The sequence below is a fragment of the Olea europaea genome, chromosome 20 (assembly GCF_002742605.1).
Source record: "Olea europaea var. sylvestris chromosome 20, O_europaea_v1, whole genome shotgun sequence".
NCBI lineage: Eukaryota > Viridiplantae > Streptophyta > Magnoliopsida > Lamiales > Oleaceae > Olea > Olea europaea.
In genome coordinates, this window is record NC_036256.1 from 5,243,003 (window position 1) to 5,315,091 (window position 72,089).

General features: G+C 35.0%; 2 protein-coding genes across 9 annotated transcripts in view; both read right to left on the bottom strand.

The window, feature by feature from the left end:
- Positions 1-32,526: 32,526 nt before the first annotated feature.
- LOC111369482 (COP1-interacting protein 7) lies at positions 32,527-44,429 on the bottom strand. Of its 5 annotated transcripts, XM_022991004.1 has the most exons (14): positions 44,086-44,429; positions 43,262-43,441; positions 42,172-42,292; positions 42,045-42,084; positions 41,715-41,767; positions 41,574-41,638; positions 38,962-39,114; positions 38,620-38,837; positions 35,916-37,495; positions 35,249-35,680; positions 34,685-35,197; positions 33,763-34,156; positions 32,964-33,029; positions 32,527-32,871 (listed from the first exon to the last, which is right to left on the bottom strand). In XM_022991004.1, exons 1-14 carry the CDS (start codon positions 44,142-44,144, stop codon positions 32,804-32,806), a joined length of 3,942 nt encoding a protein of 1,313 aa, XP_022846772.1. In that variant the 5' UTR covers positions 44,145-44,429; the 3' UTR covers positions 32,527-32,803. The 5 variants fall into 5 exon arrangements, with proteins under 5 accessions (XP_022846772.1, XP_022846770.1, XP_022846769.1 ...); XM_022991002.1 differs by having other exon boundaries at positions 34,685-35,680; positions 35,916-37,492; positions 41,583-41,638; XM_022991001.1 differs by having other exon boundaries at positions 34,685-35,680; positions 41,583-41,638.
- Positions 44,430-67,643: 23,214 nt separating this feature from the next.
- LOC111369483 (serine/threonine-protein kinase tricorner-like) overlaps positions 67,644-72,089 on the bottom strand; it is a 13,813-nt gene continuing 9,367 nt past the window's right edge. For all 4 annotated transcript variants that reach the window (XM_022991006.1, XM_022991005.1, XM_022991008.1 and 1 more), the window contains exons 7-14: positions 71,702-71,781; positions 71,525-71,609; positions 70,513-70,644; positions 70,309-70,422; positions 70,177-70,224; positions 68,725-68,809; positions 68,434-68,490; positions 67,644-68,080 (exon numbers count right to left, since the gene is read on the bottom strand). In XM_022991006.1, coding sequence (XP_022846774.1) covers positions 67,998-68,080; positions 68,434-68,490; positions 68,725-68,809; positions 70,177-70,224; positions 70,309-70,422; positions 70,513-70,644; positions 71,525-71,609; positions 71,702-71,781 — 684 coding nt within the window. In that variant the 3' untranslated portion in view covers positions 67,644-67,997. The remainder of the gene's footprint in view (positions 68,081-68,433; positions 68,491-68,724; positions 68,810-70,176; positions 70,225-70,308; positions 70,423-70,512; positions 70,645-71,524; positions 71,610-71,701; positions 71,782-72,089) is intronic.

The window sequence follows — 72,089 nt, forward strand, 5'->3', positions numbered from 1 at the left end:
AATGAGAACAAAAATGCGTAAGAATTCATCATATCGAAAAGTATTTTGATTTTTTAATAGGTATTCTCATAAATTATTTGCATCATATTGATTTGGGATAGTTTAACCGATCCAGCCAAAAAGTAAAACGTCAAAGACAATGAATTTTTGGTTCAATATATTATTAATTTTAATTGTATAAATATTGTGCATGATGAACAAACTAAAAGATATAGTATGAAAAATTGACTGGTTTAACACAAAAAAAAAAAAAATGATAGCCCATAGTTTATAACTATATTGGGCTACAAGTCCCACCTATCAACAATAATTAAAATAAGCCCTGTTTTGAATGTATGATAGTTTATTGGAAGAGATTCAAATAACTCTAACCACATAATGAAAAACTAATTAATGGTTGTTAAAAGATCAAAAGCTACTATCACAACCGGACTCATGAAGTAGGTCAAGACTCAAGTCACATAAACAAGAGCTTAAGAACCAAACTTCGAAGCAATATCAAGGACTAGATTTCTTAGATAAAGTGAAAAGGTACAAATCTTTGATATTTAGTAATAAATATTTAAACTCAAAATCATTCTATTGATTAAAAACAATTTTGTGCATTAAAAATTATTCTAATACAATGTTTTGATCAAATATAAAAATGACTTTTGAAATAATAATTGAACTTGAAAAATATCTTTTATCTTGAAAATTTAGTTAACAATACTCTCCGAAAGTCCATGCTTTTTAAAACTTTCAAATCGGATCAAATGGAGTCAAAACGAAAAATCGAAAATATCGAGTGGCTGACATGCCAAAAGAGGAGGTCGACATTTTTGCTATGCAAACGGCTATAATTACCTCTACTTCTTGCATTTATTACAACATTCTCAGGAACATTGAAGTGAAAAAGTCCTAAGTATGTCTCTTGAGGCTACATCTTGTTTATTCTATCAAAAAATTACTTTGAAAATCTTTGATTGATTCAACTTTTGAAAATCATCTTCTCATCAAAACATTTTCATCTAACATTTGAACTTCATTTATTTCTATTCACTTGAAATGTTAGCCTATTTCTGTCTTAGTACTAAATTTGTTTATATCGTTTATTTAAAGAGGAGTTTCCAAATTGTAAAATCATTTATTATCAAATTTGTAGGTCATATTGAAATTCCGTAAAGCTCAATATTGGACAAGGATTATGGTTCCTTGTTTGTAAGTCACTGAAAGTGTTGGAAGGTATTGGTTGCATCAAAGTCAATCAAATAAATTAAAAGGTCTTGCTCGTGCTAGAGAGCTTGATAATGGAGGAAACAGATCATTGTTTTGGATCAAGCCTCCACAATTATATCGATTGCACTTTCTCTTTCCTTATACTTATTGCTTTCATATTTGTGCATTTTTTATTGATATTTTCATTTCCTATTTGCTTAAATTTGAATCAATTTTTCAAAGAAGTTTTGAAAAATAGTTCACCTTCCTCTTTGTTAATAGTGGTTATCAATTGGTATCAGACCTTGATGCTTATTTTTAAAATTAAATATTTCATAATCTTGAGTAATGGCTAATCATAATCTTTAAAATCTTCTGGACTTTCTACAAATCGTCTTCCTTTCTTTGACGATATACATTATAACTGTTGGGAAGCAATGATGATGATTTATGTTCAATTAATATATTATAATGTTTGGAAAATTATTGAATTTGATCCCTATTGCCTACAGTCATTACTAAAGTTGATGGAAAATAGGATCAAATTATTTCAAAACCTAGAGAGGAGTACAATAAAGAAGATAAAAGAAAATTGTCTTTAAATGCAAGAGCCAAAAATATATTTTATTACGCTTAAAATAAAAATGAAGTTTATCGCATTAGCATATATGATTCCACTTTTGATATCTAGCATGCATTGAAGTAGCTCACATGGGCACTAGCAAAGTAAAAGAAACCAAAATCAATATTTTGGTTAAAGAATTTGAAAACTTCTTCATGAAACAAAATGAACTTATTGTTTATACGATTATGTGTCACACCGATATTGTTCATGGGCTCAAAGGTTTTGATAAAAAAAACTTACTAATGGTGAAGTTGTGAATGAAATGCTTAGGTCTCTCTCGGAGGATTGGAGCTCACTAAGAATGTTGATAGAAAACACCAAAGATGTCAATACATATCCATTAGAAGAGCTACATAGAACTTTGATGACCTATGAGCTCAATAATGCTGAGATAAAAGAGAAAAAAGGAAAAGCAAAGAAGAAATCCTAAGCTCAAAATTGTCTCAAAATCGGCAATTGATGAAAGCACAACAAGCGAAAATATAAGTGATGAAGAGTTTGACGATCTAGTTCTTCTTGTTAAGAAACAGAGAAGTTTTCACAACTATAAATGATTATAAAAGACGGTGGAAAGGGTGAATAAAAAAGCAAAAATGATTGTGACAAACCCTATCACAAGAGAACCCAATATCTAAACAAGAAAAGATTTATAATAAAGAAAGATTCCAAGTAACATGGGATGAGAGCGATGAGCAAGATCATGATGAAAATGAAAGCCAATAGGAAGTTAACAACGTGTGTTTCATGGCAATCAACGATAAGGTACCAAAGAAAACAATGAGCAAATGTTTCTGGATAGTAAGTGTTTAAAACACATGACCGAAAATCGATCTCTACTGTCGAATCTCAAAGGAAAAGTTATTTGCATTGGAAATATAGATAATCACTCATCTCCTTCTATTGAAAATGTTTTTTGAGTTAACGATCTCAAACACAACTTGCTAAGCATTAGTCAACTATGTGATAAATGTTACAATATTAAATTCAATTTTTTAATGTGCCTTATCAAGGATGCTGCATCTAAAGAGTTGATGTTCGTAGAAAGCCCAAGTAAACATGTTTATATCATAAATATCGAATTCAAAAGTGATGAAAATGTTTATCAAGTTTAAAAGAGGATACTTGGTTGTAGCATAGGAGATTAGGTCATGTTAACATTGATGTTCTCTCAAAAATTTTCAATAATTGTTTTGCCAAAGGATTGCTAAATTTAAAATTTGAGAAAGATAAGATTTGTGATCGTGTCAATTTAGGAAACAAGTGAAAAGTTATTTTAAACCGAAACTATACTCTCCAGCTACAAAATCGTTACAACTTGTCCACATTGATCTTTTTGGAGTATCTAGAACTCGCTATCATAGACGGTAAACATTATTCTTTCGTCAAGATAAAGCTTTAAATTCTTTTAAATACTTTTGTAAAAATGTTCAAAATGAAAAAGGATATATTATTACATTTATTAGAAGTGATCATAGCAGAGAACTGGATTGTAACGCTTTTGATAATTTTTGTAATGGAAATGGATATGAACATAACTTTTTTGGCTCTTAGAGCTCCTTAACAAAATGATATAGTAGAAAGGAAGAATCATACACTACAAAAAAAATGGCTAAGATCATGCTAAATGAAATTAGCCTACCAAAATACTTTTGGGCCGAAGTCATTAACACTGCTTACTATATTGTTAATAAAGTTTTAGTTAGTCGAAAGAAAAGAAAAACTCCCTATGAGTTTTGGAAAAATAGAGTTCCCAATATCGGTTATTTCAAAGTTTTTTGTTGCAAGTGTTTCACTTTAAATGCAAAAGAAAATTTACAAAAATTTGATATTGGAATCTTCCTCGTATATAATATATTCATCCACTAGCAATTTTCAATAAAAGAACATTAGTAGTTGAAGAATCTATGCATATAACATTTTATGAAACTAATCCTCTTGATCAAGAGAACTCTATTTCCATTGTGTAGGTTTGAAGATTCCTTTTGAGCAAATAAACATCCTAGATCAAAACAAGGAAGACCCTAAAGATCAACATGAAGAAGAAGCAAATATTAAACAAGGTGAAGTAGAATCTCTTATAATACAAATTGATCCGACTTTACCTAAGTAATGGAAGTTGTTTATCTCAAAAGGGTTTACTATTGGTGATCCATCCAAAGGTATTACTACTAGAGCTTCTACTAGAAATCATTTTAATAGTTGTACGTTTATTTCTCAAATCAGCCAAAGAATTTTAAAGAAGCGAGTTTGATGAATTTTGGATGCAAGCTATGCAAGAAGAAACTAAATTAATTTAAAAGAAATCATGTTTAGGATTTAGTCGCCAGACCAAATTATCAAACCATCATTGGTACAAAATGGATTTTTGAAATAAAAGAGATGAGATTAGATAATTTTGTATAACAAGGCTAGCTTAGTGGCTCATGATTACAATCAAGAAGAAAAGCATTGATTATAAGGAAATTTTTGTACCAGTTGCTAGATTAGCATTTATTCGCAAGCATTGCTATAAAAGATTCATTCTTTGTCAAATGAATATTAAAAGTACATTTCTTAATGACTTTATTCAAGAAAAAGCTTTTGTAGAGGAATCCCCGATTTTAAAGATCACAAGTATTCGGACTATGTTTTAAACTTAGAAAGGCTCTTTAAAGTTTAAAGCAATTTCTTAGAGTTTGGTATAAAAGATTGAGCAAATTTCTACTTTCAAATAATTTTTCAATAGGGACAGCGGATACTATCCTTTTTATCAAAATGAAAAAGAATAATATGATTATTGTTCAAATTTATGTTGATGATATTATTTTTTGTAACACTAATATTTCTCTTTGTTAAGAATTTTTCAAATTTATGAGCAAGAAGTTCAAAATAAGTATGATGGGAGAACTAAAATTCAATCTTGGACTACAAATTAGACAATCTGATGATGAGATATTCATTAGTCAAAACAAGTATATTTTGAACATGCTCAAGAGGTTTGAAATGGAAGACTTGAAGCCAATAAGTACATTGATGAGCTCATCCAACAAATCGGACAAAGATAATTAAGGCACTTTCATTGAGGTAACTAGATATCAGGGTACGATCGTATCCCTTCTTTACTTAACTGCAAGTATATTTGATATAATGTTTAGTGTATGTTTGTGTGCCAGGTTTTAATCTAATTCTAAAGATTCATACCCTAGTATCCTAAAAAGAAGTTTTAGATATCTTAGTGGCACTAGAACATTATGAATTTGGTATCCAAAGGGCACTCACATTGATTTGCTTAGTTATTTGGATGTTGATTAGGTTGATTGTATAATTGATCGTAAGAGCACTAGAAGAACATATCACTTTCTACGGTTTGCACTTGTGTTATGGTTTAGTAAGAAACAAAATTTTGTTGCATTGTCTAGTGCCATAAACTTGTCAAAAGATTCCATTTTGCACTCTCTAACAAAGTATATTGAGATTAGACATCATATTCTAAGAGATTATGCATAAAAGGGAGATATTGTATTAGAATTTGTGAATATAGAAATCGATTGGCCAATATTTTTAGTAAACCTCTAGCGCTTGATTGATTCTCGTATATTTGAAGAGGTTTAGGCATTATTGATGAATTCAAAGTGCATGGCTACGTTAAATTCTTACTATGTGTTCTTAGATGATTCATTTTTATATGCGGTAGTGTTTAATATTTATTGCATCTTTGATTTAGTATGGTGGTAAAAAGGGACCAGACGACATTTGATCAATCGAAAATGGTCAACCCATATAAGAGAAACTTTTATAAAAGTTGTTTGGTTGATTGGATGGTATAAGCAATTGACCAGACTGCCACGATTTTCAAGTTTCAAAATGCTTCCAACCTTCATTTTTCTCCAATTTCCTCACTTCTTCTCTATTCCACTTCCAAACTTACTATATCCAACATTAATCTTAAAAATTTCAACAAGATTTCAAAAACCCACCACTTTTTTTCTTCAAATCTCTTAAAAACCTCAATTTTCTTCCACCACAACATTCATTTCCTTCTTTTTGACTAAAAACCGAGCCAAAACTTCTCTTCCATATCTTTCTACATATTTTCATCATGCCAAGGCTCAAAATCTCAGGAAAAAAACCGGGGAAGAGGTTGCGAACTCATTCATCGGAGAATAATCCCGAGGTGTCGAAAAATCCATTTGATAAGTTACCCATCCTTATAGGTATGACAGTCAAGTTTGCGAATTTTACTACTCAAGCACCTGCATTTCATGTTGAAGAATTCTTTATGAGCGTCGATTGGGTCTCAATTGCATTTATGGAAGAAAATGCATATCCTAAGTTTATAAAAGAATTTTACAAACATATGATTTATAGTCCTTGTTTGGATAGTATTTCTTGTCTTCTTAAAGGTAAAAGCACTACAATTACCAAAGCCATTTTACATTCTCTCCTAGAGCTAGAAGAATATGACAATCAAAAAATTTGTCATATGGTTCATCCAACCTTTGAAGGTTATAATCCTATCATCACATGTCGTAGAGAGATCGGAAAAATTTTTGAACATCCAATAAAGCTTAACTCAAACCACCTCATTCTATCTTGTAAAGTTTTGCACAATATCATTGCCCACATTATTCTCCTTAGGAAATGTTACCTTGATGAAGTTACTCATTTCAACATATTCTTTCTCAACTCTTTTTTAGCCAAATGAAATTAAAGTTTTCAACAATTGTGATTGGTCATATGAAAATCGTCCATTCCGGCACTTGCATCAAGGTTTTATACTTTAGCATGCTTCTTACCAAAATTTTTAAATACTTTGAAATTAATTTAATTGGTAAGTTCTTCATTTCACTCCGTTCCACTAGCATCATCAGCACTAATACCTTTAAATTAATGAAGATTGTTAAAGAGCATGGGCAATGGATTGCCCATACTACAGAATTCGATCCAAACTAGGATCCAACTAAAGAATTTGAATAGGGGAGAAGCATTGGCATTTGTCGCATTTTTGTACAAACTGTATGACATCCTTTTTCAAGGTGGGCTAACAATACCACTGCCTCAGCGTTTTTTGTGCCAATACAAGTCCCCCCAAGTGATTGTCGCAGACTCCCTCATGAATCTCGCGAAGAATGTATGTAGCTTCTTTTTCTCCAACACACCAAAGAAGGTGAGAAGAGAAGCCTTTTGTTAAAAATACGTCATCCAAGAATACAAAATGAGTGGACCTCTTCCTAAGATTGTAGGCTTCTTCCTAATTTTCAGGAAGAACCTGGTCTTTAAGGTACACCATGATAGGCTGCATCCATGTGAGGGTTCTTTCTACCCATATCACCTCTTTTCCAATAGAAATAGAGGGTTCTGCTAGGTGCTCGATGGGTACCATTGTTAGTAGTTTCGAATCCTTACTATTTGCTAACTTGGACAATGCATCGACATGGTTGTTTTCAACGCGTGGAATCTAGGTTAGCTTAAATTTTTCGAAGGATAAGAGCAAGTCCATCACCAACTCAGGGTACACAATCATGCCCTTGTCTCTAGCTGTGAAATTGCAATTGACTTGGCTAACAATCAGTTGGGAGTTGCTATTAATGAGCAACCTCCTTCCTTGCATTTCTTTGGAAAGTCTTAGGTCTGCAAGCAGTGCCTCGTACTTAGCCACATTGTTTGTGGCCTTAAACTTGAACCTCATAGCACAACTCAATTTATGACCCTCGGGGCTTACTATGACTACTCCAACTCCCGAGCCCATTTTACCAACCGATCCATCTACGAATAGGTTCCACATAGGGAACATGTTCCAAGATCTCTTCCATTTCAGGGACATCGGCAAATTCTGACACAAAGTCCGCTAGGCCTTGGCCTTTGATGGCAGCTCTTGTCTTGAAAAGGATGTCAAACTTGCTAAGCTCAACTGTCCATTTCAACAACCTCGTCGAGGCATTAGGCTTCTAGAGCACTTGCCTAAGTAGGAAGTTGGTTAACACATGTATAATATGGACTTGAAAGTAGGGCCTTGACTTTTTGGAAGTTTTGATTAGTGCCAAGGCTAGCTTCTCCATATCAGGATAGTGGGTTTCGGACAATAGAAGTGTTTTCCTAATGTAATAAACTAGCAGTTGGGTAGTACCTTCTACTCTGATAAGGACTGCACTAATGGCCTCATTGGAAATTGCCAAATAAAGCTGTAAAGCTTCTCCAAGCTTGGGTTTTGAGGGGGAGGGCTTTCCTTAGGTACTTTTTCAGCCCCTGGAAAGCTTATTCACACTCCACCATCTATTGAAACTTTTTTTCCTCTTCAGGGCTTTGAAGAAATGGAGGCATTTGTTGGTGGCCTTTGAAATGAAGCAACTTAGAGCCACCACTCAGCAGTTAGGCTTTGCACCTCCTTTGGCTTTTAGGGGAACATTATCTCAATCAAAGCTTATATTTTCTCCAGATTTGCCTATATACCTCTTTGATTGATCATATACCCCAGGAAGTTGCCAGAGGCAACACTGAATGCACATTTAAAGAGGTTCAGTCTCATTCTGTACCTCTTTAGAATTTGAAAGGTTTCATTCATGTGTATCTTATGGTCTTCCTCCTTTAAGCTCTTCACTAGCCTGTCATTCACATAATCCTCCATTGTTTTATCAATGAGGTTGGGAAGGCCCTGGTGTTTTCAAGCCAAAGGGCATCATTTGTAGCAATGAAGACCTCTATCTGTGATGAAAGAGGAGTTTTCTTCATCATTTGGGTGCATGGAAATTGGGTTGTAGCCCGAATAGGCATCCATAAAACTTAAAAGCTCATGTCCAGCTGTGAAGTCTACTAGTTGGTCTATCTTGGGAAGGGGAAAGCTATCTTTCGAGTAAGCTTGGATGAGGTTGGAAAAATCGATGTACACCCTCCATTTTTCATTATGCTTCTTGACCAAAACTGGGTTAGAGACCCACTTTGGATAGATAACCTCTCTGATGAAGCCTTTTTTCTTTTATCAATTTTTGTACTTCTTCTTTCAAGGCTTCATATCTTTTCGAGTTGAGAGCCCTTCTTTTTTGTCAATGCCTACCATGTCATCATGTCTCTATGCAAAGACGTTAAAATTTCTACGCAGGAAATCCTTGAGCTTTTCATTAGCCTAAGGTAACAAGCTTTTTCCTACTTGTAATAGCTTGGTGGGATCCCAAGGGTCCGTTTAAAAGCTTTCTAACTCTTCTATGGGAACGGCCTGGGGCTCATGTTCAATAACATGAGGGTCAAGTTCATCGAACACTTTCTCGTAGACATTTATGATCGCTACATCCCCTTACTCTAAATGTTTCCCTCCTAAGATGTCTAGCATATCCATATGCACTATCACCACATTAACATCCCTGGGCTCGACTTTTCTTATTGAATTCAAGTAGCATTCCCTTGATCCTCTTTAGTCATTTCTAACTGTGGATATCCCCTGGTCAGTGAGGATTTTCACGCATAAAAGATGGATGGAAGTGATGGCTATTATGTCCTTTAGGCGGGCCTGCCTAGCACCCTGTGATAGGTGGATCTGTTATCCATTATCGAGAATTTCATCTCTACTACCAGTGTTATTTTACCCCTTAGGATGATATATTGCAGTTAAAATTGTACAAAGGGATAGTGATACGGGTTAACTCATGATCTACAATCATGTTATCAAAGGTGGCTCCAAAGAGGACGTTGACAGAGCTGTTGTTATCTACTAGTATTTGCTTTAGTCTGTTATGAGCCACTACAACCCTTACAACAAGGGCTTCACAATGGGTGAAGTGGACACCTTTTGCATTCTCTTGCGTAAAGAAAATGGACGATAGTTGATTTTCTCGGGAACTACCATCCACTATGTAGCTAGTCTGTGGGGACCTCGACATAGGGTCCTCCAAAGATTATATTGATTTCATGGATGAGGGTGTCATCCGCATTAGTAGGGTAGTCCTTTCACTGTCGCTACCTTTCCTAGGTCTTTTTCTCTCACGCTCTCTCTTCAGTCATGGGGGTACCTTTCGATAGTGGGGTCTAGCTTCCTCACACCTAGGTAATCGCTCTTACCTATGTAAGTATATGATCCTTAGAGAGGATTATTCCTATGATTACGAAGGCTTTCCTACCTAGGGTACTGGGTGATATCCCTACAATCTATTGTATCGTGGCTATAGGAATTATGATAAGTACAATATTAAAGGGTGTTTAACCTAATTCTAGGTTTCAAACTTTGCTCTCGATCTTTTCCTTTTTGGGTGGCCTACTGTGCAGGCCTGGTTTGCTGCATACTTATCATAGGGATAACATCTTCATATGCCAACGTGGACACCACATTTAAGGTGGCTATGGCAAGTGCTTGTCCCATGGTTCCATTAATGGTCTATCATGTGGAGGTTAGTCATCTCGTATGTTGTCTTTGTTGAGGCCTCTACTGGCTCTATTCTATGATCAATCGACTCTTCGTTGATAATCTCTTGCCTCAATATTTCCAGTAATGCGTCATAGGTAGTTAGGTTCTGATTATGTACATCCCGCCAAAATGGGTATTCATGTTTAAATCTCATCGCAATGCCAACAAAGCCTCAAGATCAGTAACTTGTAAACAGTATGTCAACTCATCTGTGAATTGAGACAGAAAGCTTTTCAAGGTTTCTCTAGGATGCTATCTCTTGTCCTAGAGACATTGGATGGAGGCCTTCCCTCTCTTTGCTTGTAGCAAATCTTTTCAAGAATGTAGTTATAAACTCTGGTCAGCTCCTTATGCTTCCAGGAGATAATGTACAATACTAGATTTTCGCTGTTCCACTCAGAGTCTAGTGGAAAGCTTTGCATTTTAAGCGAGAGTGGTACCTCTCAAGCTCATGTGAGTTTTATAATTGTTCAAGTGCTTAGTCAGATCACTTCTCCCATCTATTTTGGTATTTTTAGCATCATGAAATGGCTCGACAGTTGGGAATTTCTTACTTATTGCGAAAAAGGCAAATTCTCATCATCATCGTCAAGATCACATAATTGCTGGGATTCATCGAAATCATCGTCCTTATCAGCTTGATATCTAGGCGGTGGATAAAATGGGCTTGTTTGGATCCTTGCTGCCTCATCCCTAATTTGACGCCTATTTATAGTCGAGTCAACACAGAGGCATGCTCTTACCTTTCTTCAGATTGCCAAGTTGTAGGAGGTGACCTATTCCTATGCGCTAGGGGTCGCTGAGGCTGCTTGCGCATCAGCTCAGCGGAGCTGATTCTGTCAAACACACTGTCGAATTTCTGGGGCCTATTTTTCTGTACATATTTTGGAGAAAAATTGTCTTCCATGCAATATAGGCCTCGCTGGGTCAGCCAGATACATAGTTGGAGGAAATATCAACTCACACTTGATGCGATCCAAGAGTCAAGTCCAACGAAGACAAGCCTAGGACGAAATCTGTTGATAATCGAAGGCGGACCAATGACACAATCGAGGGCAAACGGAGTGAAGCAAGTGATGGAATTGTTCGTTCAAGAAACAATTGACAAAATATCATTCGGGATGCAAAACGAGGCAACTTTCATGTTCAGGTCGAGAGTCGAATCAAAGTAAATCAATTCAATACAAGTAGATGAAGTTGGAGGCCCAGGCGACTACTATGCGATCGCATAGTAGAAGGAGGCATGTGACCGCATGTGTATAGGCAGAAAATTGGCAGTGGCAGTTCAAATGAACTATGCGACCGCATTTAAATGCACTATGCTGTCGTAGAGTGTATTCCAGTGGCGAGATTTTTCTTTTTACGCGAACTTTTGTTATTTCATTAGAATTTTATTATTCTTGTAACCTTTAATTCCTTTTTTAAGCTAGGATTAGAGTTTTATTCCTATTAAAACTAGTTTATAGATTTTCTACATATAAATATGTTTATTTTCGTTGTAAAACATTACCTTACATTATTTTGAGAGGCAATTTATTTTCTTCATATCGTTTTCATTGAATAATTGGAACTTATCAAGAATTACAATCTTGTAGCATTCTACAATCCGAGTGTGAGTCTTAATCGTGTAATCAAGGGGTCTTTCAAGCTTTGATCTTGTTGGATTTTTCGGTTCATTGATTCGGGTTCAAAATCTCAAACCTTTTAATTGGCTTTTTTGGGGTTCTAACAATCTTGTTGTGGGTTTTGTAGTCAACGCTGTTATGGGGTTAGCATCAGTTGGTATCAGAGCACATGCTCCAATTTAATAGGTTATATCCTTGTGTTTTTTCTTCATCGGGTCTTTGTTCTTAGATTTACCACATTTTGTTATTTCCTATTCTAGTGTTCTTCGTTTCTTCGTGTTCGAGTCTTTTAATCCGTCAAATTTTGTCAAAATTGTTTTGGGGCAATTCTGGCATCCAAAACCACCTTATTTAATTTGTTGATAATTTAATTCATTGTTTTTGTTAAAAAAAGATCAAAAAAAGTTACTGTTTCGGTATTGTTCAAGAGTTTAAAAAAAGTTTTAAAAAGGTTACTATTCAATGTACTGTTAAAAAAAATTGTTGTTATTTTTATTGTTCAATTTACTACCAACAATCTTTATTTTCTAAATTTTGTCAAGTCACATTAGTTTCTTTCACTCAATCAAAGTCAGGTCAATTTTATTAGAAATTCTTCGAGTCCATTTGTTTCACAATCCTTGATTCACATTCGGTTGGAAATTCTATGGGTTTAATATTGTTTGAGTTCACTTTATTTTTTGAAGCACTTGGAAGAAATCATCGAATGGTAAAAGACAAAGTGGTGAGATTAATAGAGAGAAAAGCCATATGGTGTAATTTTTTTCGAGTGAATACCGGTGTGATAGATAAAATTTCTAGTTTAAGGATGTTTGAACAAGAAGATTCTAACTCAAGCTGACATGGCAATCATAATAGTGCGTCGAATGATTTGATACAGCGATTTGAAAGTGGGGATGTGAGAGATAAGTTGGATAAACAAGAAGCTTGGAGGGCAAGACACGAGGTTGGATGACAAGTTTAGATACATCGGTGGCTAATCTTAGTAGGGGGCAACAAGTTGAGGTATCAAATGCTAGGGGATCGAGTAAATGGGAGCCTAGGAGGGAAAGGTGAGAGGAATACGACTACTGTAGTGATGTGGATGAGGATGAATTTAATGGTGTCAAAATGGGACGGATAAGGAATAGAGGCGATAGGTTTGAAAGATGGGGTAGGAATAATCATAAAGATGAGATGAATGGAAACATGTGTAATATCAAAATGACCATTCCACGATTTAAGGGGAGAAGTGATCCGGAGGAGTATTTGGAGTGGGAAAAAAAGGTTAAATTTATTTTCAAATGTTATAACTACTCAGAAGAGAAGAATGTGAAGTTGGCGACTTTAGAATTCATTGACTATGCAATAACTTAGTGGGATCAAGTGATTACTTCAAAACGTAGGTGTGGGGGAAGACCAATTTGTACTTGGGATGAGTTGAAGACGTTAATGAGAAGGTTCGTTCCTAGTCACTATTATAGTGAGATCCATCAAAAATTACAAAGCTTGTATCAAAAGTCGAAGAGCATGGAGGATTATCATAAGGAAATAGAGATACTCATGATTAGGACGAATCTAGTGAAGGATCGAAAAGTTACTATGGTACGGTTCTTTAATGGGTTAAATAGAGAAATTGCTAATGCAATAGAGTTGCAGCATTATGTGGAGTTGGAAGATATATTGCATGTGGCCATTAAGGTGGAGAGACAATTGAAGAGGAAGGGAACGGCTAGGCAACCGTTAGGTACTTCGGGTTCTAATTCATCTTGAAAATCGAGATGGGAAAATAATAGGGGTAATAGGGTTGTACTTAAGGATAGGAATGATTGGCAAAGGGGGAAAGATGAATGTGCTTGCTAAACTATACCAAAATTCGAGTCACAACCATCAAGGAGTCGAGATATCAATTGTTTTAGATGCTGGGGTCGGGGCACATCACTTCTCAATGACCAAACAAAAGGGCAATGGCGTTGCGAGACAATGGAGAGGTGGTGAGTGAAAGTGAAGGTGAGTATGATTACATGCCGACGTTGGAGGAGGTTAGTGAAGAAGAAAAGTTTGAAGGTGTTGTTGGGGTATTTTAGTTGCAAGGCGAGTTTTTACTACTCATATCAAGGCGGATGACTCGGATTTGCAATGGGAGAACATCTTTCATACTCGATGCCATGTCAACGATACGGTATGTAGTATAATTATTGATGGTGGCAGTTGCCCAAATGTTGCTAGTGTAGCACTTGTAGAGAAGTTAAATTTAACATTGTTGAAATACCCTATGCTATATAAATTGTAATGGTTAAACAAAAGTGGAGAAGTTAGGGCCAATAAAAGGGTGTTTATTAATCTCTCAATTGTAAGTTACCGAGATAAGGTAATGTGTAATGTAGTACCAATGCAAGCAGAACATATTTTGTTGGGGAGACCTTAGCAATATGATAGGAAAGCTATGCATGATGGGTACAAGAATCGCTATAGTTTCGTTAAGGACGGGAGAACCATCACTCTTGTTCCATTAACACCACTGCAACTCAATGAAGACCAAATCAAGTTGAGGAATGATGAAGAGAGAAGAGTAAAAGAGCTATAGAAGAGGAGATAAAATAGTGAGCTAGAGAAAATAGTGAGGTCGTGAATAAGAGAGAAAATGGTGAGGTCGTTACTAGAGAGAAAAAGGGAGAGCAGCCACAAGAGAGAAAAGAAAGGGAGTCTTCCTAGAGAAAAGAAAAATCACGAGCGAATTTCTTTGCAAAAGAGAGTAAATTGAGGAGAGTGGTAGTTGAGAGAAAACAAATGATTTTGTTCTTTTATAAAGAATCACTCCCCAATTTTGAGGAAATTAACCCACCCCTCCTAGTTTGGCTAAGTTTTTATTACAGGAATTCGAAAATATATTCCCGGAGGATATGCCTAGTGGATTATCACCCTTTGAGGCATTTACTTCAGATTGACTTCATTTTTGGGGTTGTTATTCCAAATCTACCAACTTATCAAAGTAATCCCGAGGAGACAAAGGAACTTCAGAGGTAGGTAGAGGAGTTGATGAGTAAGGGTTATGTAAGGGAGAGCATGAGTTCATGTACAGTACCAGTATTGCTTGTGCCAAAGAAAGATGGGTCATGGAGAATTTGCGTGGATTGCAGAGCCATCAATAATATAACTGTAAAGAATCGTCACCCAATCCCTAGATTAGATGACATGTTGGATGAATTGCATAGTGCATGTATCTTTAGCAAAATTGATCTTAAGAGTGGGTACTATCAAATTTGCACGAGGAAAGTTGATGAGTGGAAAACTGCATCCAAAACTAAATATGGTTTATATGAATGGTTGGTTTTGCTATTTGGACTTACTAATGTACCAAACATTTTTATTCGTTGGATGAATCATGTTTTGCATGCTTATATAGAAAAATTTGTTGTGGTTTATTTTGATGGCATTTTAATATATAGCAAAAATCTTAATGAGCATATGGAACACTTGAAATGTGTGCTTGTAGTGTTAAAGAAAGAACAAATGTATGCTAATTTCAAGAAATACACATTTTGTATGGAAAATGTTGTCTTTCTAGGTTTTGTGGTTAGTGCTAATAAGGTAGAAGTAGATGAATAAAAGATTACAGCTATTAAAAATTGGCCTACACCTAAAACCATAACGGAGGTTAGGAGTTTTCATGGTTTGACTAGTTTTTATAGGCAGTTTGTAAAAGATTTTAGCACAATCACTATATCCCTTATTGAAATCATTAAGAAAAGTGTGGGTTTTCATTGGGGCGATGAACATGAGCATGCATTAAATACTATTAAGGATAGATTGTGTAAAGCAGCTGTTTTAGCATTACCTGATTTTAACAAAACTTTCGAGATTGAGTATAATGTATCAGGAATAGGTACTGGAGCAATCTTAATGCAGGAAATGAGATCGATATCCTATTTCATTGAAAAGCTGAGTGGGGCCGCACTAAACTACCCAACATATGACAAAGAGTTATACTCTCTTGTTCGGACGTTGGAGACATAGCAGCACTATTTATAGTCGAAGGAGTTTGTTATTCACACCGATCATGAATCATTAAAGTACTTGCGGGGTCAAGGAAAGTTGAACAAGAGGCATGCTAGATGAATGGAACATTTCCCTATGTCATCAAGTACAACCAAGGTAAAGAAAACGTAGTGGCGAATGTGTTTTCTCGAATGTATACCTTGATAACTTCATTAAGTGCAAGATTGCTTGGTTTTGAACATATTAAGGAAATGTATGAAACTGATTTAGATTTTTTCGATATTTACAAGTCATGTGACAAAGGGGCAGTTGATAAGTTCTTTAAACATGAGGGTTATTTGTTTCGCGAAAATAGGTTATGTGTTCCAAATTGTTTAATACGAGAGTTATTGGTGAGAGAAGCACATAGTTGTGGACTAATGGGACATTTTGGGGTACAAAAGACTTTGGAGATGTTAGGAGAGCATTTCTATTGGCCTAAGATGAAAGTTGATGTTGGAAGAATTTGTAGTTTGGCATAACTTATAAATGGACTAAGTCTAAAATTATACCTCAGAGACTATACACACCATTACCTGCACCTAGTGAACCTTAGGTTGACATTTCAATGGATTTTGTTTTGGGTTTACTTAGGACTAAGAAAGGACAAATTCAATTTTTGTGGTGGTAGATAGGTTTAGTAAAATGGTGTACTTTATACCATGTCACAAAACCGATGATGCCACACATATATCTGATTTGTTCTTTAAAGGTTTTATGTTTGCATGAGGTTCCAAAGAGTATAGTGTTAGATAGGGACGTGAAGTTCTTGAGTCATTTTTGGCCAATTTTGTAGGGTAAATTAGGCACGAAATTGTTATTTTCTACAACTTGCCACCCACAACCGATGGGCAAACTGAGGTAGTCAATAGGACTATGATTCAATTCTTGTGCACAGTGATCAATAAGAACTTAAAAATTTTGGAGAAGTGTTTACCTTTCGTCGAATTTGCTTATAATCGTGTTGTTCATTCTACTACTTCATTTTTATCTTTTGAAGTTGTTTATGGTTTTAATTATTTAACCTCTTTGAATTTAATTTCGTTACCTATGAATGAGTGTTGCAGTCTAGATAGTAAAAGAAAAGCAGAATTGGTAAAATCACTTCATGAAAAGGTTATATTGCAAATCGAAAACAAAAGCAAGCTTGTTGCATCACAGGCAACCAAAGGCAAAAAAAGGGTAACATTCGAACCCGGCTATTGGGTTTGGGTGCATTTTAGAGAGGAACGTTTTCTAGAGCAAAGGAAGTCAAAATTGCAACCGCGGAGAGACGGTCTATTTCAAGTCACTGAGAAGATCAACAACAATGCTCACAAGCTAGACCTTCCAGATGAGTATAATGTTTCAGCAACTTTTAATGTGTTTGATCTCTCTCTCTCTCTCTCTCTTTGACACGAGTGTAGAATCGAGGACAATTTTTTTCGAAGAGGGAGGGGATGACGTGATGCAAGAGCCGAGTCCAATGAAGACAAACCCAAGAGTTGATAATCGAAGGCAAACCGATGACACGATCGATGGCAAAGCGAGTGAAGTAAGGGATTGGATTGTTCGTTCAAGAAACAATTGACAAAACATCGTTTGGGATGCAAAACGAGTCAACTTTCATATTCAAGTCGAGAGCCGAATCAAAGTGGATCAAATCAATTCAATACAAGTAAACGAAGTTGGAGGCCCAGGTGACTACTATGCGGTCGCATAGTAGAAAAAGGCATGCGACCGCATGCGTATAGGCAAAGAATTGGTGGTGGCAATTCAAATGAACTATACGACCACATTCAAATGCATTATGCGGTCGCATAGTGTATTCCGGTGGCGAGATTTTTCCTTTTACGTGAACTTTCCTTATTTCATTAGAATTTTATTATAGACAATATTCTTGTAATCTTGAATTCTGTTTTTAAGCTAGGATTAGAATTTATTCCTGTTAAAAGTAGTTTCTAGATTTTCTATAAATAGGTTTACTTTCATTTTAAAACATTACCTTACATTATTTTGAGAATTTCTAATAGAGAGGCAATTTGCTTTCTTCATATCAATCTTCATTTAACAATTGGAATTTATCAAAAATTACAATCTTTTGGCGTTCTACAATCTGGGTGTGGGTCTTAATCGTGTAATCAAAGGGTCTTTCAAGTTTTGATCTCGTTGGATTTTTTTAGTGTATTGATTCGGGTTCAAACTCTCAAACCTTTTAATTGGCGTTTCTAGGATTTTAATAATCTAGTTGTGGGTTTCATAGTCAACGCTGCTATGGGATTTGTATCACCACTTCTCTTTCAGGTGGATTACCTCCTCTAACATGCCTGGAGGATAGGGCTCTTTGTATCTACACCATAACCTCATTTGGATATTGTTCTTTAGGTACGAAATGAGGGATTGGAAGACCTCCTTAGCCTTGCATTTGCATCAGGAGTTCTTGCATAGCCATATTTTAGTTGGTGATGTTTCTTATATTAGTTTTCATTGTAGCCATCTCCTTGATGAGTTGGATAGCCTCCTCATCCCACCACGTCTATGATGGTGGTGAGGCTAGGGCCAAACTGTTGGGGCAGTTGCTACTGCTTATGGCGCTCCATCATTATTTGCCCTTACCATCCTGGGGAACATTATGGTTAGAACTCATCTTTTCTTAAACTATCAAAATTTTTTCCGACTTTGGTGATTCATCTTAATCTTTTTCAAGAACAAAACTTTTTTTAAGAGGGATGCTTGACTATTTTCCAAATAAAACCTTTTCCACTGGTATTATAGTGCCTTTTCCCCACAGAACGCACCAATTTATTGACCTTGTTTTTTGTTAGGGTGATGTAGACAATAGATACCGGACTCACTCGTGCACACATAAGTAAATTCCAACACATATGGACAGGATACTAGTCAATAATACTTCGAGTTTGGATGTGGGAGTAGCTTTATATCACGAGACAAATATGTTCGGGCTCTGACAATATATTTTGAGAATGATTGTACGATAATAACCAATCGTCAACAACTTGACTAAAACTAGATAATCTCAACTCAAGCAAAAACAAGTGTATGATCAGCAAAAGTGAAGATGAATAGTAGTTTCAAGTGTATTGATTTGCATTGACCTTTAAATGATACATGGAGGGGGTATTTAGAGTGTTACAAATAAAAGTTTTCCATTGGATGAAAATCCACGTGGCCTCATCTCCTCAGCTAAAGCATATAATCCTAAGCATCAATTTGAACTTTCTAGCTTGTGACACATTTGATGCTCTTACAAAGAACAGTCACTCCATTGCCTAAATTGATAAGACTTCACATTTTACTCATTATCCCATCAATCATTCCAAAAGGATCCTCAAATGTGGATCGTCACCTATTGTAGTTGGGCTTCGGATTTGACTTATGTTGAGCTTTGTAACTTTAGCAGACAAATACACTTATCTTCTGGGCTTCGTCCATGACATAGGATTGCTTCGGTGAGTATGACTTTAGCACTTCGGATCTACAAACTCCAATAGTCCAAGTGGCTTCATCGTAAGGGCTTTAGTGGGTCGGCGATGTGGAGCCTATAGGGGAAGGTGTAACAAGTTCTATATGGGGAAGAAAACACGAAGCAAAGCACACTGTATGGATTAAATTCAAGATTGAAAGAGGCTTTCTTGGGTGAATTTCTCTCTCTCTCTCTCTCTCTCTCTCTCTCTCTCTCTCTCTCTCTCTCTCTCTCTCTCTCAATTCAAGAAGCAATTCAAAACTCAGTCATGTTTTACAATTTCAATTTACGTTTTACATTAGGTATGATGTATTACTAATTTCCTTATTTGAGGGAACGATGAAAGCTAGTTTGAACTTCGACTTTAATTTTTAAGTTGTAATTTTGCAATTTGATTTTTATTTGTCGTTTTCACTTTAGTTATCAATGCTTGGAATAATTATTAGAGTTTCATTGAATTGTTAACATAATGAAGCGTGGAGTTATTTGTTTAGAACACGTAAAAAATCATTAATTGGTGTAAGATACATCTATATTATCTTGCTATTCTTGCAATCTTTAATTGAGTTCTCTGAGATTAGAACACGTAGTGATTAGGTATTATTTGATTGATAATTAGATAGAATAATCTTCATGTAAACTCTCTCATCATCAATGTATTTCTTGCTTATTGATATCGTGTACACAACTTTGTTGGTGTGCTGGAAATGGGTGTAATGTAACTGCTTAGTAGCCCTTGGCGTGCCAAAGCCGCTTAACTCACTTCTGTTAAATCAAGTGATAGGGATTTTTTTTTCTCGTAAATGTGGCAATTGGCGTACTTAAGGAATGAAGATGGAATTTTGCAATATGAATTTATTCAAGACCTAATTTTGTAGTTGGATTCTGAATTGATTCTTTCTCTACTTGAAATTTCAGGCATGTTTGACATGACCTATAAGAATTCAAAAATTTTGAAATTCAATAACTACTTTTGAATCCGCTTGACTAATTTTATGAATGTAATTTTTATAATTGAAAGAGTTTTTAAAGGAAGCTATTTCAATATAACTTCATCTAAAAGTACTATCAGAATCGATACCTTTTTTAGAAGTTAGTATTCAAACAAAAATCAAAATAACTTCCTCATAAAGTTCTTTTACAAAAAAGTAAAAGTCAAAATCATGTCAAACAAAATCTCGTGCTATTGATGTGCCAATATGGCTTATTATCGACATAAAGTTTACTCCATAGATTATGGTAAAGACTTGGAAAGTAATTATCAAATGATATTATAGACATTTGGGCATTATGAAATGATATTATTAAAATTTGGGCCTGCTTTCAACCATCCGGAGTTTTTTCTCCATAAGAGTGATATTTTGGACATTGTTGACATGGAATTGTTTCCGGTCATAGTTTGGAGCTATTCTCTAGACACATTTCATAAGATTCATTCTTAAAACTGACTCGTAAAAAGACTGTCCAAACGAGCTTTTAGAATAAGGTAAGAATTTTATGAGTGATGTGAAATAATCATTATAGTCCATTCTCTCCATGCATAATAAAAGTCCACATTGGATCAACTCCATGGATGAATGAACCAATTTTCCATCCTCTCAAGGTCACCTTGTCTGCAAAGAATCTCCAATAAGGTATACCTACTTTTATATCACTTTCCTAAAACAAATTAAGAACATCACCAATGGATTTCGGTGAATTACAATCTACATAATAATGTAATAGACGAAATTTCAATCTACATGACATTTATATTTGAAAACTAGACAGACATATTCAAATTGATCTCCAGCTATTCCTTCCATAGCCCAATCCTCTAGTCTATATGAATAAAAGTGATACTTTGTCACTCCTGAATACGAGAGAAAGCTTTATCTTCTTTTTTTTCTCGCCAATGGTTCAATAATATTATACAGCACCACTAGTATCAAATACTAGTCAAGATTATAACTGTAAGACATCAAAAGATAAATTTACTTAAATACAATTCATATAATTCAATATTTAATTGAACATATCATGTATAGCCATCTAGAATTGTGATATACCACCATTGGTACTAGATAGTATTATTCTTTCTTTCTCTAATCAATTGTTGACCCCATTTTTCGTAATGATCACATGGACAACAGATGTCGAATCCACTCACTTCCACGCAAGCAAATTTCAGTACGTTTTGACCAAAGATTCGGACAAAGAAGAGTAAGACATTTGGACGTGGAAAATGCTTTATGATGTGAAACAAATATATTCAAACATCGGCAACATGATCAAATATGATTGCAAACAAACAAACAATCAATCACAAACAATTCCACAAAAGTAAAAGTAATCTAAACTCAAGCAAATAAATATAGAATAAGCAAAAGAGAAGATTGAGTGTGATTAGAAGTATATAATGTTGCATCCTTTCAAATGTTCCAAGACTTGCTTTTTATAGAGCTTGGGCAGATGTGATAACCATTGGATCAAGATCACGTGATCTCATCTCATTAATCGAGGCCTCACATTACTTTCTACCATACATTTAATACATTAAAAATAGGTCGGCCGCCTTACGCCCTAAGCTAGCAATTCTGATATTCGTTAATGTAAATGTTACATCAATCATTCCTAAAGATACTCTGAAGATTCTTTGAAAGACAGTAGGTGCTTCAACTTAAAAGAGGGATTTGAACGAGGAGATAGTGTTTTAGTAGATGGGCTTCGGAACAATGATATAAAGCTTCAGAATAATGAGATAGTACTTCGGTAAATAGGTTTCTAAACAATGAGATAGCGCTTCGGAGTAATAAGATAGTGCGTCGGTAACTGGCTTCTCCATGTTGACCAATTGGGTCTCCGTTGATTGTCAGATGTCTCCACGCGGCTTTCACTAGGAGCTTTAGATTATGAGGTGTAACAATAGTCTCCTAGTCTAGGCATGATTATTTATGTAATGCATGGACTTTATTTTGTATTGAAACAACGATTTTGTTGAGATGGTTATTTTTAACCATCATATAGTCTCCCAAATCTAATTATGAATATTTACATGACGAGTAGAATTCGAAAGCAATTAGATGAATTATTCAAGATACATATTGAGGTTATTTTTCGAAGCTGTCTGTTCTGGAGCTTCTTATTATCTTGACAAAGTTTGATCACAGCTGAGGTCCATATAACTGAGGCTGTTTGCTCACTAGTTTTGCATTGGTGAAGAATCCCGATGCTATGCAAGGTGAGGCAATGCACGTCGTCATTTGACTGAAGCTGTAGGGAAATAATAATTTTGAAGAAACGTATTCATGGCAACATTAGGAACACGAGGCATCCTTAATTATTGCGCCAAAATGATTTGTCTTGTAACTTTCCAAAAAAAGAAGGGTGAAACAATTCGCATTCAATACACGCATCCGTCACCGCAAATGATGACTATTATAGGCATGTTTTATGGTATTTAGTCGCCCTTCGTGTGCGTTATTCGAATGCTCTAATTTGGACCACATGAGACGAAGTGGCAGATGCGGTGGATGTTCAGATTAAATATTAAATGAACGCTTGGATGGTTCGGATCCAAATCCTACGGCTAGGATTGATGACCTTTGCCTGAAAAAGGCAACAGTTTTAGACAAAAATCACTTTATCTTTGCAAATCATAACATTTCAAACCCTAAGAAATTTTCATTCATTCTTGCTTCTTTACCTTGCTATTCTTCTTCAATATTTTTGTTTAATTTAGTAAGTACAAGAAATTTAATTGGCATTTTGATGGCTTTTTCACATTCTGACGAGGAGATTTTGATATAAGCTAGGTTACTTCTGAGATGGGGGTCACTATACCGATACAATTGACCTTGTTAAAGTCATTATGGCTGGCCAGAGTGTTTTACCTTCTAGAGAGAGTCAGGAAGGGGACGAGGTGGGTTGCGGGCTGCTAAAGTCCCTTCCATTATAACTACATCCTACCTAGTAAACTTTAAGGAAAAGTATAACACTCTATATAACATTGAACTCCTAGCCCCATCTCCTGACAAGCGAGCATACTTTCCTAAGAAGGGATGCGTTGTCGTTAGTGAGTTTCTTCTAAAGGCAAGACTTCCTCTGCCTCTTCATTAGCCATTTTTAAGTTGTACTGGTTGGTTCCTATTTCGCTCATCCCCAATGCTTGGGTCTAACTAGTGGGTACTAACTTTCTATAGAAAGAGACCTCTATTCGTGAGGGCATGCCTATTCATGTTTCCCAAACCATTTTCCAACATAAGGTCTTGGGTTGCAGAAAATTTTGAAAATATGAGGCATTCTACCCTTGACATGGCTTCCATACTTGCTACCACCTCACTGTTGAGAGGAAGGGGCTGAAGCCCATCTTCTGTTGTAGCAAAACAGGTAAGGGACCAAGTAGAGAGGAGCAGCAAGAATACAATAGGTCAAGAGAGAGAAGGGCAACCTCTCATTAAAGATAAAGGAAAAAATAAAATGGAGGACGTTCCCAAGACGAAACATAAATTCTCCGCTATCGAAGATGGTAGGTCAATGGTCAGCCCACCACCTCGCTTTGAAGTCCCTACTGGGGAGAAAATGATAGCGACTTCCATTAACGCAGCCAAGGAAGGACATAAGAGACCAACTGTCATGGAGCTTCCAACGCAAGAATCTTTAAATAGGGCAAGGGACTCAAGTGATTCGATTGCTTCTATTGCAAGTCATCGTCCTATGCTCTTCATCTCCACACGACGAGATGAACTAGCCCTGAAGGTTCTGTCGATGCTTCCACTAGAGGTCCAAACTGTAACCTCCACTTCCCACAAATTCTGGACAGACTGATGGCAAACCTTCGACGGTAACAGCGATGCAGTGGACATGTTTACCACCATGGTGAGCAAACAGTAATGGCATTTGGTATTGCAATAGAGTCTAGTGCCCAATTTAAAAAATGTCAAAATAAAAATAAGGAATATGCCAGCAAGATCTCTCGGCCAAGGAGGTAGCCAGAATGTCCAAAGTTGATGCTAAGGCCATCCAGAAGCAGCAGGTTGAAGAGTCAGTGAAACTCGTCTTTACCTTAACAAAAATTGAAAATTTGAAGAACTCCACATTTTCCAAAGTGGAGTGGCTTCCATGACTACTCGAGTGGAGACTTTTGACGCCATATGAAGTTAGCAGCTTAGGCCTTGGAGAGGTCGAATAAAAAAATGCTGAATTGAAGCATTAGGTGGGTAAGCTCAACTCCAGAATATCTGGACTGACGGAAGAGATGGAGACAACGAGGAATGAAATAGTACATTGCCAATTTCCACCTAACAGAGGCGTATGAAAGCTTTGCTAAGTACTGGTGGAGGTATACATACACCAAAGTGGTAAAGTAGATTGAAGTGAACTCCTAGACCTTCAACACCTCCGAGTTAAGGTCAGAGATTTTTGAGGGAGAATAAGAAGAGCTTTAGACTCTGGAAGAGGATAGCCATGTAATATAACTTGAAGATAAGGCAGTGGAAGATAAATCTTCTAAAGCTATGGCTTCCGATGCTATAGTTCCCTTTGTTCCTCCACTTCCCCTACCTATTTAGTTGATAGGAATGTAACCTTTATTCATTATAAATGGCTTATAGCCCACAATTGTAATGATTTTTAATGAATGAAGTATTTTTGACATTTTTAGTATTTTTACTAAATTCTTGCATACTTTATTGCTTTGTAGTACTTCAACTTTTATTCGAGATTTTTGTTTACTCACAATTTGTACAAGTGTTGGGAGTTCGCATACTTTTCATTTATTTTCCTTAGTACAGGATTGAGTAGTTCATCCATGCTGAGGCTTCCTTAACACCTTTTGTTGTTTAGGGCATAAGTTGTCCACTTCAACAAGTAAGGAAGCAACACTTATTTGGGAATCCAGCTCTTTGTCGATGTACGCATGCTTCCCTACACAATGGATGATTCATCTATGCAAAGGCTTCTCCCATGACTCTTGTCAATGGAAGGTGTTTTTCCATAAAAAGATTTAACATGACAAACTTTATTTGATATAATCAAACCATACATAAGATGTGTTTACATCCTCTACTGGTAATATTTCCTTAGGTTCTCTGCGTTCCAAGGATAAGGCTATACTCTTCCATCTAAGCTTTTGATTTCATAGGTTCGAGGTTGAACCTCTTCACTAATGCGGTATGGGCCCTCTTAGTTAGGACCCTAGGGTTTTCTCTCCTGACTCTCTAGAGTATCGAAATACTCTTCGTCATACAAGGTTGTCCAAATGAAATGACTTCTTCTTAACCTTAGAATTGTAGTACCTAGTCATCTTTCGCTAGTAAATAGCCAATCTGGGTCAGGATTCATCCCTAATTTCTTCAGGAAAATCGAGTACTCATCTCCTCAACTCATCATTAGATACTTCGTTAAAATATATGCGACGAGGAGAGAGTAAACCTACTTCAACTAGGCTCATGGCCTCACCACCATAAGTCATTGAGAAACAAGTTTCTCCTATGCCTATCCTACTAGTAGTTCGAATGGCCCCATAAGATTTGAAGTAACTCATCGATCGAAGCCCCTTTAGAAGCATCTAACTTTCTCTTGAGGTTATATTTGATGGTCTTATTAGCTGCTTCCACTTGTCTATTAGCCTAAGGATGATGGAGGGAGAAAAGTGCTTCCTGATTCCTAGTTCCTCATATAAGTTTATGACCTTCTTATTGTCTAACTAAGCCCATTATCCGAGACGAATGAATGGGAAATAGCGAACGACCCATAATATTTTTCCACAAAAACTTGTAAGTGTTAGCTTTTGTAATTTTGGCCAGAGGTTCATCTTCAACCTATTTTTTGTGAAATAATCAATAGTGATGATTGAGAAGCTAGCACTATCCCTTCCTTTAGGTAGGGGTCCTATAAGGTCAAATCCCCCACTTGGCAAATGGCCAGGGGCTAGAAATGTACTTAACTCTTGGAAAGGTTGTCTCTGAATAGTCGCAAAACTCTGACACTTATCACTTTTTTCTCACAAACTGCTGTGCATTCTTTTTTAGTGTAGGCCAATAGTATCCCTACCTCAACACTTTTTGTACTAAGGACCATCCTTCCATATGATTGCCACATACCCCTTCATGAATTTTTTGGAGCACATAGGTGGCCAGTTCACCACAAAAACCTCTTTCATATAACACTTCATCCTGAAAAACAAAGTGAGCGGCTCGTCTTCAAAGCTTATGCACCTCCTCTTTATCAGAGGGTAATGCTTGATCTTTGAGGAATGCTATAATTGGTTGAATCTAAAGAGGAGTGTCCTCGACCCATATCACCTCTTTACATTTAGAAGTAGAAGATCTAAGAAGGTGCTCTATAGGCACAACAGTGAAAAGTTCATAATCTTTGCTGCTTGCTAACTTAAAAAGAATGTCGACATGAGCATTCTCCACTAGCAGGATGTATGCCAACTCAAACATTTCAAATGCTAGAACAAATTTCGTGATCAACTTCAGATATATGGTCGTGCTATTATCCTTTGCTAAGAACTTGCCATTAACTTGGCTAGCCACCAATTGTGAGACACTAATAATGACTGGCCTCTTCATTTGCATTTCCTTAATCAATCTGAGGCTAGTTAGAAGGGTCTCGAACTCCGCTACATTGTTTGTAGCCTTAAAATTGAACCTCACGACACATTTGAGCTTATATCCTTCTTGACTAACTAGGACCACTCCTAACCCTGATCCGGTATCCCTCGAGGAGCCAACAACAAATAAATTCCACATGGAAGGTTTGGCATGTTCTATCTCTTTTTCCATTTCTGAAATATGGGTGAAGTCTACTATTAAGTCTACTAAAGTTTGTCCTTTAACAGGGGTCCTTATCTTGAAAACAAGGTCAAACTCACTAAGTTTCACAACCCATTTCATCAATCTCCCAGAGGCTTTAAGTTTTTGTAATATTTGCTTGAGGGGGAAGTTGGTAAGGACTTGTATGGTGTGTGCCTGGAAATATGCCCTCAATTTTCGGAAAGTCGTTGCAAAAGAGAGAGCCAGTTCTCCATGTCTTGATAATGGGTCTCTGTTGTGATGAGTACTTTGCCTACATAATACACAAGTAATTGGTGACCCCTTTTCTCCCATATAAGCACCGAGTTGATAGCATCAGAGGTTACAGCCAAATAGAGTTGCAGTGGTTCTATAATTTTAGATTTGAAGATGAGGGAAGCTTGTCCCAAGTGTTTTTTGAACTCTTGCAAGACTACTTCAAACTCTTCCATCCATTGAAATTCATTCCCCAATTTAGAACCTTAAATAAAGAAGGCATTTATCTTTTACCTTTGAGACGAAACAACTCGAGGCTGCTATGCGTCCAGTAAGGCTCTGCAAGGTAACCTCATTCTAATCAGAGCTTTGATCTTTCAGGGTTGGCCTCAATGCCTCTTTGATTGACATTGTAGCCTAAAAATTTCCTTGAAGCAACTCTGAATGTGCATTTAAAGGGATTAAGTCTCATCCTAACCTTTGTATTAATTGAAAAGCTTCGTCAAGGTGTTGACATGATCCTCTACTTTCAAACTTTTCACCAACATATCATCCACGTAGACCTCCATTTGTCTTTCCTATCAGGTTAATAAACATTTTATTAACCAATCTCTCCCCAAACATTTATCAGTTCAAAGGGCATCATCTTATAGTAATAGAGACATCTGTATGTTATAAATGACTTATGCTCTTTAACCGTTAGATGCATTGGGATCTGATTATAGCCTGACTAAGCATCCACGAAACTTAATAGTTCACGCCCAGCAATGGAATCAACAGGTTGATCTATTCGTGGAAGCAGAAAACTATTCTTGGGACGAGCTTGATTAAGATTGGAAAAATCTATGCATACCCTCTACTTTTCATTAGGTTTTTTTTAAGGATAGGGTTTGACACCCACTTCGGATAAATGGATTCTCGGTTGAAGCAATTGTCAATTAACTTCTTAACTTCATCCTTTAATGCTTCATACCTCTCCGTGCTGATTACCCTCATTTTCTACCGTTGAGGAGTCGCTTTAAGGTCAATCTTTAAATGGTGACAACTAACCTTTGAATGGATGCCAACCATGTCCTCGTATTTCTATGCAAAGATATCCAAGTTGTTATGCGAGAAACACTTCAGTTTTTCCTTAGCTTTTACTGGTAGTTTTTTTTTTTACCTGCAAGGATTTGGATGGGTCTCTAAAATCCACCGTGAAGTTTTCCAATTTTTCAATCGAGGCTGTATGAGGTTCACAATCATTATGTGGGGATCCAGTTCATCAAAGTTAGCCGCTTCTTTAGCAGTTTTTTCTTATTATGGGGTTGATTGTACCTACAAAGTAGCTTTACTTCAGAGGCGTCTATCATTTCGAAGTCCTCACCTTGTTCAAGGTTTTGCCCTTGTTCATGGTCATCCATGTCAATGTTCATTAGGATTACATTGATGTCTCTTGGTTCGACTTTTCTTATAGCATTTGAGTAGCCTTTGTTTGCACTTCTTTGATCACCTCTGATCATAGTGATATAGTTTTCTGTTGGGAACTTTATATATAAGTGGTGAATGGATGTGACGACCCATAGCTCCTTTAATGTCAACCTCTTAAGCACTATATGGTAGACAGAACGATTTTCCACCATCAAAAACTTCATAAAATGATGAGCAGTTAATGGCGTCGTCCCCATCTCTATTGCTAGAATGATTTTTTCCCTCTTAGGACGATGTCATCACCAATGAAACCGTACAAGGGGAAGTTTATTGGGGACAGCTCATGGTCAACTTCCATTTTATCATAGGTTGCCCCGAATGAGATGTTGACCAAGCTTCCGTTTTCTATCACATTCTTTTGAGGTCATTTTGAGCCACAATGACCTTTACGACTAGGGAGTCGCAATGTGGAAAGTGCAGGCCGATAGTGTCATCTTGTGTGAAAGTGATGGGTCTCCTAGTTGTGGGTCGATTTTTCCATTGGAGGGTCTTTAGCCTCCCTTCATAATTTCTTTGGGTGTTTCTGGTTTCTCCTCTAACATATAGGCCTTCAAAAATTGTGTCAGTTTCTTGAATGGGTTCATGACCATTATTGGTCGGTGGCTCATCCTTTGCCTTTGGCCTTTCCTGGGTCTTTCCCTATCATTTTCCTGCCTTTGCCAGAGATCAATCCTAACAGGATGCCTTGTCTCATCATTCCTAGGTTGTTGACAGGCGTAAGGAGGGGTGTGTCTCCTCAGGAATGCCTATTCTTCTTCTGATTGTCGATTTGAAGGGTGTAGTGAGATATCTCTATAATTAGCAGTAGCTTTATAAGTAGTGGTAGGTACAATAGAGGGACATTTCGTTCCTATTTCGTTATCTGCTTTTCCCCATTTGAGAGAATCATTGATTTGGTTCTCTTTGGTAGGTTTCAATGCTAGTTCACTTCCTCATATGCCGAAGTAGGTACTACAGTGTTTTTGTAGCTAGCACTTGTCCAGGTTGAGGGAGGTTGACTGTCCTACCTGGTGATCCATCAAGTGATAGGTGGGATCCTTTCCTCGTTGCATTTGAGGGAGTGAAAGTCCTTAGGTGGTGCTATTTCAATGATCTCTGAATTCTTCATTGATAATCTCTCGTCTTATCATTTCCAGCAAGGCATTATAGTTGGTTGGGTCCTTGTTTTGTACATCTCTCCAAAAGAGATGATTTATATTCAGCCTACCTCTTATGGCTGACAGTGCCGCCTTATCGATAACTTACACGCAATAGGTCATTTCATCAGCGAAACGAGATAAAAAGTTTTTCTACGACTCCCCTTACTGTTGCCTTATGTCCTGCAAGCGTTGTATTGGCCCTTTACTTCTTTGTTAGTAGCAAAGCGTTCCAAGAAAACCTTCTTGAATTCTGGCCAATTTCGAATGCTCCCTTCGGGAAGTCAAGTATATTACACTTCAGTAGCTTCGCTTAGGATAAATTGGAAGGCTTTGCATTTCATAGTAGAAGTGGAGCCCCTTGGCTCATGTAGGTTTTGAAGTTGTTAAGGTGCTTCGCAAGGTCGCCTCCTCCATCATAGTTGGGAATCTTTAGAAGTACGAAGTGGTTCGGGATTAGGGCACCTCTAATCCTTGGGAGAATGGCAGGTTGTTATCATCATAATCAAGGTCACAAGACCTTTATAGTTTGTCAGAACCTTCATCTTCTCTCACTTGAGTTCCCCAAGATGGTTGAGATAGTCCTACTTGGTTCCTAGCTTGCCCTCTTTTCACTCCTATTTCTGGGTAGAAGATCTGAGGCATGTTGTCATAAACAGGCTGGTTTTGTGTTTCAAACCGAGGAGGTCGCTGTTGCCTTTCTCTAGGTAGAGAAGGTTGGGTTTGCCTATTTCTAGGCTTTCGGGGGCTCATCTTGTATAGACACTTATGGACTTTAAGACACACCTTCTAGGTCGTAGTTTAGAGGAAAGTTTAATGGGACCTTGTTGGGCCAATCACTATCATAGTTTGTGGATGTATCAATCCTAACTTCCCATTCCTGAGGGGCTTCCTTCCTGATGTAGTATGGTAATCAGTCATTTGGCTTTGAACCTCTTCCTTGCCATCATGGTAGTAGCTTCCTTGTAACGGTTCGTGTAGGATGAACCTTGAGCTGCATAAGAAGGAAATGGGTATCATTTTCCCTGCCCTTCATGCTCCTTAACAACTCATGCATAGCAATATTTTGTTGAGTTATGTCCTACATGTTTGCTGTCGATAATTCTAGACCCAACTCTTGATCCTTCTTACCTATGTGGCTAGTGAAATCAGTGGCAAGTTGATGGAGTAGCATGAGGATTTCCCTTCTTAAGAGTGTTCCCTAGTCCTACGAGGTGTAGATTCTTCATTATTTGAACTCATAGTGACTCTTCTTTTCAATTACCTGGGCTTTTTGGCAATGAACAATATTCCTTTCTTCGAGGAATGTACCTGACTTTAGTAAAATGGTTCCTCTTGGAGTTCTTGGTGACGCTTCCTTCAAGAAATACCTACCTTTCTTCAACGGCAAGAAATTCCTCCAAAGATTGTCTTTCCACTAGCCTTTTCTCTGCTAAATTTTCGTGGTTTAATGTGTGGCTTCCATCAGACGGCGCCAATCTATTACCCCGTTTTTCGTATTGATCACATGGACAGCAGATGATGAGCCCACTCGTGTCCACACAAGCAAATTCCAACACATTTTGATCAAAAATTCAGATGAAAAAGGATGACACTTTTGAATGGGCGAGATGCTCTATGACGTGAGACAAATATGTTTAAGCACCAACAATATGATCAAAGATAATTACAAACAAGCAAACAATCAATCACAAATAATTCCACCAAAGTAGAAGTAACGTAAATTTAAGCAAATAAAAATGGAATAAACAAAAGAGAAGATTTGATCGTTTTTTTAAATATATAATGTTGCATTCTTTCAGATGTTAAGAGTTGTTATACATAGAGTTTGGGCTAACGTGCTAACCATTGGATCAAGACCATGTGGTCTCATCTCATTAACCAAGGCATCACGTCACTTTCTGCAATGCATTTTATACATTGACAACGGGTCAATCACCCTACACATAAGCTAATAATACTGACATTTATTAATATAAACGTTACATCAATCATTCATAGAGATACTATATAGATTCTTCGAAAGACAGCGGGTGCTTCGACTTTAAAGAGGGCTTCGAACGGGAGGTAGTGCTTAGGTAGACAGGCTTCAAAACAATGACATAGCACTTCGAAATAATGAGTGCGCGCTTCGGTAGACAAGCTTTGGAACAAGGAGATAGCGCTTCGGGATGGTGAAACAGTGCTTCGATAACTAGCTTTTTCATGCTGACCATTGGGTTACCGTTAACTATTGTCTTCAAGTGGCTTTCACTAGATGCTTCAAATTATGAGGTGTAACAATAATCCCCCAAGTTCAGATATAATTATTTATGTGATGCCAGGACTTGTATTTTGTATTGAAACGAAGATTTTGTGGGGGTGCTTATTTCTAACCATCATTAATAATTTGCCAAGCTTCTAAATGGCGACAGTCACCTTAATCCTTACAATTGTCTACTTCAAATTTCTGCCACATCAACTTGACATTGTCCATCTCATCACGCATTAGAGATATTTTATGAGGAACGTTAATTTTGGCGATGTTGCATAATTTTTTTTTAACAATCCGTAGCTGCAATGGAAATGCTCCAAGTTAAACTCGCCTATAGACCGAAATATAAAGAAATGGTGCCCAGCAAGCTTATAAGACGAGAAGACAAACCTTCATGGACCGACAAGGAACTCAAAAGTAGTTATTACAGAGTCGTAAAATCATTGAAAATTCAGTTGAAGTACGGTTTGCAGATATATAAAGATCTATTTTCATTTTTCATCCCAGTATTCTCCAGAGTATTTCAACACAGATTAACAGGAGATTTAAACAATTCAACATAAAAATCACATTTCACGTCAACAAGGGTCACTGCGAAAACAACACTTCACCTCTAACAAGAATGATATTATCATTGTTAGCTTCTTTTCCTCATTGTGCTAGCTTCTTTTCACTTGTCTTGCTCCGAAAGGGTGATAACAAAGAGAAATGGCGAGAAGCTGTAGCAAAATTTACAAAAATAAAGAAATAAAATAAGATCCTGACTTCATTTCCGTTCAAGAATTAAACTTAACAGGTATCACAAGCTTACACTTCTGCGAAGCATTGCTAGCAGTGGGTGTTCCATCTTGTGAGATTAGATTCTTCAATGTATGAACTGACAAAAAAAAAAAAAAGAGTTAAATTGAAGTTCAGTGATGAAACTATTAAAATTCTGCATGATCAGGACAAAGTCGACTGAATGTGTCAGATATACTTCACCCCTGTTTGGTTTCACTAAAAATAAAATTTTTAGTAGATTTTGATCAAAGTTAACGAAATGTGTGGTTAAAAAGTTGATAAAAGTTGTGGACATCATAAAATATGTTGTTGAAAATGAGTTCGAGGATAAATGAGTTTTAGAAATTGGGGGGCCAAACAAGGGCTTAATCTGTATTGTAACAACTTGCAGAATTTGTTTGATCCTGGAATCTCAACAGTACCCTACTTTGAAGAAAATGAAATATTATACAAGACTTTCAGCTCTAAAATCTATAAACTGGAGGACTGAGTCAATTTCAATAGAATGCTTGATGAGCACAAATGACAAACATTTAGAAGGTCATGGCAGACAACAGAAAGTAAGGTGATATTTTGATGGTTTTATCATGAAGAACTAATCGTCGAAATAATAATTTATTTTCAGAATATTGAGAAATACTACAGAATGAGGCATTTGGAAAAAAGCAATTTGGTGCAACTAATGCTTAAGATTAAATGCATACCATCTTTGCAACACTAAAAGACCTTGCTTATGCTAATTAAATGAGGTAATTGTTTGAGATTAAGCAGAACCATGCATTATTTATTTTATTGGAATGAAGTTTAAAAGGTAGATAAATGGGCATCACCTTCACTCGAAGAAGCAGTACGTCCTCCAATATCGTCCTGCTCAAAACTTGTGCTGTCTGATTCAACACTTCGATCTAGAGCAGTTAAAGAATTATTCTTCTTTCCAAACATTAAAAGCCGTCTAAGACCTTTTGATTCCTTTACTCGAGTCTTTTCAGAAGTTTCTGGATTCTTGCCTACCCTGAGGATTTTAACATCAGGAACATGTGCACTGGTAGTTTGTTCAACTCTTGACATCAATTCTGAGCTTGCCGTAGGTGCATTACCGTACTCTGAGTTTCCAGTGCAAGGGTCTTCTATGGAGGAGACACGAGCATATGGGGCCTGATAAGGTTTTTCAGCAGAGATGGTGTTTGCTGCACCAGAAGGGTCATCTGAATAATCTTTCTTCACCTTGTATCATAGTATAATATATCAGTAAACCAGATATAACATAGTTTTTTGTACATGTAGCATAGTGTGTACGGTTGTACTTCTAAATTATTCAATTGAATTGTAATTACATAGATCTATATTCATCATAGAAAGTCAGCTACTTCCTCACAAGTTTTATTCCATGTTTGATGGAATGGAGCATCTCATTTTTTGTCATAAATGAAGGGGCATATCATGAAAATTAATTGTCATATCTCTAAGTATCCCTCTACGAACTCCCACTTGCTGAACAAAGCCTAAGGAAAACCAGTAACATGCTCAACAAGTGTTAATTAACATCAATTTTAAACTTAGTATGCATGTCTATTCCATTGAAAGTATATTTCCCTTCTTCAGAACCTATATTAGAGTTAAGCAAAATCAATATGAATGATGTGAGAAAGAAAATATAAAACATGCAGAAAGTTGAATAATATATTCTAATCTACAGTAAAATAATTTTCAGCTTACGATAAACACAAGAATTCTCAATTTTGAATATTCTACCTCGTAAGAATGTGATTGATTTTGGTCTTCACTGGGTAGGGGATCTCTATCAACTCCATCCATGGGTGAAGATACTGTATGTATGGCAGCAAATGCAGTTATCATGCCACTTTTCTCTCCAGTGTCATGACTATCATTATGTTGACACTGTAGCCCCATCTTTTCTTCTGATGAATGTAAAATAGGAATAGATGGCTTCTCATACTCGAGCATCACAACAGTTTTCTCAACTATTGGGTTGTCCTCTACATCACTATGATATGTAGTATCCGGATCATTTACAGATACTTCAACATTTTCAGAAGATTCAGTAGGCTTTATTCCATTCAATTTATGTGTTCCCTTTACTGCTGATTTGTTATGACCTATATTTAAAGGTGATTTTGTTGTTTTAATCTTCAGTTCAGGTAGAGTTGCAGCCTTAGTTTTATCAAGGTTAACGATAGCAGATATTTTGTTCCTCTCAGGCCCTTCAGAAAGCTTTCGCTTTGAAGCTACTTCAGCACTTCGTACATTCATTGAAGTAACAGGGTTTCGCTTTGAAGCTACTTCAGCACTTCGTACATTCATTGAAGTAACAGGGTGGTTGCTGATTTTTTTGGGCTCTGATAATCTCCTGATCCGTGCCATGGAAGCCTTTGAATCAAGTGTAACAATATTGTTTTCTCTTTTCGGCTCAGACAATGATGATGCTGACCTACTCAACGTATCCCCTGCCAACTGGCTACTGTCACTTGATTTATTGGCTTTAGCAGATTTTCGTGACTCGCTGGATCCAAGTGAAGTTCTGACTTTGGATCTCTGCAAGGGTGATGATAAGCCAGGTTCTGAATCACTGAACTTTGATCCATTAGCAATTGGAGAAAGTTTTGTAGGAAATGCCTTTGTTTGCGGTGAGAGTACCGAAAACTTCACAGATGTGGAGCTGCCTCTCACTGCAATTCTCTTTTGCCTCTCCAGCTTTAATGCTTCAAGGCGCTTTTGTTCTGCCTCTTCCTGTAGAGAAATGAGCTTTAGAACATCGAAGTTTATAGGAGTAAAAAGGAATCCAAAACATGAATACTTAAATATGACATGTCTAGTAATCCCGAAAGAAGTACTGAGAAGGAAAACAATAACTTTGATGAGGAACGAGTTTACATAGTCATGTTGGTTATTGCAAAGCATCTATACTATATCTACTTAGTCAAGTGTGCTCAAGAGTATCAAAGAAACAAGAGGCTAGATGTACCTTCTCTTTCTTAATTTTCTGGAGATCAGCTTTGTAGGATCTTAACCTCTCCGCACGTGCACGTGCATCCTCTAAAGTACTTGTCTTTGGTAATTTCCCCTTCCTTAGAGGTCCTCCAGTTCTTTTCTTATCTGAAGAATCCAAAGGAACCTTTGACCTCTTATCCTTCTCAGATTTCCTTGACCCTCCCTTGACGTTGATTTCTTTTTTTTCCCTTTTCTCCTTTGAACTAGAATCTTCACCTTCACCATAAACCTGCATTTCATAATCAAGAGCAGGGTCATATCCAAATGAACTCTTTTCAGTCCTGCGTTCCGGCATCAGGCTCAAATCAACAGGCTCATAATTGACTTGGTTCCTAATTCCATCAGAAATGCTATCCGACTTTTGATGCTTTGATTGATACTCAGAATCCATATTAATAGCAGTTCTATCTCCTACTCCAACTTGATCTATTGACATTGACCCAAATGGTACTATAAATGTTTCATCAGCCAGACCATGTGATAATTCTCTATCCATCTTATTGAGGGAACCCTCAAAACCTTCCACAGCTAGTGGATCTGATGAATTCCCAAAATTTAATTGGTTTTCTCGATTGCCTATTATAAAATCATCATTTGCTCCCCTAGATAAAATCTTCCTCCCATTTGTTTCTGTAAATTGCATATTAATTTCATCATCCCGTCCAAGAAAATCATTATCCCCTCTCGAGAATAGAACCTCATCACGTGATCCTCTAGTCCGTTGAGACATACTTCCACTGATTCTGTGTATATCAATCATCCTAGTGTCTTGTATTTCACCTGGATCACGTCCACCACGAGCCAACGGATCATTGCCTGCAGCATTTACTCGTCTTTTTATTTTAACATCTTTTTCCATAGCAAAAATTCCCTCATTGGCAGTACGAGTACCTTCATTAGTTCCTCTGAGTAAACAATTTTGAAATGCTTGCCAGTCTCCATCACCTGTTTCCCTAACAAACGCAGATTTATCATTTAGATATGACTCATCTGTGAACTTAAGACAGCTCCCTTTTCTTCTGGAAGATCTCGAACTATTCTTATGTACTACATCGTCATCACCAGCCTTAAAATCTTCATTTCCTGTGTCTGTTTCAGAATCAGAAGCTGAGATTGATTCACTATCAGATTTCTTCGCTTTAGAAGTGATGTAATTAATGTTTCGAATGACAACCATGCCTGATTGCTTTTTACTCAATCGTCCACCCTTTTTATGTGGTTCCCGACTGTGTGAAACTTCCTCATTAATCTCCATATCATCCTGTGATCTTGTTCTGTCCGTCTCCCATATTTCTGACTCAGTTTTGGTACTCCTATCATCATTTGGATGTCTCATCTGTCCTGTTTGATGATAATACTCCATGGGTGGGTGAGGTGGCTGATATAAAGGGCTATTCCCAGTGTAAGTCTGATAGTATGGCATTCCTTGGACAGGGTATGCCTGGAAAACTGGTGCGGCACCAGGTGCAGGATGTACAGGCCATGGAGGAAACATTATATGAGGAAACTGTCCTTGAGAATATTCTGGTTGACCAGTTGGCACTGAGTGATCTACTGAAAACATAAATGAATAATGAAAAAATGAAATTATAGGGGGGGAGAGAGGGGGGGGAACAATTTTAAACAATGTATGAATTTGAAGACTTGTCAGGCCCTATAAATTTTGTCACACTACAACCTATCATACACCTAAGATTCACAACAGATGGACACACGTACTAGTCTAGGATTGAGGCGTGAAGATTAACAATAAAGATAAGACTAACAACTATAGATTTGATATATCATGAGCAATTGTCTTGTCAGGTTTGCTGTGCAGAGTGCTCTATTTTTGTTGCTAATTTCTTTCTGAATGTCAAGGTGGTGGACTAGTTATCTCACAAGCATAAAATCAGCATCTCAAGATCAACAAACACTTCAACCCCTCCAAAAATGGCCTCTCTATCACACAGTCGAACCCCGACAATGAATAGTATTTCAGAGAGATTATACGGGAATATCAGTTCATAAGAATTTTTATAATATCCAAAGAAATTCATTGTTTGCCATACATTTAGTCGTCTACTTTAAATATAGTAAATAAGATAATTCAAACACATGGGAATATAGTTGGGAAGGTAAGATGAAATCTTTAGTGAGTCGGGGGGAATTTTCCTATAATCACTTAAAACAACAATAAAGTGCATCATGAAGTCCAGGATAAATTATATATGTATTTAGCATACAATTGAATTTCTAACACAGCAATTTAAGGGCAGCACATCCTCCTGAGCAACCTGGTTACTGAGGTCTGGTCTCTCCACCTATAATTCCCCTGAAGATCCATCCCAAGAAACTGTGATTAATTTTGTTCTTGTTCATAATTAAATACCCAAACTAGATGAAAATTTCTGAGAAACAGGTTTCAAATAGATTTTCTACCAAAGCCCATTTAGTAAGAAATTTAAGGTGCAAGGCTCTATAGAATTGACTTGTTAGGCACCAAAATTAAACAAATTGTCTACACCATGCCTCATTCACGTGTAATGGAAAGCAAAGACAACATTTTCAACCAATACAAAGGATATGAATAATGAAGGGTCGAAAAATAATATGAAGGTGTTTAATTTTGGAAAAGCCAAACACAATGATAGGGAAGATATTTTTTATTAAGCACCTCAGCAAGACTTATCTCTCACCTGCATTAACGTCTGATCCTGATTTACCATAATTCTCTGAAGCCAATTCGCAATTGGAGTCATTATACGTGTTGGCTACACCAGAAAGAACAACACCAGATGTATTCATTGCAGATAAGTCCGACTGAGTAGATGTAGCTTCTGCTGCTTCAATTTCAAGCCATTGCCCATTTTCATGCTTTCTCTTCCAAAGATGCATGAACCTCGAGCATGCTTCCCTGTCATATGGATATAGGTCATTACTCTGCTAATTTTCTAGAAATAAAAATTCCTTCAGGTTATCAATAGCACTTGTACAACCTTTTGGGAAGGACAGGGACATAACAAGAATTTTGAGCTTACAATAAACGTGAGGCTCCAAAGCATTCAGAAAATGACACAAGTGGTGCCATTTGATCAATATCAAATCCTGCAGCTACAGCACGTGCAAAGGCCATGCCTTGTTCTTTACGTAGAACTGCCTTACGGGCCTCAAGGACTTTCAAAAGCTGGACTCTGTTACAACAGGTAAACAAAAAATTAACATATTAAGCTAGCGTATGAAAGTTAGCTGCTACAACACAATGTTTAAAATACATATAGAAGAGAACAATCACCAAAATATTAATGTTCACGAGTAAGTCATTAGATATTAGAATTCCTAATATATCGAGTCATTAGATATTAGAATTCCTAATATATCGTTCTTTCTCTTTCTGAAACTACGTTGTACGTCACTTAAAATAGGAAACTAACTTGCCTATGCTCAAGAACACTGTTGATGATTTTAAGACAATCGCAAAAAATGATAAACAAATCAGATTCGAGGGTCACTAATACTATTAGAGATATGACTCCTTCCAAACAACCTTCCTATCACTCCACACATGCAAATGGAAGGGCACAATGGTATGAAATGACCATTCTAAATAATTAAATATGCCAGTTTAAATGTTACTTCAAATGGGTAATCAAGCAAGCATCTAGAAGCTATTTTGCAAAAATATGCAGATAGGAGTTGTCTATAAGCAGCCAGAAGAAACAAAATGCCAATAAGAAGAAACACTCATAACTGAGAAAAATGCTTTCTTCTTTTTTCTTTTCTTTTCTTTCCTTTCCTTTTTTTTTTTCTCTTTATTGTTGTTGAAGATGGGGTCTTCCTTCTTTATTGTTGCTGAAGGTGGCAAGGGGGGTGTATCAGGGAGTTTCTTTTGTATTTGAGTTAAATTGAATCCTATATAATAAAGCACTACATGACTCTGGAAGTGGGTTCAACAGTCCAGGGTCTATCTATAACCTTGAGAATATGGAGGTCAGATCCCTTCCCTTCTTAAATAGGGGTCAAGCATTTCCCAATACAAATACACAATAAAGATAAAAATGCATTTCAAATTGGTCTATGCTGGATGGACACGGATTGGACACCAACACACAAAATTATGCCAAAAAAGTAAGACATACACACTGTAGATACATCCATTAAAATTTACATTTCATATCATTATCTCTATACTTTTCTATTTTCAAACAAATTAATACTCTTTTTCAGCTTTGATTTTGAATCTTAAAAGTTGAATGATTGAACTTTGCAAAGTAATTATTTGTGGTATTAGGATAATTTTGAGTTGTAGTTCTAGTGCTAATGAAACAAATATATTCATGTACCAAAAAGTGTATACAGTAGATACAAAACAAATACTACATGTCATTCGATGATTTTTTTTCCATAATTACTGTTTAGCAGTACATTTCAACCAATTAAAATATAAACTATTAAGGATCTCTACATGCTACCAAAAGGTAGATTTGTACCAACCAATGAGATGAATTGGATGGTGAATGCTTTCTTTGTTTATTTTTTGAAGTATCACCTGCTTTAACGCTACTTACAATTTTAAACATACATTTTGGAGCCACTCATGACTCATGGCATTTCATCAGGACTAAATTTTGAAATTTTCAAACAAACATTTTTCCATGTCTCTCAGATGTCAGAGAATTTTATAAACATGAAATACAGGACATCAAATAGTTTGTCCGACGCGTGTTTGAGACATGTCAGGAATGTGTCTCGAGTGTCAAAAATTAAAATGTAACTCTAAAAATGACATGTCATGTGGCATGTTAGACAATTATCCTGGTATTTCATATGATTGTTAGCCCTGGTTTGGTGGGAATTAAAATAAGATTTTTAGAAGATTTTAATAAAAGTCGATGAAATATGTGGTTGAAAAGTTTTGGATCCCATAAAATGTGGTTAAAATTAATTGTTGACTTTGACATAGATTAAAATTTAGATTAAAATATTTACCAAAAAAGTGCTTAGAAAAAGTGTTAAGCTATGAAGATACCCCCTAGGAGGAGTTTTTGTGCTTAACATAAATTTGTATATGTTTCAACATCCAAGCATTCATATAGAGGAAAAAAAATTTAACAACAAATTGATAGATATTAGAATAACATATTGCCCTATTTGAGCCCCATTATCTCAAAATGCACTTTCCCTCAAACTAATTTTCACATTCTTCCAATAAAATAATTTACATAAATCCAAAACTTTTTCCTCGTTAACCGCACAATATCAAAAAAATCACTATTACAAAACTCATATTTTTTGTTAAAAATGGAGCTCTCAAAAAAAAACTATTACAAGACTCATTTTTTGTTAAAAGTGGAGCTCAAACGGGGGCATTGTTATGTGGTTTCTGTAAATTATACTAAGGAAGAAATATAAAATAACCACAGTGCAAAGCTATGTATTACGTCAGGTCAATCTTAAACTGTAAAGTACGCCATATGACCTCTGCCAAAAATTGCCCCATTTCAATAATGTCTTACTTTTCATGACAAATGATGCACAACTTCTAGCTCAAATGATCTCAGTTGACACGAAGAATAAAGGAGTGCAATACAAACTTAAGTAATGCCACGAGAAGCATGTGAATTAGCATAGGAAAATCAACGATGGGTTTTACAGTGCATACTTAGAATTCCCCTCCTCCAAGCATGACCCATTTGCTTCAGGTGGTTGTGCCCCAGGCTGTCAGTAAAATGAGGCAGAGAGTGAACATATAATCCAGTGCAACAAATGAAGAAAATACTGAATGCCTAGTCACCTTGTAAAGGACAATCGCTTTTTCGTCACCACCATCAGGCAAAGATTTCTTACCTGTGGAAAATTTTCGGTGTTAACACTGTTATCATTTACCAGTATTATGTTTTACTTGATGGGAAAATTTTGGAAAAAAATAATATTCACAAATATGCAGACATAAGGGAGGAGCAAATAAACAAACTGAGATAGGCAGAAAGAAAGGGTGAAGCTAAATGTTGTGTAATAGAAACCTCTAAAGATTGTATATCCCTTCTCAAGCAAGTAAACAAATATGAAAACAATTTTTTTGTACATAAAACATGAAGATATACAAATGTGCTCATTCCAATACCTTCGCAGCTGCCTAAAGGCTTTCCTTCATGGTTTTCTACCTGTTAAACGTACATAATACATTAAAAGAAAAATCATAAAACTGGTGTTGATTAAGTACAAAGAAGAAATTATTGCAGTGCTTTTACAACGCTGTGCCCATTATCATTGCTGCTTTGTAAGGCAATCGCCTCCTCGAGCTGTAAGATCTCAGATTCTATGGTGTGCACACGCTCCAATATTTCTGGAGTGCTCACAAATCGAACAAACCTATTAATGCAGCATTTGTATTAGAATCTTTCATCTGGTATTGCGAAAGGAAAAGAAAATACCAAGCAATGCCCCTCACAGCAAAAACATTCATGATGGAAAAGCTTTAATCTTTTACAGGGATTCTATAAGTTAAAAAAACTATCCTATATAACAGGCAAAGAATACAGCTGAGCTATGTGGTGCTATTAAATGCATTTAGATTATTGATACAAGGAAGTCCCCATAGAAGTATTAGCAATGCAAGTTATTTTGATTGTAGGAATCTAATTCAGTTTAATTGCAAATTCAGCAACAGTTAGAGGATATACATAAAGGGCTGGCTTTTTTCCTCATAAGCACATCTCAGGCATGTATTTGCATAAAAGTTTTGTCTTTTGAGCAAAATGGCACAGAAGATGGTCTTTTGGAATGAGATTGCTCTACTCTGATAAAAGATATGTTGGATTTATTTCATGCAACAGTGTTAAAAAAGTGCCAGCTTAAGAGTGCAGCTCTGCACTGCACTCGATCTTATTGTTTGACGGATGAACACTAATATTAAATGAACTGTTCCAACTTTGTGCTTTCTTAGAAAGCTTCCAAATAATATTGTCCAAAAGTTCTCCTACAGGATAGAAAGGGATATATCAGTTGTCAAGTTGACTAGAAACAGCAATTCTTAATCCAAAGATCAACATAGCAATCAATGTTATGAAAACTTGAATATATCTACCAGAAACATTTTGTAGCATCATTAGAAATTATTGACTTAATGTAATCAGTGAAAAGGCACAAATGTCATCATTTTTCCATCATTCTAAATCACGTCTCCTCCTTTAAAGGAAGAATTTAGATTATCTTCCTCAAAAGGAAGACTAAATTCCAGCAAGTCAATAAGATGTTACATGAAAAAATGAGCAAACTGTGTTACATTGACTACAAACATGCCACCAAGATTCAAGAAGAACATCAAATTGCCATACAAACCTTTCCAGAGTGGCCTTTGTAAACCATGTTGTGTCACCGTCAGTTTCCGGTTCAAGTAAAATTGAATAACCACCCTTAGCAACCTGGTCTTGAGCAACCTTTAGGTGGGCTAGAAAAGGATTTAGCAATCCTGATGCAATTTTCTCTTTTTTGTCATTTGCTAAGATAAACAAGTCACACCTGAAAATTAAAAGACCATGAGCTTTGCATCACAACTACACTATCAACATGAAAGGATAAGTGCTCAAGCATAGAGCGGTAATATTTTAAGAACAATTCCTTAAAGAAATAAAAGAAAGAAGAGGAAACTAAGAGATATTAAGTACTCATTTTTTATACAATAATAGCACCTCGAAATTCCTTACATTTTAAGTTAATGGCTCACCAATACAACAATATCAATTTTCAACATATCAACAAAAATTCAAATAATTGGACATCTCACATTTTTATAGTTGAACTCCATGAAATACAATTTGGTATTAGAAATCCCCAGGAAATTGAAGCGGTACTTACCATATCAAAAGGAATAGAACCAACAAGGATCGTACATCGTAAATGTACAAATACATTCCAAAATTTCCGGAAAGCAAAAGACAGAAAGCTTTATTAACTAAACAGCCAAAAACTAAGTAACGTCCACTTAAAACTGGCTTGCAAGGGGAGAGTGCCCACAAGGAGGAGGGACTTCAACTCAAATGATTAAAAACAAAACCATATGCGAACAAACACACAAAAGGTCGCATAAATACTGCAATAATCCATCAGCAAACAAAAAAATAGAACGAAGCTGAAGTATTTCAAAAAAAAAGTATAAATTATACCGAGTTCGAGTTGGAGTGAGCTGAAAAACAGCAGAACTAAGCCGAGTATTCGACTTCATTTTTCATCAAATGACTTCAAACACTAGTGCTTCAGATCTCAAGAAATAACAATTCATAAAATTAACTTCAATTCTTCTTCAACATTTACGTATTATAATAAAAAGGGAAGAGAAAAAAGAGGGCATCAATATTAGTAGTGTAAGAGCTCTGTGCTGTGAGAAGCTTTCTACTCAGAGCCCGTGATAATGTGTGCATATATATACCACACAGCAATGGTGTATACACTGTATATATATGTAGAGAGAGAGAGAGAGAGAGAGAGTGTGTGTGTGAGCGTCTTCTTAGAAAGAGAGCGAGAGAGTGGACCAGAGAGGATGGGGGAGACAGAAATATCTGTAATTGATTCGACGCCGAATATCGCCTGAGGTAATTAGAGGAGAAATGAAGGGTAGTTCTGGGATTTCATTTCTCAAAAGTTGAATATAATTAGGAAGAAAAGTTAAAAAGAAATGGAAAAATAATTATTAAGGACAAACTAGAGTAATAAAATGTACAGCTTGCTTGGCATACCCTTTTTTTTTTTTTTTTTTTTTAGTGAAAGATACTTTTTAAAAAATATATATACGGTTAAAAGGTGAAAAAAAATTATAAATTCCATAAAATGCATGAGAAAAATAGTTTTTACAGGAAATTCTTTTGTTTTTATTTGATCTTGAGTAGCTCGTTTAAAAGATACAAATTGCATATACATGCAAATTTTTTCCCCGTTCAAAGTAAAGTGGCTCATATGCTTGTGTCTTTCGCTTGGCACTATACTCGATTAATTTGAATTGGACTGAATGTTGCTGGTGTCCAACCTAAAATTAGAAAGAAAATAGTGGGACCTAAGTCAACACAAAATAAGGACAGACTACACTAAATAAAGTTTAAGATCGAATATTAACCATCGTAATTTGAGAGATCATGATTAATAAAGACCTGGTACACTTCCCACCTCAGCACCAACCACTCCCAACAAGACACGTGGCAATCATGATATCAGCACCTATTTTGCAACTAATCACAAGCTAGTCATTATTATCTAGTAACATATATCATTACTTGATGTCATAATTGAGACGTAGATGTTAAAATGACCAAATTGGCCGACCTCAATGATCAATCTAAATATTGGACATTCGGACGATGGCGGACGTTTCTAAAATAACATTATAATTGAAATGATGTAGAACGGTCAAGTGGTGTGATCTTCTCTCCTATAAATAGAAATCAATGATCCTTTCCAGTGGTGGAGCTGAGGGGACCAGCTATTTCAAAGGCAATTACTCTTTTATTTTGTATCAATTCGAGCAACCATAGATATAAATTTCCTTCATTTGAGCTAATTTTGTCACTTAAGAAGCCTCGACTCTTACTTCAGAAGCCTTTAAAATTTTCAGGGGAAAAAAGGCGGGGATAAACTATTGCGTGAAGTTACAAAGTTGTCCACAGACGTGTCTTACAGTGTATGGATGATGCTAATTTGCGCAGGGTTGATAGGAATAAGTGCATAATAACGTTCACATAATTTGTGGTTTTAGTCAAATAATTCTTGTCCCTACACAATAAGACAAAAGTTGAATACAAAAATAAATTAGGGTTAGTTTCATTTTGGTAACTGAACTTCAATGAAATCTCAGTTAGGTCAATAAACTTTAATTTATCTTCATTAGATCACAATAATTTAGTTTATGTTGAATGTTAGTCACTCTTTTTATCTTGTTAAGATGTCACAAAACTTTACATCACAATCTTACAGGAACATTAAAAACTAAAACAATTTAATGTATCTTTATTTTTCAAGTATACGTGCAATCTAATCATATAGATGTTTATATATATATATAATGGTTGTCAAACAACGGCTTAATCTTCATCTCCAATTTCACGATTCGATTTCATGATTCTGCAGCCACGCCATAATTAGGTAACATATTTACCTAAAAATGGGGCTAGGGAATTAATGTGACGTCAAAAGTAATAACATGACCAACATAATAACTAACAATGAAATTAAATTAAAGTTCATTTACTTGAGTAAAAGAAAAAAATTGAAGCTCATTTGTTTGGTAGCTTAATGAGATTTTACCGAAAATTCAATGGCCGAAATTTATTAACTTTGTTTTGCCCTGATTGTGGGTAGTTTTTATTAAGGCATAATTGTAATTGAGATCCCCCAAATATTTTCTTTTTTGCAAACTTTATTCAAAAATTTCATCTGTGTCATCCACAATACCAAATATTTCATTTTGTTGCACCAAAAAGACAAATTGACAGATGATCATTAGTTGATCAAGCATCAACAATTTGATCAAATTTTGACCAATTTTAAAATGATAGAATGATAATAACAGCTTCAATCCCAAAATTTAACGATTGTTTTTGGGTTTTTATTTAATTATTTTAGTTTTTGATATAGGATAATATAAAATTACTATTTTACCCTGTCGAATTGGTCAAAATTTAGCCAAACAGTTGAATTTTTGTTAACCAACTGTCAAATGGGCAAAATTCATCAATTTGTTCTTCTATTGAAATAAAATGAAAGATTTAGGACTGCGGATCACAAAAATAAAAATTTTGATAAAGTCTTTAAAAAAGAAAAGATTTGGGACTGTTGTTGCAATTATCTCTTTTATTAATGATAATCTGTAATTTGCATCAAAACAGGGATTAGGGTTAGGATTAGGTTAGGTTACCAAATATTGAACACATAAGTTTAATTATTGCAACATTTTGGTGTATTAGACTACACTCTTCTGACAAGCATAGGATTGAAAACATTGATGCATGGCAGGTAGCCAGTTATTGCTGCCTAAAGAAAAGTAAAGAAATTATTTTGGTACATGTATACTAGTATTTTAAAAGAAAAATAAACATTTAAAAAAAACAGTTGTTGTATAGCCAATTTGAATTATTAAATTATTTTGGTACTTGTACATTAGTATTTGTAAAGTCAAAAGATAAAACACAACTTAGGCTATTTAACAATTTTAAATACAAATAAAATTAAGATACAACTTAAAGAGTTCGTTAAATTTCAATGACGCACTTGACAATTTATTTTGTTGAACTAGATTTTTTGAAAATATAGAAACTTATTCATTTAGAATCTACACTATTAGATACACAATTAACAAGGTAAATAACTTTTTCATTTTCATGCGAAGAAGTCAAAATGTTCCAATCCAATCCCTCGTTGTCCCCACCCCTAATGTGTGATGGGAATTTCCCTATTAGTTTGAGTATTGGGCATACCTTTCACAATGCCTCAAACAAGGCTACCAAATATGTCCCTCCTAACTATTTTGAGGCTAGTTAAATGGTTTGCACTTAATAGAGACTCCAAATTGGTAGCGAGTCATGTCAATGTTGACTTCATGTCTAGAGATAAGAGCATGACCATTTATTTGAAATGAGTGATGGACCTCTTACCTTTGAAAATTTTGAGCTTCTTCAAGTAACTAAAAGATGCAAGTGTATGTTGACGTCAAAAAAATTTCAGAGTATTTTTTGAGCCAACTTTTAGAAAAAGAGGAAATTTGTATTGATCAAAAACGATTTAATCACATTTTTTGTGTACTTTTTCTTTTGTGTCCCCTTTGAAAGGAACCATCTCCTACTATTTATAGGAGGTTTTGGTCAAAATTATGTCACGTCAATCTAATCAACTACAATGTCGAGCTTGAATAGTGTGTCGCACAATCTGTCCATTGATTGGTTAATGAGGCCGGTTGCCGCCGTTTCAATCCAAGGATAGGGAAGCCTTGGTGATTGATTGGTGGAATTGGGCAGTGCTGACATCATTTCTGCCAAGTGTGCCTAGCCAATTGGGTTATTTGACAAGGTACAAAGAATCTACAATATGGAGTTTGTCGAAACTACGATGGCCATGATTTCGAGCTGATCTCAATAATCTAACCTAGCAAGCCGATATAACAGGTATTAGGTACAACATAAATGAGATCACAGATCGGCGTCAACAATGTAGATTCCCTGTCCAAATTGGCAAGCAAGGACTCTGAACATCAGAAAATCATACCCAATAAATAATTGTTGAAGCCACAAGGAAAATTGCAAAATGATGAAGATTTCTAGGGACAATGCTAATTGGATTTGATCATTGCCTATCTAAAAGATGGTGACCTACTTGAGGATAAAGAAAAACCTTGCAAATTGAAGAGTTGAGCAACACATTTCGTGTTTAACGACAACGTGGTTTATAAATGAGGCTTCTCCATTGTTCTTCTTAGATGTTTCGGAGACGGGGAAGCTAATTTTTTTTTTTTTAAGGAGATTTAAAAAGGGATCTATGCAAATCATATATGATGGCAAATGTTAGCACAAAAAGTCCTAAACACAAGGATACTACTGGCCTACCATTAAAAAAGACTTTATGCACGACATGAGGAGGTTTGACAAGTGCAAGCACTTCACCACTATTCCTTAGTCACCATCCTAGGAGCTTAAAGTTGTCATCAGTCCTTGGTTATTCTCCAAGTGGGATGTGGACTTTATAAGGCCTCTTCTCCTTAGAAGAGGCATGTGCAACATTGATTTTTTGCGTAGTAGGTTGAGGCAGAGCCTATAACAAGTATCACCTAGACCAACACCTTCAAGATCATTTAAAAAAATGTTATATGCCAGTTTACTATTCATTGGTCTCCAATAATGATAGGCACTTTGATAATAGCAAGATTAGAAAGCTTTACGAGAAGCTTGAAATTAAGAAGCATTTTCTCCATTCCATACCATCCTCAAGGCACTTGTCAAGTTGAGATTGTCAACAAAATCATTAAATACACCCTCAAGTATAAACTTGACACTTTTAAATGGTTCATGATTTGACGAGCTCCCCATTTATTTTAGGTCCTAAGGACCACTAGTAGAATTACTATCGAGAATACTCCCTTCTCAATAGCTTATAAGGCATGGGTTTGAACCTAGTGGATGTGGGCATTCCTCCATCTCATCGTCATCCTTTCAATGAAATCACTAACGACAAGTTGAGATAGCCTTTGTTGAATTTCCTTGATGAACATTTAGATGAGTCTTAATCAAATTAGTGTCGTATCAAAGGAAAATAACTCGACATTATAAATCTAAACAAAAAGAAGAGGTCATTCTGTGTCGAAGACTTGGTTTTGAGAAAGATCTTTTTATCCTCCAAGTATCTTGACATCAAACATTGGCCCGACTGGGAAGATCTCTATCACGTCATTAAGGAGGTACACTAAGGGGCATACAAAATTGAACTCAATTAGAACTTATCAAAGATTTATACTCTTTGTTGTGCTCAACACTTATAGCAAGGTTCGTGATTTTTGTAATTATGTGGTCAAGGTTCATCAATAACTTTGGTTCTATGATTCAATAAATAATTAAGTCAAGCTTTCAACTCTGATTTGAATTTCTTGGGGTTCGTTTCAATCTTTTGTGGGTTCCGAAATTCTTATTACTATGTGGGTTCACATTAGTTGATATCAAAGTTTTGGCTGTAAAAAGAAGTTTTTATCCTTTACCTTTTTGTGCTTTCTAATTCAAAATTTTCTTGTGTCTTCTTCGTTGAGTTTTCATCAGTTTCTTTTCTTACCTTTGTTGATCTTCTGCATATTTAGTAGAAAAAATTTTAAAAAAAACTCAAGAAAAAGGCAGTTGATCATGATAAGACTTATTCAATTTGAAGAGACAATTCCTTGAAATTCCTGTGGTAAAATCTTCAAGATATACAACCTGTCTAGTAATTCAATACCTATATCATTCTTTGGTGTCAATCTTGATGCGAAAAGGCATTATTAATTTCAATAAAGTCAAGATAATGTTTATTCAGTTTCAAGAAATACCTTCTGAAATTCTTGTGGTGAAATTTTCAAGAAATTCAAGCTTTCTAGTTGTTCAATACTTATATCACTCTTTGGTATCAATCTTGTCGAAAAAAGGCATAGAACAATTTCAAGAAACAATTTCTTGAAGTTTTTTCGTTGTGTTTTTATTCAATTTCCTTCGTTCTTTCCTTCTTGAAAGCTATGCAACAACAGTTTAAACATATGAATATGGTATTCGAAGAAATTAGGGATAGAACGAATTGACAAGGTACAGTGATTGCAACTTATAAAGGGGGCAACCTAAAGGAGTTCCTAATGTTAGGAGGCAAGATAGGCGTGATCCTACATCTAGATTCGATGATGAGAATGAAGTAGAGAGTAAGTATAAGGATGCCCAAATATCAGAGGTTGAAGTGGGTAGAATGATGGAAAGAAGAGATAGGTGTGTTAGGGAGCCTAGAAAAGATCCTAGAGGCTTTGGAAGAGATTGAATTGATTGAAATTTAGGTAGCATTAACATGAAGATTCCTTCATTCTAAGGTAGAAATGATTTAGAAGTGTATTTGGAGTGGGAGAAAAAGATAGAATTGATTTTTGATTGCTATAACTATTTTTAGGAGAAAAATGTGAAATTAGTAGTGATAGAGTTAAATGATTATGCAATCATATGGTAGGATCAATTGACGATAGATAGGGAGAGGAATCGTGAGAGGCCTATAGAAACATGGGGTGAATTAACACTATCACGGGAAAGAGATTTTTACCCGGTCATTATTATAGAGACCTTCATAAAAAACTACAAAGACTTGGCCAAGGTTCAAGCAGTGTTGAGAAATACTATGAAATACTATTAAAAGATGGAGAGAGCGATGATTAGGACCAATGTTGAAGAGGATCGGAAGGCCAAAATGGCTAGATTTTTTAGTTTAAATAGAGATATAGCCAAATTAGTAGAGTTTCAACATTATGTAGAATAGGAGGACATGTTACATGTAGCCATGAAGGTGAATAGATAGTTAAAATGAAAATGAGTAGCTACGTATTCTTCAGTTCTTCAGTTATAATCCTTCTTGAAAATTGAAGTAGAATAGTAATAGAAGTGATGGGACTATTTCAAATGTTGAGACCAAACCACCAAAGGGAAAAGATTAAGTAGTTAGCTATAAAACCCAAGTTAAATTCCTAACTTTCTAGAAATAGGGGTATCAAGAGTTTTAGATGCTCGAGTTCAGGACACATTGCATCTCAATGTCCAAACGAATGAAATGATATTGCATGCTAATGGAAAGGTGGTGAGTAATACTAATAATGATGAGATACCCAAGTTGGAGGATGTTAGTGATGGTGATAGAGCAAAGTATCAAGTGGTAGGTGAAGGACTTGTTATGAGGCTTGCTCTTAGCATACAAATTAAGGTGGACGATATGGAGCAGCGGAGAGGAAACATCTTTCATGCTATATATTACGTGAATAACAAAATATTTAGTTTGATTATAGATAGGGAGAGTTGTGCTAATGTTGGTAGTACTACTCTTGTAGAGAAATTGGGCTTGTCTATGTTAAAACATTCTAGACCCTATAGGTTGCAGTGGTTGAATGAATGTGGAGAGGTTGGAGTTAATAAGAAACTCTTGGTGAGCTCTACTATTGAGAAGTATAGCAAAGAATCACATATCTTATTGAGAATGTCATGGTAGTATGATAGGAAAGTGATACACGATGGACATAAAAATAAGTACAACTTTGTGAAAAAGATAGAAAATCCTTTACTCTTGTTCTATTAACACCAAAACATGTCTATGAGTGTAAATTGAAATTGTAAGGCGAGGAAGAGAAGAAAAAGAAATAGAGAGAAAATAGCGAGGTGACTGAAAATAATGAGAAAAAATGGAATGGAGCCACAAGAGAGAAAAGAAAAAGAGTTTTTATAGATAAAAGAAAAGCCAGAAATGATTTTTTTTTTGCAAAACATAGTGAAATAAAGAGGGTTTAGTAGAAAATCAACATTTGATATTGTTGGTTTATAAGGAGTCCATTCCTTAATTTTGAGGAAACTAACCAACCCTCTCTAATTTGGCTATTTCTTTATTGTAGGAATTTGAAAACTTGTTTTTCGAGGACATGACTAATGGGTTACCACACATTCAAGGCAACATCAAATTCAATTTATACCTAGAGCTGTTATTCCAAGTTAGCCAGCTTCTAGAAGTAATCTGGATGAAACAAAGAAACTTCAAAGGCAAGTGGAAGAATCAATGAGCAAAGGGTATGCCAATGACAACATGAGTCCATGTACTATACAAATGCTACTTGTACCTAAGAACGATGGAATGCGAAGAATGTGCATTGCTTGCTGGGCAGTTAACAATATAAATTTCTCGTGAGTCTAAAATTTGCCATTTAATATGAGCTTTGAAACAAGTCTAATATTGAATGAAAAATTCTCGAATGCTCGATTATTCTACCGAATAAAAATAATGACGTTGAACCTTATTTTCATATTAGTCCCTCAACATCCCAAATATGAAAAACTGTACCAATATTAATTAAACAAAATTTTATTTTTTGACCAATACAACATAGGTGGCTTGATCTTTAGAGAAATAGTGTGACTCCATGGGGATACCTAGGAGTATTATGTCTAATAGAGATATTAAATTCCTTAATTACTTTTGGGAGGTTTTGTGAGGTAGGTTGGGAACCAAAATATTGTTTTCTACAACTTGGCACTCACATACAGATTGACAAATTGAGGTAGTTACTAGAGCATTAACTCAACTCTTGCGCTCTAAAAGTTGGGAGGATTGCTTGTCATTTATAAAGTTTGCTTATAGTAGGGCCTTACAGTCTACTACTTCTTATTCTCCTTTTGAAATTGTGTATTGTTTTAATCCATTAACTCATTTGGATGTAATTTTGATTGATGAAATAGGTAGTCTAGATGGGAAGAAGAAAGTGAATTAATAAGGTCAATTCATGAAAAGGTTTAACTTCAAATTGAGAAGAATAACGAATATATGCATCTCAAGCTAATAAAGGAAGGAGGTGTGTTACCTTTGAACTAGGTGATTGGGTTTGAGACACATGAGAAAAGAATGCTTTCCTGCCCAAAAGAGGTCTAAATTGCATCCCAGAGGAGATGCACTATTCCAAGTACGGGAAATTAACAACAATACCAACAAATTAGATCTTCCAAATGAGCATAAAATATCTGCTACTTTCAATATTGCTAATCTTTCTCTCTTCAATGCAGGTGGAGATTCGAGGTCGAATCTTTGTGAGAGGGGACAATGATAAGAATCATGGAAGGCAAGTTAGCAAGGATCTATTACATGTTGAAGATGGAGCAATGATAAGACCAAGAGCAAAAAGGATCGAGGAAGCCATGCAAGGGCTTATCCAAGCTATGTGGACCGAGATATCAAGTGCAACAAGCAATACACAAAATTTCAAGTTGAGCATGAAAGAGGAACCAAGCTTGGTGCATTTGATTCAGGCAAAGAAGAATGAGATTTTCAGCAAAGCCATGTGGTTGCAAGGCTTTAATTCAATGTAGTAACAAATATTATAGATTTTCAACCCGAGAGCAATACACTTCTTCCATGAGGCCGTAACCAATATAACCATGTGGTCGCAATGCTTTTTGGCTAGGTTCGAATTCTAGTTTTTCTATTTTAATCAAACTCAATTATTTTGATGTTATCCAGTAGTATTTCGGTTTTCTCAAGTTTTTTATGAGTTGCATATATGGCCACATTCTTTCATTGTAAAAGCGAGATTTGCTTTCTACTTGTCTTAATTGAACTCAATTAGAACTCATCAAAGATTCATACTCTTTGTGGCGTTCAATACTTATAGCAAAGTTCATGATTTTCGTAATTACGAGGTCAAGATTCATCAATTACTTTAGTTCTTTAATTTAATATATCATTGGTTAAAGCTTCAAACTCTGATTTTAACTTTTTTTGGATTTCTTTCAATCTTTTTGTGGGTTTTGGAGTTTCTTTTGCTACGCGAGTTCTTTTGAAGGTAATCAAGAATTTGATGTTGCCACACTAAAAATATAAATCCCGCCACACTAAAAATATAAATCCCGACTCTCATTCTCTTCTTTGTTTGTGCCACTCCGGCACCTAATATATTTAATTGTCCGTCTTGTATACTTGAGTGTCACAGGCACGAAACAATCGCAGCCTACCTTATCTTTGTCTTGAGAGGTTTAGGTCTTCTGCCTCTCACATGTGCGTTCCGTATACACATGAAACTTGCACGAAGAAGAGCGTGAAGGCGGAATCTGTTGGCTAATGGGGTCACATCCAAATTCGAAATTCAACATAATCACTTAAGAGTCAAAGTCTAAATTCACCTTCAAAGCAAAATGTTCATTTATAGCAGGAATCTTGATGGTGTTTGAAGGTCAAAATATAAATCTCGACTCTCATTTTCTTCTTTATTTGTGCCTCTCCTGCACCTAATATATTTCTTTATTCGTCTTGTATACTTGAGAGTCAGGGGCACGGACACAATCGCAGCCTGCCCTATCTTTGTCTTGAGAGGTTTATGTCTTGCGCCTCTAACATGTGCGTTCCATATACGGATGAAACTTGCACGGGGAGGAGAGCGGAGGCAGAACTTGTCGACAAATAGGTGTTGGAAAAAATAATTAGTTGCAATAATGTTCAGAACTATAAAATGCAGAAATATAAAATTTATCGTCCGATCGAGTCTTGTGACAGCACGATGTCCTAAAGTGAAATTGCTCGTCGATAATTGTTGGGACCTTTGTGGACAATCACTCCCAGGATACAACGATTGTAAACTATTTGTGCAGCAATCACGAATGATTTTTCCAAAACTCTTAATTGTACTTCAGAATATATGTAAAAACCTGAGTATAAGAAATTCAGAATATGAAGGATTGATACAAGAGAATTTTTCTATTTTCTTTTTTGTGTATATTTTTTCCAAAACGAGATATGGATTTATATAGGTAGGATGGAAGTAACAGTCTACACCATGATCAGAGATTAATTCAGAATTTTAATGACTGAGTAGTGGATATTTTAATGACTATTAGTGGGTTGTTGCAAAAATAAATAGTCGAAAAATACTGTTTAGTTTTACCCATTAAATAATAAAAAATCATTTATTTTAGTCAAAAAAGAAGCTCAAGAGCCCAAATCTGCGTGGGGAGTGACTCGAATCCCTGACGTCCCACACAGATGCCACATTTTTCACCACTTTGACACTTTATCTAATTTGATTATTTCTTTCACATTTTATATTTATATCATAAATATATAACAATAGAGTCACATCCAACTTCGAAATTCAACATGATCATTTAAGAGTCAAAGTCTAAATTCACCTTCAATGCAAAATTTTCATTTACAGTAGGAATCATGATGGTGTTTCAAGGTCAAACACATTCTTCGTAAGATTATGGTAATCAAAGGTTCTATATAAAGTGAAATGAATCTTCTTTAAAGTAGCAATCACATAAATTGAATTTTCGATTCTTTAATAGATGCCTCAATTTCCTTCACAATAATGATTTGACAACAGCTTGGTATCTAAAATGATATATTTAATAATCGCAACTAGATGAATTTGGAGGGAAAAAAAGAAAATTATTATTGATATAGTTAGATGGAAGAATATTTGTTAGTAGAGTTGCACACAACACTAGTTATAAGATGGAAAACTACTTGCATGAAGGGTCCTAATAGATGTACGTTTGGACACTTCAAAGTATTTTATCTTATAGTATCATGTTTTATGTTGTTAAAAATATCACTTTTAAGTGCTTTTAAGCTTACGCGCCTCGCCAAAGTGTCAAATGAGTAGTGACCCTTAGAAAGACTATTAAATTTTTCTTTCCACGTGGTAGGTGTCTCTACAAGTTAGGCTTAGGGAAGATTGGGGTTGAAAAAAAAAAAAAGGGAATAACTCCAAATATATTATTAAAACGGGAGAAACGCTCTACTCGAGTTACAAGTTGGTTCTAACCCTAAAAAATGATGCAAATTTTTCAACCTTTTATTTTAGGTGCATAGTGTTAAGGGAATAAATCTCACATCGGTTAAATATTGAAATGATGACCAACTTAAATAGATCTTGGATCACTCCTCTTAATAAGATTGACCTTACTAAGATGGACCACAAATCTTAACATAGTATTAGAGCCCAGTAAGCTCCAACGAGCTATTCGATCCGATGAAGTCTCAAAAATGAGCATACGGATTTCAAGACTGACCTGCTAAAAAAGAGCACCATCTTGCGAAGGCATTTTAAGGGAATAAATCTCACATCGGTTAAATACCAAAATATTGACCAACTTAAATAGATCTTGGGCCCACACCTCTTAATAAAGTTGACCTCATTAAGATGGACCCCAAATCTTAACACATAGTTCTTTGTTAGGACTCCACCCCAGCATCAATTCTTATAAAGTGTCTTCACCTATAAATAAGACCCTTTTGAAATGCGATCCAAAATTCTTTTATCATATACTCAAAACTTTTCTTACCTACGACTTGATCATTCCGAGTGTTATATTCAAATATATTATTTTTAGTCATGTACGTCTCTTTTGAGACTTCTCGAACAAACAAAAAAATTTTAGTTGAATTTTGACTATGATTAACTTGTTGAGATAATCGTCTTGATACTTATCATGTCATATTAATTAGTCTTCAAGTGTCCTCTTGTTCAAAAGTGCGACAAATTAGCAATCTTGCTAATATAGAATTAATGTCATGGTCCGGCTCTGATAAGTTTTTGTCTGCAATAATTACAATACACTTTATTCAAAGTATAATAATTTGTTCTAGAGAAAATTATGAAATGGGCCATTGTTAAAGCTTTCCTTTGGATATTATTATATCATTTATTCCTCCCCCACCACCTCCACCAGTGACCAAAGACACCTCTAAAATAATTTAATATCATAATAAATTAGTAGTTAGTGACAAGTTAATGCTTGTGTTTGGATGAGGAGAATGAGGGGTAGGTTAAAGGCACCCTACCCCTTGACATGAATTAGGTTTGATTCCCTATAGCTATTAGAGAAAAAAAGCCTTTTCCCATATGGTATGATTGTAGGTTAATCGTTATTGTCCAAAAATTCCATCAATCACCTCTAAGGTCATATTCAACATGCAGTATTAGATAGAAGGATGGTAATTTTCTCCGGTCCTACCATGGTGCACCACCTCGAATACGACAAGAATTCCATAGCTAGTCAAGGAGTTGGTCTGGTGTCGGGGTAAAAGTCCTTTTTCCTAGCTCGGGGTTGGGGATGTGGTCCTTCGAATCCATCATGACTCTTGTTTTATTAATTTTTATGTTTTACAACTGAAATCGTATTATAAAAAATATCATATTAAAAATAGAATCTGCTTGATTATGATTAAAATCTGATTTTACTCTAAGTCGAAAACAAATAATCAATATTAACTACATTTTTCATGGATCCCACAATTTTTCAGTCATACATTTCAAGAGCTTCCATCATAATCTTTTAAAAATCTAATTTTAATCTCTACCTAGAGATGTCACGAGCCGAAATTCTAGGCTCGGGTTCGGCTCAAGCAAAATGTCCAAAGCTTTATTCTTGGCCCGAGCAGAGCAAAAGCTTAGTAAAAAAAATTAGGCTCAATCCGAACTTTCGACTCGGACCTTTTCGGCCCCGGCAACAGCAACACTGCCTTTTAAGGCAGTGTGTTGCTGCCTTTAATTATTTTTTTTTAGTTTTCTAAATATATGCTCGGTTCTCCCGAACCGGCAAGCCACACGGACTGGCTCCGACTTTGCCCGACGCCTAAAAATGGGGCTCGGCCCGAACCTCAAGTCGAGCAGGCTCGAACTTTTGTCAAGTTGAGCCACGGATGATCTAAGCCGACGAACACAATTGTCATCCCTATCCCCACCAAACACTCTTATAATACAATAGTAAATAGACAAGCAGGAATTAAAATCCCTGGCCAGCAGGGGATGTGGGGCTGTTCAGGCCCTTTCTATTTTGTCTTCTTCCTTAATTACATATGACTCGACAATACAGAAAATGAAAATGAAAATTCTTTGAACAATATTCTGCCATCGAAAAAAGAAAAAGAAAAAAAAAAGTTAAATGAGGTATTTCAATTGGAATGGTGTAGAATAACATGCTTTTTCATTTTTAGAAAGAACAAATACATTGAATGTTGGTGGTTAGCAAAGAGAGTTATTTTTTACATAAAGTAAAGCACAAAAAGGGGGGAAGAACAAGGCATTTTTTTTTTCTTGTCCTATTTAAAATATATATATTCGGATAAAACAATTAGTCCTTTGTAGAACCATTAATACACTTTTTATTTTTCGTGCTCTCTCTCTCTTTTTTTTTTAATTATTATTATCTCTATCAATTAATTTTAGGTTTTTTAGCGACTGATTCGTTGCTCACGACACCTTTTCATGGAGATCTATGGCCATGAGTATGACCACTGGACCAAATAAGAGCTTTGACACTTCCCCCATCATATAAGGGATACATAGAACTTTAACTTTGTTGATTCTTAACACAAATAATTACAGAAGAAATCGGGAAGAATGTCCATTTTTCATCTCATTGCACTGTGGTCAAAATTTTGTAAGTTCTGGATTAATGGACTTTTTTTTCTTTTTTTTTTTTGTAAAAAAATAAAAAAGATTAAGATGTCCCTAAAAGTTGATCGAAATAGTTATATTCACAATAGATTTTTTATCAATGGTAACATAATCTATTTGTCATAAGAGTTTTCAACTTTAATTTTGTTTTTCGAATTTATATCCCTATAGTTTTTTCTTTGTATTTTTCTCCACAACTTTTTATTACTTAACACGTTTTATCAATGATGACGACCAAGAAATCTATTAAAAATGAGTAAAATATTTGCCAATCTTAAATTTCAATAAATAAAATAGTATATAAAATTTTATAAAAAATTTTCTCGTGCTAACATAATATTTGGATAAAAATCATCATCAGATCAATATATGCTAATTAATTAAAGATTACTTAAATAATCGACAAATACTAGAATCACAAATTTCCCTACTTGTATCCATTTTAATATTAATTCAAGATTTAGACAACATATATTCGGATATGAAGATTAATGTTCCTAATTCATTTAGTAATGTTTCTCAAGTAGAACTAAATTTATCCTCACATGTAATATTCCTATAACTCAATGACAGATGAGAAAATGTAAAAATACATTAAAATACAAGAACTTTAAAAAGGCAGTGGCATATCTTTATCCAATATCAGATTTTACAATTATTATTACGGCGTACGAAATTCCTATGCATTCTCTTAATTATCAATGGAAATCACAAGACAATTCAATTAGTAGCTAATTAATTGAAAAACCAAATATATGTTTTAATGTAAACCTCTGGAATGAAATATCAAAACTTCAAAAGTAGAGTCCCACAAAATCATAGCATCTATATAATTGTTCAAGCATCAAATTAATTACAAACGTACAAAATAATTGATAGAACATCATCGAAAATTGAATAATTGGAACGAAGATGGAAATAATCTTGAACATCAAATTAATTACAAACGTACAAAATAATTGATAGAACAACGTCGAAAATTGAATAATTGGAACGAAGATGGAAAATAATCTTGAATCTTTTCAATGACTTCTTGATTTCTTCTCCTTTGATTCTTCTTCAATTCAAGAAATAAATGTAATAGAATATGGTTGGATATATTTTATAAGAAGCTTTCTACAAAGCTTTGAATGAATATATGAAATTATGGATCAAAACTTCCTTCTTTTACTCTCTTCTAACAAGAAATATGAATTTTCTAGCCTAAAGAGCCTCATTGGCTTGAATAATTTGGGCAATAATGAATCCCCACAAGCAATCTCTCTGTTTTTCATCAATAATGATATTTATAATCCTTAATTTTGATCTAATTCCATGATCGAAACTGAAATGAATTGAAGTCTCGTTCATGATTAGGATATTTGGAAAACTTCAATTCAGCTCGTAGATTTTAACCGTACGAACACACAAGGGACTGCGATCACATCTATTTGATTCTCTAGTGCTATTTATAAAAATTCATTAATTGCAATTTTATCCTCAATTACTTTGATTGATGACTTTGGTCACAAACTTTCATTCTATGCCATTTGGTCCTTAAATTATGGTTTGGATTCCTTTCATGTCCCCTAATATTTCATAGAAGGTCATTCGACTTTGATTCTTAACAATTTAGCCCTCTACATTCTAAAATCATTAACTGTTGATTCGATGTAAGTTCCAAAAAATTATAATCTAGTCCTCAAACTTTATCTTTAGAATTTGACTCTCTAGACTTGTGATTTATTTTCAATTGTTCCCTTAATACTTTTAATTGATCCATCCAATCCGACTGATCATCAAATGAATCAACTCCAATTACGATCCAATTTCACCTATTTCATATCAATTTAATCTAAATGCATCCAAATTTAGGGTTTTCCTACAATTAACATGTTTTACACTAAATTAAGTATATATATGCTCAATTGCCATGAATAAGAAAACAAGGAAGCTCCAAATAAGTGAACAATGTATGCTTATCACACGAATAGTTCATTTCGAGCATGACTATTGACAAAAGATGCAAGCAAGTAAACAAATAAAAATATAAATGCATTAGAGAACTTTGTTGAAATTACATCAAAAATTGAAATCATTGAATAATTCATAAAGATTTTATAAGTAATTCAAATAAAATCAATTTTTACTTATTCAATGCTCAATCGATGTGTGTACGCATAATCAATTCAATCATCATGAACTTCTAAGTTGGTGATCGTCCAACCTTCAATAGTCATATATTTGCTTACTATCTTGTAAGTTACACACCTCCAATTTGTTTTTTCAACTACATTCCCGAGAAATTATTTTAAGGTTGATTTTGTAACATACTCATTCATTTCCGACTCAAGTTTTATTGCAAATGAAAGTTACTACCTCGATGTGTGATGATTCTACGTAAATTAGAATGTCTCAACCGACAAGTTTTACCTAGTATAATAACTCCCTAGAAGTCTAAATCCATATTTGAATATCTAAGGCTTAATCGGATAGAAACAATGCTCATGGGTATTTTGTCACCACCTAAACACACTTTGCTGTATTTTTTATTATTTGTATCCGTTCTTCTATTTTTGGGATCTTTTTTTGTTGTTGAATACTCTATATTGAGGTAACCTTCTTCTCCGACAAATCGTCTCCTAAATTGATAATGAATAGGGTTAAATTATTCAACATTAGCTTCACATAGTTATGTAGGGAGCTTTTTCTACGTGACCCGATTAGCGCAATCCTTTTTAATTTAAAAAACTGAGATTTGTCTAATAAGTTCAATTTGAAAAAAAAAAATAAAAAAAAATGGTTGTCCCCTTGCTGGTTAATCCTAAAATAAAAAAAAAATGGTTGTCCCCTTGCTGGTTAATCCTACTTCGGCCCTGATTTCACACCAATGGTGTATAAACTGATGATGGTTTTATTGAGAAGGTTATTTGAGAGAAAAATAATAAAATATTATCCAATAAAGTAAGATTGAGAAAATGTCTTTCAAACTCGAAAATTAAGATGTTGACAATTCTTAAAAGCTCGTACCGCATAATTCTTCATTTGACAAGTTTGTTAATAGTTTATAAATCAATATATTACTAAGGCTCACCTAATGTGTAATTGAAATTAATATTTTAACTTCAATTGAATTCATTAATCAATTTATAAATTGCATCCAAAGGAGGTTAAATGAGAACACAAACACAAAAAGTTTAGTCAAATGACTATTTTAACTGTAGACTAAACGAGCTTAGACTTGGCACCGTCCAATAGTATCAAATTAGAGTTTGACATCTCAACAACCATCCAATGACCAAAAGGAAGAATGGAACATGTAAAGGGCTTATCCTTTTTGTGAGTAAAAGCGACTTTGGACCAAACTGCAAGTTGATCTTTAATTTGTTGATGGTAGTCCAGATATCTGGTGTTGGATTGGCTTGCCTTTGAGCCCCTGCTTGACAGTATTTTTTCTGTAGAAAAAGTCTTTGAATAATAAATTTTTGAAAAATGAGTGATTTGAGAGTACAATTTTTTATTTTTTTTTTTGTATTTAAGTGAAAAATATTTTATTGTGAGAATGTGTGATTGTCAAACAAGGACTTAGTGCTCTAAACTTGAGGAAACAAGCATTTATTAGTGCTCTTGTTTGATTGATTCCTTGTTTAACATCCATTCGATAAAAACTTTTTTTTTTCTCGAATTCATTTTTAGTAACACATTTTTTGAATAAAATAAATTTACATCTATATCAAAAAAATTTCCTAACGTTTTAACCACTTATTATCCAAAATGCACGATTACAAAATATACCTTTTCACGAAATTGGGCTCAAGCACATTCATGGCCTTTGTTTGATTCTCATTATTTTTAAAATATATTTTTCTTTCCCTTCTTTTAAATTTCACGTTTTTCAATAAAATAATATTACACTTAAATTTAAAACTTTTCAATAATATAATCTCAATTATAAAATAGATATTTTTTATTCTCAACGTTTTGATTTTGGTTTCTACTTTTGGTTTTGTATTGGTGGTTAATTCCAAATTTTTATTTCAAGCTTGTGAATTGTGACGGCAGAATTCTCAACGGCGTAATTCTATCATTTTCGTCAAAATTCTACTTATCAAGTAAGTAATGACTTGCTCTAACTTGTTATCAAATATACTAAAAATGTTTGAAGTTTTGTCGGCTTATATAATTGTGGCTTGGTCGGTTTATATGATTGGTTATTATAAGATCAATTGTACAGGCGCACATAATAATTATATTGAAAACTTTAATTGTAAAATAATTGAGATATTTTGTGAAAAGAAGTTTCTCCAATTGATATTGATCAAGACTTATCTCCAATCAACTATGTAACAAGAAAAATTGAACGGATTAACTATGTTATCAATAAAGAAAGAAATGGTAGAATAACTAAATTATTCAAATTTGATTAATATTTTTGCCTCAAAAACAACAAGGCAAATAGTATTTAAATGATTATTTGAAACGTTGTTAGTTTTGTTTTTTTATAATATAAAATTTTCATATAATATATTTATTTGTTGTTTTACTATTAAGTTTTAAGTTAACGATATGTTGTATAATATACAATAAGTTTTGTTGGATTTTGTATTTAAGTTGATTTGGGGGGGCTAATTTTTGGAGTTTGCCTCTGGCCCCAAAAATCACATGATTGGCGCTGTTCACGTGACTTCGTATTTTTCCCAAAAAAAATAAAAACCGAAACATTTGCCAATGCGTTGGATTGCGTACGAACCTTCATTGCAAATCTGAAAATTGCAGGTTGGTTACTGTAATATTCTTGATTTTCTGTATAATTAAATTAAATTTCAGATAATTAAAAATATTTTTCACTATTTGATTGCTAAAAAAAATTGTAAAAAGTATTAAAAATATTTTTTAACTTGAACAAACCTTTTTTTTTTTTTTATAAAATCAATAATATTTATTAAGTGGTATTTATCTAATGGGAGTTAATTTTTGAGATGCTATCAATTTTTTAAAAATTAAAAATACTCTGAAATTATTTAAAATACCACATTTTCTACATTAATGAGTAGTGTAAGTCTTGATTAGGTTATGTGATCATTTTTAACTTTTTTTTTATGCTTAATCTGATATACTGAATTTATTCACACTTTTAGCATCCCTAGAGGGAAGGCTAAAAAAGTATGGGCTGTGGAACGTGTTGAAAAATTACGTGCTTATTAAACTATAGAACGGATTCACGGCATAACTTGGTACAACACATAAAACATCTCAAATCAATACATATAGAAATGATGTATTTTAGACAGTATATACGTAATGCAAATATGTATATCATCCAATGACAACACTTCCCCGTCATTGGCATGATTTTGCAATTAAAATTCTGGATAAGTCATCTACAATAGCCTATAGTTGTTTGATCAAATTTTGAATGTAATGCTCTTATCATGTCCAGTAATTGTATAGAAGAGTTTAACGTGATCGCACGTACCTATTTGACATCTTCTCATTGATATATGTATTATGTTTTTCTTACATATAATCAATATGTCTTATTCACATCATACATGATTAATTATTTAATTTAGTGATGGTTCTTAAGATAGGTAGAACTTATGATATTGCTTTGTGAAATTAATTTTTATGGTAATGAAACATAGGATAATGGATGATTATTAACTTAGTGAAATTTGGACTCTATACCTAATGTTAAATTATCAAAAATCTCAATTTGCATTAGTGGAAGTTGATCTATGTGCATAAATGGACATTTAAAAGATTGTCTCTAAAACTTTGACAAACACGGTATCAAAAAATATCATTACTGACTTTGATAAGGTGACGAATGGAATGACGATAACTATAATACTTAGCGCCATAAAATTTGGTAAGTACCGAAAGAAAATGACGCTCTCGAGGACATTAACCCCATGATGAAGATCTAGGTACGAGTCATCTACTCAACATCGAAGAGATAAAAAAATATACCAGTCATGTAAAAAGAAAGATTTCACTATTCACGCAATCTATGTAAGTTTTGTGGTGGATGATCTCATTCACGAGTGTGAACAATTCTCGACTGTTCATGACATTTGGGTATATTTAAGATAGAAATGTGGTGGTACTGGAGTAACGAGATTAAGAAAGCTGACAATAAAGTTTGACACTTAAAAGAAATCTTCTTATCATAACATCAAACATCACGTAAGGATAATGTCTGACATGACTAGGGACCTAAAGTCGATTGGTCACATACGTTATTAATGAGTAGCAAGGTCAAGCTTTGATCCGATATCTTCCTGATAACCAAAAACATTTGAAAAAGTCAATTGAATCATTATGATAGAAATAAGAAACGATTCGCAGTCGGTGGTAAATCAAGCGAATGAAAAGTCCACAACCAAGGATAAAACAATGGCCACTTATCTCATAGAGGCTATAAAGCCGTCCTAATGCCTTAGCAAGTTTGAGCTCACTCAAATCCCTAGAGAGGAAAACAACACACAGACACTTTATTGAAACTAACAAGTTCAAAGGACGCAAAGCTATTTAGAAGTACTTATATAAATGTTATCGAAATCGCCAATCAGCCAAAAAAGGGCTAAAACCCTATGGATACAAAATAAACTCTCATAGATGCAAGAAATTATATCTTATCTAAAAAGTGACACGCTCCCCAAGATAAAAAGGCAGCACAAATACTAGGAGTAAGAGCCGCAAGATATACACTACAAGATTATATCTTATTTAATTGATGGTACACGCTCTATCGGCTCAGGTATATAAACAAAGACAATGCATCCTATGTAATGAAAGAAATCCACGAAGGTATATATGAAAATCACGCTAGTGGGCACTCTCAAGGGCAGAAGGCCTTGAAATAAGGTTATTATTGACCTAACATTAGATAAGATAAGATGAACTTTGCCGAAGATGTGAAAAATGTTAGAAGTTCGCGTCTATACCATGACAACCCATGCAAGAGCTAGTAACTAGGAGGTTGGCCCTTGGCTCTTTGCCAAGTGAGACATTGACTTCATTGGACCTTTGCCTAGAGGAAGATCCAACATGAGCTTCATAATCGTGGCAGTAGATTATTTCCAAGTGGATAAGGAGAGTTCCTTGCAAATATCACCGAGGCTAATACTTGTTAATTCGTATGGAAAAACATTATCTATCGATTTGAAATACCAAATTCTCTAATTTCAAATAATATTAGGCATTTTCAAGGGAAAATTTTGAAAGCAATGTATGACGAACTGTGGATCTAGAAAGTCTCCAACCGTATTGTTCCCAGGCTAATGGATAAGTAGAAGTATAGTATAACACATTGAAAAGCATCCTAAAAGGAAAACTAGACACGGTGATGAACTATCACAAATCCTATGAGCATACCAAACTGCACAAAAACTGCTACAGGAGAAACCCCTCTCCCTAACCGATGGTGTGAAAGTCATGACACTATTCAAAATCGATCTAAACTTTGAAAGAAAAATAAGATATGATGAGGAACGAAACAAGGAAACTATAAATACGAACCTAGACCACTTAGAAAAAAGCGAGATGACTCTCAAGTTAAGCTCACCATAAGCCAAAAAAGATGGAAAAATATTTCAACTATGTTCACAAGAAAAATTTCGAAGTAGAGAATTTGGTACTAAAGAAAGTATTTTTCGCAGATAAAGAAATGAGCTCTAATTCGTTTGGATTAAAGTGAGAAGGATCATATACAGTAAGCGAAGTTGTCGGCTCAAGAACATATATGTCTGTGGGAGAGGATGGCGAACTGCTTAAACATCTCTAAAACAACATATACTTGAGGAAATATTATCAATAAAATATTTTGTTAAGTGAACTCGATAAAGCCGATTCTCTCTTATTATGCAATCTCAAAAGAACGTTGTTTGAATTGCTATTGTGCAGAGTCGATAATATTGATTGATTTTCACTGTACAAAATCAACAAAGCTAAAATAAATGACTAGAATAACAAATAGTATGATAAAAGTAGAAGCTTTCATTGATATAAAGAAAAGTCACAAGACAAGTACATTTGCAAACTTTGTTAACCTAGCTAAAAGACATATTCAGCAAACTAAGCTACTTGACCCGACCTGTCTCTTGAACTAAAAGATGAGGGGAAGACCAAAAGCATTTCAAAAAGAGCAATCCCTTTAGCAGCCTCTAGAACTTGATTGGGCGTTTGTCGGGAAGGAAATGCATGATGGTTTATCACAATATCTGGAACTATGCTTTGCATGGTAATCCCTCATAGATGCATGTGTGGAACATGCAAAAGCACAGCAAGTTTGCCAACATATGAACTATTTTCTGCCAAACTCTGAATTATATGCACTGAAATGAAGGCAACAAAGCACTAAGGCAACAAAGAAGAAGAAGGCTCGCAAAAGAGAAAAAAGGCGAACTATCCCTTTTTTGGTGGCAAAAATCGTCGTTTAAATTCACGAGTAAATCTGAAACATGTAACTTCTAAATCAATGAATGAAATGTGAATATATAATAGAATCAGTTACCAATCGACCAACAGAAAGTCATCACCTGTCATTCTATCAAATGGCTCCAAAGCCCCAGAGGAAATCTATAAATAATCCTGCCTAAGAGAAGAAAATCGTGCAAATTCAAATATCTCCCTCCCAAATAGTCATTTCTCATTTTGTTCCACTTTGAGCATCTAAATCAATGAGTTTAGGAAGTGAAAATTCTAATTAGTTGAGAGGAATTTGTTGATCAAATTTCTATCACGGTCAACAGGTATAAATCATACAAGGTCAATCCACTGGGTCAATGACAAACTTCTTTCCCAAGTATACAAGAGAACAAGTAAATGGCAACTATTTACAACACTAGGCTAGTACACATGCCATATGGGTCACAAGCCTAAACTGGACAGGGAATTTCAATATCGACTAGGAGAGAGAAAGTGCAGTGCATATAAGTCTCCACAGTACATACTGATGATTACTGAAGTTACACGACAAAATGGTATGCAAATCCTCAGCTGGAAACTTGTTTCAACAGTACGTGCAAAATTAAACACCAAAATACAAACTGCGGAAAAAGAGGGTACAAACAAGAATTCAAATATAAATGTAATATTTTCAAAATTGTCTTCACTGTAATTGACTTCGTACTGAGATGAAAAATACATGAGCAAGCAATGAACCACAGTCTCTATAGCTTGACCAATGAGAAAACAATTACTCAACAAATATCAGACACGGAAAAAGAACTATGTACAGTCAGTATATAATTTACACAACACAAAGCACAAATACCTGCAAAACCACCTTCATCATCAATGCTTACACTTCTGAATAGATTCAGATGAAAGCAGCCCAACAAACCTAAAAGAATATCAAATCTCGTCTGCATTTTTGCTACAGTTGGTCTCATGTTACTATTAACAGATCATCAAGGTTTAGGATTCATCCTCTTTAGAGATTTCTAATTGGCGGGTCAATAAATTGAGAAAACTTCCATGAGCAGAATTTGACTCTTCATCTGTTACATTTAAAACAATGATGCAAGTTAACACTAATGAGAATAATCAACTGAGTTTATACATCCAGCAAATTATAATGAGAACTTTAGCACCCACAAACACAAAATTTTGTAATGTTGATTGTACCTTAAAGAAAATTTTGATTTTGTCCTTCACTTCTACGCCTCCAATCCCACCATCACTTCCCTCCTCCTAACCCCACCCCTCTGCTCTGTTGCAAATGTGCCTCTTCACAACAACAGGGGTGGAGGTGGAGGTGGAGGTGGAGGTGGAGGTGACATCCATGTTAGAATATAGACAAGCAGAAACAAATTTGAGCATGCAACTATCAGAAAGGGAAAAAGAATCCTACTGAAAAGGGACTTCACAGTAGGTCTCTTAGGTTTGGTGCTTTTCTTCTTCAGTTCAGCTACGAAGAAAAAGAGAGGTATTTAGAAACCAATCAAAAGATCATAAATGGTGAATTAAAAGAAAAAAAAAGAGTGATTAAATTTGCAATAAAAAAGAAAAAAAATAATTGATATACCATGCAATTAAAAGAAACATAACTATAAATGAAGAAATAATATGATCTCTGCATGTCATGTGATTTGTGATCCTAGAAATGGATGAGTTAATCTGATCACAAGAAAGTGCAAGTTACCTATCCCAGGAACTTCATGGTCATTCACAATTTCAAAGTTCTTGTACGTGTAACCCATAAAGTTGACATCCTTAGATGAAAGCATCTGCAGCAAGGAAACATGGCTAAAATTTATTAGGTCTGCATACATCATAAGCATAATGTCACAAACTAAATTAAAAATACACAATATGCTTCAGTATTGACAATAAAACTGAATAGAACTCTCCCTAAGGAAGCCTCAATTTACTAATATTTGTTCTTATAGTCCAGGACCAATCAAACAATTTATATATTTCCATTGGAAGGAGCGAAGAAAACTCGAATTCCATTAAATTGCAGCTAAAACACACACACAATGAAGAATTGTTGTATCCACTCTACCCACTCTTAGTATTAGTATTTGAAAAGCTATAGCACAAAAAACTAATGTTTTTAAAAGCAGCACAAACATCGACCCAGGAAAGGCAAAGGGTAAAAATATAAATACATTAAATAAATATTTATACACTATAAAACTTTTATAATAATATAGACTAAATTTTCATACGACCAGTATCAAAAAAAAAAAAAAAAAAAAAAAAAAAAAAAAAAAAAAAGGAATATCAAATCTCTTGGTATTTATGCCTGCTTATTTCTCTCGTTAAAAACAGGGAACCAGTATTTATCTTTCCAACATTATGATGTCTTTAATCCGCTTTCTAAGGAATCAAAACAATAAAAGTCTCACAAACCTCCCAATGCAGATTTCTTCTCTTCCAATTATTTCACCTCCCTTCTTTCTTTTTTACACATTTCTCCTCTTCACTTTATCACCTATTTCTTTCCTTTTCAGTTTCTGTGCATTTCTCCTTGGATTTTTTTCATCTCCTTCCTTTCTTTTTTAAGTTTATGCACATGTGGTGTGAAGAATTTTTGCCTATAGGAAAATTTTTTCTTGGGATTTTGGTGACATAGCTCCTTCAATAAAGCCAAAAAAGTAGGAAAGTAGATAATCCTATGGTGTGAAGATGTGTAAAGACAGTTTTTTCTCAACAAGGGAAACATAAAAGCCAGAAAAACCGTACGGTTCATGGGTTTTCTGTTGAAACGTCCAGTTCACAGTTTTTCTATTTCAGTCCCGTTCCTGATTTTTATGGCCGAATGGGATTGTCTGGTTCAGTTTTACAACATTACAAAAAACATGAAAGCCAATCTGCAGGAACTAGTGGGTGATCGGGCACTAGATCAGTAGACAGTCACTATATCATGATAATTACAAACAGCAGCAGTTTCATAGCCATTCACTGAACACGTACATATTAATGTTATGTTAATTATTTGTATGCCGAACATGATTAATATAGCTAGATATCCCAAGAATATAACATAACTAACTCTCCACTTCAACATGTCAGAAATCATTGAAAAGGATTTTCTATGTCAAAGAAATCACAGTAGCTACGAATTCTAAATCCAGAATCATGTACAAACCTTTCTCCAGGGGCCAGATTTTGTAGTAATTGGAATTTGATTGTCTGACTGCAAAAACAAGAGAAAAAATTGAGACAATGAATAAATTACCAATTCTGCAAATGTAAGAATGGATGGAAATGGAAAAAAAACCTCTTCAAACTTTTCAAAATTTTGCGTATCCAACTCGTCATTAACTTCTGGAATAAACGCAGCTTTGATCTGATATAAAGTGTCCCATTCAATGCCTTCGAACCACGGGTGAGCCTGAGAAAAATAACAATGTGACATGTAACTTTTATAAGTCTACTAGACACCATTATAAAAAAAGATTCTCAATGAAACATATCAGAAAACCTTAATTTCATTAGCGCCTCTTGTTCCAAGCCTTTGCTCAACATTACATAAGAGTTTACAGATGAGATCTTTGGCTTCCGGGGATAGCTTTGCCTCTTCAGGAAATTTTAAGTGTGTTCTCCAATTCACTATCTGCACCAAAATAAATGTGCAAATCAAAACAGAAATTGGATAAAGAAGCGATACTCAAGCTATTGACATCAATATCAAAATGCCTACAAAAGAGAAGCTAGAAAGTGCACTACAGCATCTTTTTTCTCTCATACAATGCCAGAAGATCACTACGAAATTACAAGGTTATCAAAATGTCAAGAATTTGGTTAAAAGTTTACAAGTTTGGCTTAATTCTTCACCTGCACCCATATGGACCTGGAAAAGTCAAAACTATTATCTGATTGAAACTATTCAAATTGGGTAGAAGCTTTATCCAGCATTATCTACTGCTGTCTTTTTTTAGATCTTAAGATCCTCAGCTTGCTGTACTACCTCGCCTTAAAATGGGAAGGACATTTACAATCTATCAATTGGATCCTACAAACTGAGAAATGTTGAAGCTAATGACTTACCTTTCATCGTTATATTAATTAGTATGAAAGCTTATAAGACAAATTATTAGCCGGAACGTGGACAATGACCACACATTTATTAAATGACAATATCTTAGAAACCAATTAGGAATATCAACCAAAAGCGTCAAAACAAACTAGTGCAAATTCTATGATACAAGCTCATAATAGAGGGCAAAGTAAAGGAAATTTTGGTTTCATAGTCTCCCACACCATTCGAAGGAATTTTATGTAACCAGCGATAACTAGCTTGAATGACAAAAAGGAAGTGCATAATGGAAACAATTGATTTCAAAAACCTAATATTATAAGAACATTTTAGAAGTGGTAAAGATACGCATATTCCATACAATTGTATGACATGAAACCTATTACATAATACTATTACATATATCAGAAGCTTTCCTCTGTGTCAACGAAAAATATGACACAAAACCCATTATTACCTTCCTACAAGTAGACATAGGCTCATCTGAATAGAAAGGTGGATACCCAACAAGCATTTCGTACATGATAGCCCCTAGAGACCACCTGTAAGCAGTCCACACTATCTCATTTAGATGGATAAACTAGCTTCCTTTTAAGTTCAATATGAGAAAAACTTTACGTGGACAAACACAAACCAATCACATTCCATCCCGTATCCTTTCTTCAGCAGAACTTCAGGAGCAATATAATCAGGTGTCCCAACAGTCGAATAGGCCTACAGAATTAGAACAGGAGAGATTTTCAATACGGATTTTTACAGTCCTTATACCTCAGCGGGAAATTTGAAACATGCAAATCCAAACAACCATCTCCTAGAAGAAAACATTTGAGAAATCCAAGATCTCTACTTATCTCTGGAATCCTTGGATTTTTTTTAAACTTCAAAGGACATGAAGGGAGATGGAACTTAGACCCTAGATATTTTTGCAAAGTTAGCAGCTTACCCAAGATAGATTTGTTGAATAACAGTTGCAATTACATTTCACAGTCTAGAGGAGAAACTAAATTTGAGAAACTAGGGTG

Excerpts from the sequence above, each read along its gene's own strand:
- LOC111369482 (XM_022990999.1), bottom strand. The coding sequence starts at position 44,144 with ATGAAGTCGAATACTCGGCTTAGTTCTGCTGTTTTTCAGCTCACTCCA. Across the intron at positions 39,115-41,573 it reads GGGAATTCTAAGTATGCACT|AGTCCAGCTTTTGAAAGTCC; the intron begins GTAAAACCCATC and ends CTGTTGTAACAG. Across the intron at positions 35,681-35,915 it reads AGAAAATTAAGAAAGAGAAG|GAAGAGGCAGAACAAAAGCG; the intron begins GTACATCTAGCC and ends ATTTCTCTACAG.